General features: G+C 47.9%; 3 protein-coding genes and 3 pseudogenes across 3 annotated transcripts; 5 read left to right on the top strand and 1 right to left on the bottom strand.

Annotated features, from left to right (window-relative positions):
- Positions 1–25,683: 25,683 nt before the first annotated feature.
- On the bottom strand, positions 25,684–26,386 carry LOC115328854 (annotated as a pseudogene).
- A 6,727-nt stretch (positions 26,387–33,113) lies between these two features.
- LOC120844785 lies at positions 33,114–33,734 on the top strand. The gene has a single exon (XM_040216736.1). The coding sequence runs from the start codon at positions 33,114–33,116 to the stop codon at positions 33,732–33,734; it is 621 nt and encodes a 206-aa protein (XP_040072670.1).
- Positions 33,735–34,015: 281 nt separating this feature from the next.
- Positions 34,016–35,825, top strand: LOC120844786 (annotated as a pseudogene).
- A 1,531-nt stretch (positions 35,826–37,356) lies between these two features.
- On the top strand, positions 37,357–39,510 carry LOC120844795 (annotated as a pseudogene).
- Positions 39,511–55,583: 16,073 nt separating this feature from the next.
- LOC120844788 lies at positions 55,584–56,444 on the top strand. Its single transcript, XM_040216739.1, has one exon. It carries the CDS (start codon positions 55,584–55,586, stop codon positions 56,442–56,444), a length of 861 nt encoding a protein of 286 aa, XP_040072673.1.
- Positions 56,445–58,331: 1,887 nt separating this feature from the next.
- Positions 58,332–59,594, top strand: LOC120844789. The gene has a single exon (XM_040216740.1). The coding sequence runs from the start codon at positions 58,332–58,334 to the stop codon at positions 59,592–59,594; it is 1,263 nt and encodes a 420-aa protein (XP_040072674.1).
- Positions 59,595–72,089: the final 12,495 nt, after the last annotated feature.

Genomic DNA, 72,089 nt, shown 5'->3' with positions numbered 1-72,089 from the left:
ACCCTACGTTGTACCGCAGCGAAGGCTAGAAGCGCGAGCTCTTAGCGTTGGCAGCTGCTCTTAAGTCACGAGAGCTTGTGCCGCCGGGATGTGCCCCAGAGCAAGGAGCTCGCGCTTGTAGACTTTTCTGCGGTACATCATAAGGTGAAACAGAGTATACTCCTAGTTCCGAACACGATCTGGTCGCTCGCTCCCTCCCCGCGGGGAGAGCGGTCAGAGTCACCACCAAAATGTATTTCTTCCACCGTGCTTGCATCAAAGACTTAGCTAAGGTGGTGTAAGAACGTCACTTTTTCCCCTCAAGTTTTCTCTTCTTGCCATGGCTGTTTGAACGCATCTCATGCTAATGAAATCACCACTTCTTTAAAATCTACCATAGTTATCTATCAAATCTATCTTTTTTTTATTCAAGCCTTCGTTCTTTTCGTATTAAAGACGAACTAGGTGCTCTGTTTCAAGAATTCAAGAGAGTAAACTCAGCACTCGTCGAAAAAACAACATGGCTAAACGCCGATTTTTTTTTCCCTGGTCATGATCGTGTTGCTGATCGGCGCGAAATCAGGCCCTCCTGATCATCACCCAGATATTACCGTCAGGAGCTGCAGTTGAAGGATAGGGTGCCTACATGTCTGTCTCAGGGTGAAGACATCCATTGTTGCACTCAATGTGCTAGCGCGTGATGCTCTCGCGCACTCGGTGTTTGACATGGGTGGTAAAATGGCGTCCATACATTAGCCAAAGCTACGCGCTCGAGCTGAGTGACACCGGTTTGCGCGCACTTCAAAATGCATAAAAAAATGATTGGGCGGAAAAATGGCTGAGTTGTCACCACTCAAGCAAAAGCGCGCGTGTGTATGAAGGCACTCTATTGAAGGAGCGACGAGAGCGACATCTTTGACCGGACATCGCATCTAAATTTACGAGACGTGCTCAAGTAGGGGGAGGTGCCTTTCGGAATAGCTTGTGGTGTTTGTGCCACAGAGACGACGAAGAGGTCGGCACGCGCAAGCGCTGAGCTCGGGACACGCGCGGCAGATGTTTCTTGAGACACCAACGGAACGGCTCGGTGGCGGCATCGGGCGATGCGAACTGGATAGCTAGGTTCGACATTGTACATGTACCTTTTTTTAGTACACGGAAGTGACGTCATCACGTCTGATTGGTTGGAAACAAACGTGACGTAATTTCCCTAGAAAAATGTGGGCGGAGTCGGCAAAACTGGGCGGAGTCGGCTACCGGACGTGACAACAAAATGACGTTTCGTTTTGTACCGAGTACGTTTGAAAAAGTACTTGCTCGGAACTAGGTGTCATTGGCAGCATGTTTTCGGCGGCGAGGCGTCGCCGTCTCGTCAATTCGACCTTTTTCTTTAATATAGCTTTTTTTTTCGCCCGAAAGGCTGTATCGGGAACACCGCGATGCATTCGAGCTCCCGGAGGAGATCTTTCGGAAGCAATACCGCCTGCCCAAGATCGTGGTGCGGTGGTTGTGCGACGAACTTCGCGAGGAACCGGAGGTGAGGAGGGTGCGTACCTCGTGGACGGTCATGACTGTGGAGCTTCAAGTGTTGTGTGCACTGCGCTTCTACGGCACGGGGAGCTTCCAAGGCATGGTGGCGAGCGACGAACACGTAGCGCGGGACCAAAACACAGTCAGCGTTGCGGTCCGCGCCGTGTCCGTCGCTATCGTGCGTCGTCTCGGGGTCCAGCGTGGCTGGATCCACTTCCCCAAGACGCCGAGCGAGAGGTTCGACGCGGAGAAGGGCTTCAGGCTGCTTGGCAGGATACCCGGCGTCATCGGTTGCGTGGACGGGACCATGGTCTCCATCGTCGGCCCGTCCAAGAACGACCCTACCGTCACGAAGGCGGCGTACTGGTGCCGCAAGTACTTCTACGCCCTAGACGTGATGGTGGTAAGTACACTCATGTTACGTTGTCGAAACGCGCCCCAAATCTGTAGAAAAAAAAAAAACGTGTTGCCGATACGGTTGAAGTATGCCGTTTTATGACTGCAGGCTGTGGGGTCTCACGACTGCGCGAGCGTGTGTTCTACGTAGCATGTGAGCCATGAGACTCTTCTCCCAAAAATAATACTTGTTTGCTTAAATGTGCAAGCTTCCGTAAAAAAAAAAACACATTATTTTTGTTTCAAGGTAGTTAGTTGTACCTTGCATCCAGGAAGGTGTGTTGACATGCATGTGTCAGACAAAATAACTTAAAAGGTTCTGAAATTGCGACTGCTTTGTGAACCACAAGTACAATGTACTACTTGTGGATTCAGGTAATTACATGTCAATATCTCTCTCACTTTCAGGTGTGTGACGCCGACTGCCGGATAATGTGCATCGACCCACGGTATCCCGGGTCGGTGCACGACTCCTTCGTGTGGCAATTTTCCTGGCTCCGAAACTAACTCGAGCAAGGGCAGGTGCCACGCGACGGCCGGTTCCTGCTTGGTGAGCATACTAAATTCATTCCTTACGCACACGGTGGCTCCCACTGCTTGAAAGCCACAGTACCACACGTACTGTGCTTGTTGTGAGGCACACAGAAACAGTTGCTGGAACTCCTTGAAGTGAGACAACACCCAAAGTTTGGCCTTTAATCTCTGTTTATGTCCACATAACTCTCACATTCTGCAGGCTACGAAAGCCACACTACACCAATCTCACGACAGTGATAGACTATGCAAGGCATGCGACCGCAGTGCGAGTCGCTGTCCGGTTCGGCCCACTCACTGTTACTGTCTGCCTGTACCCTCTTGCTGGTTGGTTTTTGCATGAAGTTGGAGCTCTTTCACTGATACCTGGGGGCTCGCCTGGTCGCTTTGACGGTCGTCAGTTTGTACGGAATGGGATCAATTCCTCCTTGGCCACTTGGGGCTCGCCAAATCTGTCCTCGGTTCGTCTCTGTCCCGCACACTGGATTCTTTTCCCTGACCCTTCTTCTTCGGTCTGCCTATATAGCTCCTCCTATTAGACCCTTTGTGTCCTAACAGGACCTGACTCCTTTCCAATCTAGCCACCCCCTCTCTTTTCCCCATCTCCAACTCCCCCGAAGATTAGGAAAGAGGTTCGTCGAACTGGCGCCTTATCTCCTTGCTTGCCAAAGACAAGGCCAGCGTGTTCTGCTCTGCCCGTGCCTAAGGTCACGGCCACACTCCCAAAAGCAACAGAGCTTTTATCTGTCGGATGCAAGGGCCTAATAATGCACTTGCATACAACACAGCACCCCTAAGGAATCGTGCACACATCCCATACAACCCACCAGGAAAACACATAGTTACATGAGATAACAGGGAGTTTGCAGGCAAGCTGGTGCTAATTAATCATAATGTAAACTGATACTGTAGTGCTGAAATATTAACACCCTTTAAGTCACACTTAAGTTACATTATAATTGACATAGTTGCACACAGCTGTTTTCTTGCCTTTTATTTTAAAAAGTAAAGAATGTAATATGTTCATCCTCTACATGTGCAGGTGACAGCGGCTACACCTTGGAGCCTTGGCTCATCACCCCTGTCCCCGGGACCCACGCGACCTCCACCGCTTGCGGCCGGTTTAATAAGGCGCATTCCTCGATCAGGCCTGTTGTGGAGCGCTGCATAGGGCTGTTGAAAAACAGATTCCGGTGTCTGCAAAGGCACCGGGCTCTGTATTACCACCCTTCAACAGCCACCGCCATTATTTCGGCATGTGCAGTGCTCCACAACATCTGCCTTGCATCGAGCGAGCCAGAACCGGAGTCAGACTCCGACCCTGAAGAGTCAGAGTTGGAGTCTGAGCCGAGCTCGGACGGTTCTGAGCCGAGCTCGGAGAGGTCAGCGTCGGCTCCCGAGAGGCTGGCTCCTGCCGGCCCTCCGGTCGGCCTTCCGGTCGACCTCTTGGACAGGGGGAAGGCTCTGAGGCAGCGCCTTGTCGCTCGGTTCGGAACCCGCCGCAGACGTGCCCGTGCGGAGCGCCACACGCAAGGGGTCCGCCGCCACGACGGTAGTCCCGACCACCAGGGAGACCGTCGGGAAGCCCCTCAGCGCCCTCGCTGCGGTGGTGCCCAGCACGGACGCCGCCAGCGACAGGGAACCTCCCGCTACCACGACTGAGGTCCTGACCACCAAGGACCTCGTCACATCCTTGCCCTCAGTGAAGCCCTCACCGTGGAAGCCGTAAAGTGCACACTTCGCTTCCTGCTCCACAGTCATGGCCGTCCACAAGCTACATACTCTCTTCAGCTCCTACACCTTGTGACGTTCGTCGCACAGCCAGCGTGCTGCCTCCGGATACGTGTCGAGTGCATCGCGGTGAAATCGATACAGCCTTTTTTTTAATTTTTATGAGCAGAAGGCACGAGACGCAGTCGACAGTGACAGAAAAGGTTCGGAGGTTTAGTTTCCAGACCAACAGGTCATCTGGATTGCCCCTGCAAAGAACTCAGAAGTAATTTAGACTACCTCTAGAAAGAAATGCTTGCTTTTGCAGAGATTGCTTTCTTAGTTGCTGATTGAACCAGGGATATTGTTGTCATGAACATTGTTTCATTTTACAAATGCTTCAAAGAGTCTTGCCTTCTGCTCCATTTTATTATCTCTTTCATGGTACTATATCAAAGTTAGGTGATTGTGGTGTCTCAAGAGAGTGCAGATGTAGTTTGTTTTGAAAATTGCTTTATTTCTTAAAGAAAAACCTGTGACTTCATGAATAAAAGTGTGATAACATGGAATGTAACATTTCATTCTTGGAAGTAAAACTGAGCATCGACTGGAACCATGTAAGCAATTGGGCAATCTTAAGTATATATCACAGATATCTTGTTGAGCACTCTGGTCTTATTTGAGCACAATAGTTAAATTTCGAAAGGAAAAAAAATATATATATATTCTCTGACTAGCATACCACCATATAAACACTGGACCACTTTGAAAGAATTATCACAGATGTTGCGCCAAACATTCTTATCTGAGCACAGCAATAGCAAGTTCTCGAAAGATAAAAAAATTGTTTCTGACTAAAGCAGCCGTCACTCGCGCGCTCCCTGTTAGTTCCGCCGACCCCTCCGCTGCCCCCGTCACACCCGGCTCCTCGTGGTTCGACATTTTGGTTTGAAGAAGGCGCGTAGCGCACATCCCGCATAATATTGGAACAACTTTCTCTCCAATTAATTCCTAAATGCATTGCAAAAGGATACAAAAAAGCGGTTTGTTTTAACAGCGCCCAAAACGTTTTGATTGTTTTTCAATACTTTTACCTGTACTAGAACAGATGCGACGGCCAGCGACGCACAGGATTGGTTGCCGTTCCTTCGCTAAACGCAGGAACTGCTCCCCGCGTCGTAGTAAATCCTACCCCGTATCCCGCGCGTAGGGACGCTTCAGGGAATGCGTAGCTACTTCCGCTCGTCGGTGGTTGGCTCCGGACGTCGCTGCAACGGGTGACGGGTGTCAAGTTTGCGATGACGTAGCGGCGTCAAAATGGGCAGAGCCGCCACGTGAGTGTTGCTAGGATACGCTCCTCCTTTGCATTACGTCACTTCCATGTACCTTTTCTCAAATGTCCAACCTAGCGATCCTGCAGTCTCATTCCGCTTGTAAATACTTGTAAATATATTTATGTGTGAAACTTTACTTCTGGTTCCCACATAATTAGTGACCCGGACGTGATCACCCCAGCGGTGGAAACGGAGGCATCAGCAGGTGCTTCCCCTGTCATCGGAAAAACAGCGGTTCTGTCTCCGCCCAAGTTTTGGGCACAGGATCCGTCCCTTTGGTTCGTGCAAGTCGAAAACAAGTTTAGATTGCACAGAATTACCTCGCCGGTTCGACAGTACGAGCTGATCGTCGACGCTCTTCCTCCTGAAGCCGCTACCGAGGTGAGGGACATCCTACTCGCCCCCCTTGGCGAAAATTCATACGACATCCTCAAGGACGCACTGGTCAACCGGCTCGTCGCCTCGGAAGAGCGCCGCCTGTAACAACTTCTGAGCGCAGAAGAGCTTGGTGACAGGCGACCGACGCAGTTCTAAAGTCTCCTTCAACATCTGCTAGGTGACAAAGCTTCGTCCCTCGACGCCGCCATTTTGCGGGAATTATTTTTGCAACGTCTCCCGACAACCGTTCGAGTTGGACTAGCAGCAGCGCACCGCCTGACACTGGCGGAACTGGCTGAGTTAGCGGACCGGATGATGGAAGTTGCGGGAACAACAATTAACGCCGCACAAACAGCACCCGATGTGACATCGGAACTTACCCAACTTCGCAAGGACTTTCAGAAGCTGACTATCGAGGTAGCCAACCTTCGCCTGGAAGCCCGTCAACAACCCGGTTTGTCACGGCGTCATTCGCGAGAGCGCTTGCAACGACGGTTTTCTCCCTCCGGCCCTCGTAGGACGTCACCATCCCCACGGTGGGATGGGACACTCTGCCGCTACCATCAACAGCTTGGATCCGAGGCCCTCCACTGTCGTGCTCCCTGTTCCTGGGACCAGTAAAACCGGAGGGTCGGTCGCTAGCGGCGGCAAGTGGCCAGACCCGACTCATCAGCCGCCTTTGTCATGTCACCGACCGAACCACTGGTACACGATTTTTGGTCGATACAGGCGCTGAAGTAAGCATCATCCCGGCTACTACCTTCGACCGCAAAAATCGTGCCCAAAATTCTTCACTGCAAGCGGTGAACGCTTCCCTCATTGCCACCTACGGACAAAAACCACTGACCCTCGATCTCGGTCTAAGGCGTTGTTTCCAGTGGTTGTTCTGGGTGGCAGACGTGGGGTACGCGATCATCGGGGCCGATTTCCTACGCAACTTCAACCTCTTGGTTGACATGGCGAACACGCGGTTCATCGATGCTACCACCCACATGCACGTGTCGGGTATCCTATCATGAGCTCCGGCGCTCAGCCCCACCTTGGTGAAGCCTCCACCTTGTGAGTTCGCCCACCTTCTTGACAAATACCCTGACTTGACAAAACCAAGAAACATCGATCATATCCTCACGACCGGACCGCCAGTTCACTGCCAACCACGTCGCCTTGGACCAGAAAAGCAGCGCATGGCTCGTGAGGAATTCGAGCACATGATTCAACTTGGAATTGTGCGTTCGTCTTCAAGTCCTTGGTCTTCCGCCCTCCATATGGTGCCCAAGAAGACCGGCGACTGGCGCCCGTGTGGAAACTACCGCGCTCTTAACGCGGCAACGGTGCCAGATCGTTAACCCATCCCGAATGTTAAGAACTGCACAGCATTTCTGAACCGTCTACTCGAAAATCGATCTCGTAAGGGCATACCACCAGATCCCTGTGGAGCCTGCTGACGTGCCCAAGACAGCAATCACCACTCCGTTTGGCCTGTTTGAATTTTTCACGATGCCGTTTGGGCTTCGTAATACAGCCCAAACGTTTCAACGATTCATTTATGAGGTCGTTCACGGCTTACCATTCTGCTTCGCATACCTCGACGACCTCCTCGTCGCGAGCAAGAACTAAGAAGACCACAAGAACCACCTGATCGAGCTCTTCAAACGACTGCAAGAAAATGGCATCGTGATCAACATTGACAAGTGCCAGTTCGGAGTGCCAGAGCTAATCTTCTTTGGTCATCACGTCGACTCGCGCGGTATCCGACCGTTACAGGACAGAGACAAGGTCATCCTTGATTCGCCTTGTCCTACAACAAAGCGAGTTCTCCGACGATTCCTTGGGCTCATTAATTTCTACAGGCGTTTCCTGCCACATTGTGCCACCCTTCTACATCCGTTAGAAGCACTACTAAGTACAACCAATGGAGAAAAGTCGCCCCTCACATGGACTCCGCAAGCCACCCTCTGCTTCGAAAAAGTAAAGAAAGAACTAGCCAGTGCTACTCTTCTGGCGCACCCTTCCTCAGATGCATCAACGTGCCTCATGGTCGACGCCTTGAACGTCGCAGTTGATGGTGTCTTGCAAGAGAAGATCAACGATATTTAGACACCCATATCATTCTTCTCGCGAAAACTGCAAGACGCCGTGCAGAGGTACAGTACCTCTGGAAGGGAGCTGCTCGCGGCATACTTAGCTGCAGGGTTGCAAAAGTTACTTAAAGATGTACAGTGCTAATCACACTTGTCTATAACGCGCGAGCGTGTGGCTTTCTCCGGGGAGCGCTAGACTGGTGGCATTCGCGGAAACTAAGCTAGTCACATGGCACAACATGGAACGGCCCGCTCGAGGGGTGTCCTGCCCACTCTATCAGCTTGATAAGCAATAAAAGCAAAGTGCTTTATGATATATTTTTGTTTTTGGATGACGACATCGTTGATACGCCTTCATGCTTTAGTGTGTTTATTGTTCGAGCAATGATGTTGTTAAAAAGCGTGCGAGCAGCCTTCCGCGTTCACTGCCAGCTAATAGGGTGGGCAGGACACCCCTCGAGCGGGCCGTTCTATGTTGCGCCACGTGACTAGCTTAGTTTCCGCAAATTCCACCAGTCTATAGCTCCCCGGAGAAAGCCGCACGCTCGCGCGTTATAGACAAGTGTGATTACCACTGTACCTAAGATACAGTTACAGTTACTCATATGAAAATGTACTTAGGTAAGCACCTAGGTACTTGCTTAAAGATGTACCCAGGTACAAGTACTGTTACTTTAGAGATACTCTCTTTAATTATTTTCCCCAAATTCGTCAAAATATATTGGAAGGAAAGCTTTCTATACTATGGATACACACAAAAAAGAGCTTGATAAATGTGCTCTATTTGTGTCAATGCAATGTCCACATCGGTGTTGAGTCCTCACGTGGCTTGTCCCCATGCTCCAATTGGTTCACCGAGGCCACAGATTCCACTGTTTACCATGTCACACCGAAACTGCCGAAACTCGCTTATTGATCTTCTTGCCCTCAGAGCCGGTGCTGACGCAGACGGGCCCAAAAGACGTCGGCCGCATAAAGAAACGCATGAGTCGAGTGCATACGCACCTAGCCTTCGCGACGACGAGCGAAAGACTTCCTCGTTTTATTTTTTCTTTCGTTATTCAAAAGAAAAATTAGTTTTTTTTTTTTTTTTTCGGAACTTTCTTAGTTTGGAGAACTGCAAAATTTGAGTCCGATTTATTGAGTGGAAACTGTATTATATATGCAATGTCATATTGCTTTACGATTGTAATTATAATTTATTTGCAATTATCTTTTATATTGTATTTATGGCAGAACACTGCCATCGCCAGGACAAGATACGGGAAACAGAAACTGCGCACATCGTTCAAGTTATCTCCTCCCTTGTATAGCTCTCAGAGGAACTTCAAACACGCAATGAAGTCGATTTCGGTTTGAGATGAAGGAAGCAGGTCGCTATTTTCCCTAAACGTAGTTCCGAAGCGATTAAATGAATTGGTGTCGCTAGAACATCATTGCTAATACACCGTTCGCTCAAATGAACAACTACATTCCCTAGTGTGTCGGTCGATGAAACATTATAGGCGGGGCTTCGTTCGCTAAAACGTCGTTTGATTAAGTCAGAGCCTCCAATGCCGTGCCCAACTCAACGTCAATCAAGGCACATGGTAGTGTATTAATACTTCAAGATTTATAGTTACTACACTTTTGACGAAGTGAATAGAAAAGTACCTGTAAAAAGTAGCTTCACTTAGTTACAAATTACTCGAAAATGTACCTAAGATACAAACACAGATACCGAGAAATTAAAGTACCTAGGTTTGTACCTCAAGTACAGCAAAAGTAACTAGACACCGATTTCCAGTTACTTGTACCTAGGTACTTTACAACCCTGCTTAGCTCTTAAGCACTTCAGACACTTTCTGGAAGGCCGCGCGTTCTTTACTGCCACTGACCACAAGCCACTTGTCTACGCAATGAAGTCGTCGAGCCAGAAACATTCACCACGAGAGCTACGACATCTTTCCTTCCTCGCGGAATTTACTTCTGACGTCCGTCATGTGAAGGGAAAAGACAACAGAGTCGGAGACACCTTGTCTCGCTTGGACCTCAATGCGGTCAACGCGGAGAAGGAGCACTTCACCTACGCCGAACTCGCCGCGGCTCAAGCAGAAGACGACGAACTTCATTCCATGAAACTGACTGACACATTCCTCGTTCTCAAGGAAGTCAGTTTTCCTGACAATAACGTTACATTGATCTGCGACACTTCAAACGGCAAACCCTGCCCGTTCGTGCAACGTCATCTACGTCACGCGGTATATCCATCTCTTCAGTCCCTTTTTCACCTTGGCATACGAGCAACACAGGAATTAGTTACTTCCCGTTTCGCATGGCCTAGGATCAACGCCGACATCCGAGATTGGGTGCGCTGTTGTCTGGCCTGCCAGACATCAAAGATACAGCGCCACACACAGAAACCACTAGGAAAGTTCCCTTTACCTTCGGCTCGCTTCGAGAATGTCCACGTGGACATTGTAGGCCGCCTTCCATCTTCACGCGGCTTTACCTACCTACTAATCTGTGTGGACAGATTTACTCGATGGCCGGAAGTTATACGACTGGAAAACATCACCGCGGAAACGGTAGCTCGAGCACTCGTTTTCAACTGGGTCAGCCGTTTTGGTGTCCCTTCAACAGTCACCACAGACCGAGGACGCCAGTTCGAGTCGGCCTTGTTCCAGCAACTCACATCACTCCTTGGCTGCGTACGGACACGAACCACAGGATACCACCCTGCTGCGAATGGTCTAGTTGAGCGCCTCCATCGACAGCTCAAATCCACTCTGCGAGCACAACCTCTCCCTGACGCGTGGGTTGACAACCTTCCTGTCGTGCTCCTGGGTCTCCGCTCAACCATGAAGCCGGACCTAGGTTGCACCGTGTCTGAGCTTGTTTATGGTGCACCCCTTCGTCTCCCAGCTGACATGGTAGAGCCTTCGATGACAACAACCACCATAGATCCAACATTATACGTTCAAGGACTTGGGGAGGCAATGTCATCTTTACGCCCGACGCAAGCACGAAAACCCACTGCGCGCCAAGTCTTTACACACCCTGCCCTCGCCCAGTCTACGCATGTATTCATTCGACGGGATTCTCCCCACAACCCCTCAAGCCTCTCTACAACGGACCATACCTTGTTATGGATAGAACACCGAAGTTCTACACGGTGCTCCTAAAAGGTCGACGGGAAACAGTTTCACTAGATCGCCTAAAGCCCGCCTTCGTTTCTCCTTTGGACACAACTCCCACAATGTCCCAAAAATACGCTGTCGCCCACTCCACGCCTCCAGCGCAAGTGCCACAGGCCACTTGTACAAGGGAGGGGGGGGGGGCATCTGTGGAGGTTGTGCCACAGAGACGACGAAGAGGTCGGCACGCGCAAGCGCTGAGCTCGGGACACGCGCGGCAGATGTTTCTCGAGACACCAACGGAACGGCTCGGCGGCGGCAACGGGCGATGCGAACTGCAGTCTCGTTCCGCTTCTAAATACTTGTAAATATATTTATGTGTGAAACTTTACTTCTGGTTCCCACAAGCTAAATCGACAACGGCGCTGCAACCGCGGTTTATGAAGACCAAATCGGGCGTGACCTACGCCAGTGGGCTCGGCACTTTCCGACAAAACAACATGGCTAAACCGCCGATTTCTTTCGCCAGGTTACTTGGAAAACTGTCAACCCCTTAAAGCGGTTACTTCATAATTGTTTTGTGGAACCTACACTATTGTATGTTTCTGGTGAAGAACTGCGTATGTGTGATTAGCCTTTTAATGTTTGGTGACATTGAGTTGAACACATGCCAACTGATCATATTTTATTACAAATTAGTGCTAATGCCCAAATACTGCTACAGCGTCCAGATGATTTGGAGAAAACATTGAAAAACTTCACCACAAGTGTTACGTCAAGCGACAATCGTACGAAGGCCCAGGTGAAGGACCTTCAAACGAATATTAACACCCTGGAGAACAAGATAGATGATGTGGAAATAGAAAACGAAGGAACAACTTGGAGATATATGGACTGGAGGAGAGTGTGCAGGAAAATTTGTCCTCTTCCTTTGTCCCTCTTGTTCCCCTTCTCCAGGGTTCAATTTTGTCTTGCTTGGCTCGCTTGCACCTTTACATTTAATTACGTTATAATCGTTAAATACTACGGTAATCAAGGAAATATTTGCAAGTATCGAAGAAGTACTCAGCGCATCCATCGTGTCGCAAGGTGCAGAGAACGCTCCCAATGCCCCGTCATTCTGAGGCTTGTGGATTACCAAGAAAAACAGTTGATACTTCAATATGCTAGAAAGTTTACAGGCACCAATATAAGCATAGGCGAGGTTTTTTTTATACGTTGTTCGCTCAGTTAGGAAGCTTCTTCGGGACAACTCGCCAGTCAACACAGAACGAGGGGAAAAGGTTTGTCTCTCATACGATTAGCTGAAGATAAACGGTAAAGTGTGCATAGGGAATCGCCAGAAAACAAACAGAGACTATCAGCCTTCGCATTCCATAGCGAGGAAGCAAAAAAAAAATAAGACTGATATCCCTAAATACAAGCAGCCTGTAGTAAAGTACTACCTAATCGCCGGTGTGGCGATATGTTTTACTCAAGAACTGAAGAGCCAGGATAATCAACGTCTTCATGATGGCGGATCCCGAACAACGCCGCTCGCGCACTCGGCTCCAGAACAGCGTGCGTTGTCGCCGTCGTCTGGTGTCAGTTCCCATCATTCCTTCCCCCCTACAAAAAGATTGGAAGGGCTGAACCTGTTTCCTATCTCGAGTCGAGCGTCGTGGAAGTGGCACAAGACTTGAGAGGGGTTGGTTCTGGGTTGTTGAGCAACTTTTAGATGGACTTGGTTTTGCGGGACTTAGATTAGTGTGGTTCTGGTCAGGACCGAACCAGGCCTCGTTTAGCTAGAGCTCCGTCGCAGGAAACCTCGACCTCTCTTGTTGTAGGTGTGAGTGGCGGCTCTGGGTCTATTAGAGAAATCCAAGTGGGTCTCCTGTCCACCACTGGAAAACTTGGTCAAGATGGCGGCGCACCAGGTTCAAATGGGCTTGTATCGTCACTAAGCGAGAGCCTACCGCGCTCATGATGATTCCCAGCAGCCACTTTGGACCTTTACCGAAGTTTCGGAAGTTCTTTCTGCCTGGTTTAAAAAAAGGTGAAGTGGGCTGACTCGCGCCCTGTGCAGTCAGGCCTAACCTCTTGTCCGGAAATCACGTGTCCAAACGTGACCGCATCTGGTATCCCCAAACAAACTGGGATGGAGACTTGCCCAAAGTCACAGGCGTGTGCCGATTTTTGAGAAGCAGTCGGCGCAACTTGACGTCTAGTGTAAACCCGCTTGTCTTCTTCAAGGCATCCTCAACCGTACGGACGGCTCGTTGAGCAACGTCATTCGATTGTGGACAATAGTGCGCCGTGCGGCAATGCTCCACGTGGTTCCTCTTTAGGAACTGAGAGAAGGCTTCACTTGTGTGTACCGTGACGATGTCCCTGAAATTCCAAAGCGGATCAACGGCTCCCGAAGTTGTCGGATTGTGGAATCCGACGTTGCATGATTGGTAGCTGTATACCTTCACTCCCCTTCGAGTATGAGTCGATGACAATCAGGATCATTCGCGCGATTTGTTTCGCTGAAACCAAGCCGTTGTCCAGCTCCTCCACGAAAGCAATTATTTCAGGAAGCTCATCATGTAGTTCCTGCGGATCCGCTTGAAGGAGAAGTCTTCTCATGGCATCGGCATTCGCGTTACTTGTCCCTGGAGGGTACTCGACGCGACAGCCGTATCCACCCAGTATGATGGCCCACCTTTAAATTCTGGCCACAGACATCGTCGAAACGACCTTGTCGTAATGAAAGATACCAACCAAGGGCTTGTGATCTGTAACCAGAGTGAACTGCCTACCCAACAAAGCAGTCCCCAAACTTCGTGACAGCGAACACCAGCGCCAAGGTTTCTCGTTTCAGTTGGGAGTAGTTCTTTTCAGCAGTCATCAGTGTCCGAGAACGAAAACCGACCGGCTTCAATGCGCCCCCAGAACGATGGGAAAGGGCGGCGCCAATTCCATGTGGTGAAGCGTTACATTCAAGAAGCAGAGGGTTTGTAGGGCAATACTGAGCTAAGATGTTGGACTCACTCAGCATGTTTTTTTGCTCGTTGAAACGCCATTCCTTCATATTTTCCCCAGTGCCATTTTTCTCCATTCTGCAGCAGTGTGTACAAGGGTGACAACAATGTTGCCATGTTTTGCAAAACCGGTTATATTAAGTTAGGAGGCCCTGGAACGAGCGAAACTGGCTGACGTTCGTTGGTGGTCAGGCATGCTGGAGGGCCTCCAGGTTCTTGCCGGTTGGATGCAGCCCTTTTTTTCAATCCTGTGTCCGAGGTAGATAACTTCTGCTTTCCGGAAGCAACATTTCTCCTTGTTCAGCTTGACTCCGTTATTACGGTGCACTTGCAGTACCTGACGTAGCCTTTCACCGTTGTCCCCGCTCTTTTCCGCTACCTGGACATCATTCAAGTACACTTCAACTCCAGAAATTCCTTGTAACAAGGTCTCCATTCTCCTCTGGAAGATTGAAGGGGCAGATGCAACACCAAAAGGTAGCTGGTTGTATCAATATAAGCCCTTCTGCGTGTTGATCACCATTATCTTCTTGGACTCCTCGTCTAATGGAATTCGGATGGAGGCTTCCCGAAGGTCCAGCGTACTGAAAAGGTCACCGCCATTCAGTGATGCGAAAATGTACTCAATCCGTGGTAACGGGCACTGCTCCGTCGGACAAGCCTTGTTCAAGGTGAGTTTAAAATCCCCGCAGAGCCTGACACAGCCGTTTTCTTTACGACTGGTACGACTGGGGTTGACCATTCAGAATGGTTCACAGAAGAGAGGATACCGTTCTCCACCAGGCGGTTGACATCATTGGTAATCTTCTGTCGTAGCCCGAACGCCGCAGGTCTGGCCTTTCAGAACTTTGATGTTGCTCCTCGGCTTACGTGCAAATGTACTTCTGGTCCTTTGAGTAGACCCAGACCCGGTTGGAAAAGTTCTTAATATACTGCCAATAACTGATCCAAGTCTTCAAAGACAACAGCTGCTGTCTTCAGACAGCTGTTGTCTTCAAAGACAACAGCTGAGTTGGAAGAAGACTGAAGGCTCGGATAACGTCGCGGCCAACCAGGCTTTGTCCGCTGCATCGCAAAACCGTTAACTCGGCTTTTACTTGACATCCTTCTCAACTGACCGTCAAGCTCAACTTCCCTATGATTGGCACCCTACCGAGGTAGCACAACAAACTTAACGTAGTTTCTTGCAACCGAGGCCACCTTGCTTCCTTTTCTTCATATAATATGTTCGGATTGACGCAGACCGAAAAGCCGGTGTCCATTTCCATGAGTAGGTCAACACCCCCCCCCCCCCCCCCCCCCGTGAACGACCGTTGGACCGGCGCAGTCAGGTACAACGTGTCATATCGCTGCGGTCATAGAAAAAGGCTGTCAATACCACAGTCGTCATTAGATTCTGATCCAGAAAAGACGTTGGCCCTTGCACGCGACGTAGTCTCGCGTGGTGTGCAGCGCTGGGCAACATGTCCAATCTTCCCACAGCGAACACAAGTCTTCTTCCGAAACCCGCACTCCTTGGGGAGGTGTGAGGCTCTCCCTTAACGGTAGCAAGTCCCAGATGGTCTCACCTTCTCTTGGATCTTGCCTGGAGTTCGGGTTTGACAGCTTCTGTTCCATTTCGCGGTCATCGTCTGGAGTTCCCCCTCTGGCTTCACTATTGGTGTGGCATCTTTTGTGGCTGCCATGTTCACCGCCGACTCCAGCGTCAGGTCCCGGCGTGCCAAGAGAGTCTGCGGTAGCGTCTCGTTGCGCAGGCCACAAACTAGCCGGTCGGGTAGCATGCGGTCGAGCATCGACCCAAAGTTGCACTGATCCGCGATGCGCCGCAGCTCCGCCAGCAAATCGTGAACTGTCTCGTTTTTTTCTTGTCGGCGGCTGAAGAAACGGAAGCCCCCCGCTATTTCATTAGGCTTCGGCGTGAAGTAGTTATCCAGGTGCTTGACAGTTTCGTCGTAGCTGAGCTCGGATACTTGTGATGGCGCGCAACTTGCCGACAACATGCGGATAACTTTGGTTCCTAAGAAGCGCCAACCTGATCTTATTTCCCAGAAGTCGGCTTCGACTCCAATAAAATAAGAGTCCCACCTGTCTGTAGCCTCGTTGAAGGGTGGAACGTTGTACGCCATCCTTGCTGAGCTGACGGGTTATCAGCCGCCGAACAGGGAACCATTTCCAGCGTAGTTTTCTGTGTTCCTCGTCGCCACTGTAGTAAAGTACTGCCTAATCGCCGGTGTGGCGATATGTTTTACTCAAAAACTGAAGAGCTAGGATAATCAGCATCTCTACTCCATGATGCCAGATCCCGACCAACGCCGCTCTCGCACTGGGCTCCAGAAGAGCGTTCGTTGTCGTCGTCGTCTGGTCTCAGTTCCCATCAGAGCCTAATGAACAAAACTGACGAGCTCGAAGTTTTAATTAATTGCTAGGACCTGCGTGTTGTTATGATAAGCAAAACACGGCTGAATGACGATATTTATGACAGCGAAGTGGCACCGCCAAAATATACGTTAGTCCGCAAGGATGGGCAGCTTTTACAATAAATGGCAGCCTACTCTGTGAACCTGTGGAGCATGTCGGCAATACTGAAAGTGTTTGATGCAAGTCAGACTTTTTCGGAACTTGGATAACTTTTGGGACAGTATACAGGAAGGCGGTATCGGACACCAGATGAAATAGTTAAAATACTAGATTATTTGAGTGTTCACACCAATAATCGAAATAGGTTGATACTTGGAGGAGATTTTAACGCCACACACGTCACTTTGTCGGATAATGTTGTGGCTGTCCAGGGTACAAAGATGTCCGATTCACTTCTTAAACTGGCTTTCAGCCGTGGTCTCCGTCAACTTGGTAAAGAACCCGCGCATGTCACGGACAGATAATGTTCTCAACTCGACTTTTGTTTGTGAGAAATCAATTAGATGATTGTGACGTTTTTGTTCATGACGGAATATCTGATCATAAGTTAGTAATGTTGGCAGTTTGATACTTTAGACCCATGTTACGGATAAAAGAAACAGGACGCGGGATGTTTTAATATATTGCTAGGACCTGCGTGTTGTTATGATAAGCAAAACCTGGCTGAATGACGATATTTATGACAGCGAAGTGGCACCGCCAAAATATACGTTAGTCCGCAAGGATGGGTAGCTTTTACAATAAATCGCAGCCTAGTCTGTGAACCTATGGAGCATGTCGGCAATACTGAAAGTGTTTGGTGCAAGTCAGACTTTTTCGGAACTTGGATAACTTTTGGGACAGTATACAGGGAGGCGGTATCGGATACCAGATGACATAGTTGAAATACTAGATTATTTCAGTGTTCACACCAATATTCGAAATAGGTTAATACTTGGAGGAGATTTTAACGCCACATGCTTTTCGTGCAAGGCTCGTCAAATTATAAGGCGCTGGAGAAATGCAGCCTTTTGCATTAAGTCCTTATTTCGAACTCTTTTTGTTCGCCTTCCGCCCATTGAAAAGCATGCGGGAAGGACCTTAGAACGCACCTGGTATCGCTGCGGCGGAGCGTTCTTCCGCAACATAAAGTTCGTCTGCTTTCCTCGCCGTCACCATGGCAACGAACGCCGAATGAATAGAAGCACGCACGGCGCCGCCGCGTGAAGCTAGCAACAGCTGATGCCATTTTACGAACGTCGTCTGCTAGCCAAAGCCGAACGCGGTGTGTCAGATCAACCACCTCCGCCGGTGCGCCGCTAGCAAAGACAACGAAGCTGAGACACGCCGACGGCGATCGAGCAAGCAACAACACCGTGAGACGACTGCAACGGCGGCATTTATTCGGATCAAAGGCCGCCTTCGTTGGTGCGCCGCTAGCAAAGTCGACGAAGCTGAGGCACGCCGACAGCGAATGGGCGAGCAACAGCACCGCGGGATGACTGCAACTGCTGCATTTATTTGGATCGAAGGCGCGAAATAAGCAAGAACAATTTTTATTTGAATCATAACACCCGATATCCAAGTTGGGGACCACATACCTTTGCTGGGTCTTTCCTTTGAACGTTTTACAGAGACACGGGGTGCAGCATTCAAAACACAGCTCCGTTTGCAAAATATGGGGGCCCTGAAAGGGACCGTTTAGACCGCTACCAGACCCTATAACTGACAAAACGAGCACTTGACGAGCGGTTGGCGCATAAGTCGTCTTTATGCATGCAGGCGGGTGACGGGCTCAGTGCAGCGGATCACTCGAAGTCACCGGGGCCGTCAGAATCCTCGCCCTGTCTGCGTCGGGTCTCTAGATTTTGGCGGCCGCGGCGACGAACGACTGGAATCTATCAGTGTTTCCGCGCGCCTTGTCTCTCCTCCAAAACATGAACTTTGCAAGGTGACCAGTGAAATGGTGGCTCTCGCGTCGTCCAGATGGACGAGAGTTTTTGACGTTGGTCCAGGTTCAATCCACCGTATTGGTGTGCGCACCAGTGTTCGCGTCGACAAAGTGCAGCTTGCGGTCGACGGTGAGGTGCGTGAAGCGAGCGTCATCTGCAAGCTTGCGATAGCCCAACAATCAGTGATTATTCTTCTTTCAGGGCGGACTCACTCGGCTATTAGCCCTTGCAGGGTTTTACCGTCATGGGTCTCCACGGGAACAAGAAAGCAGCACCCGCTGCACAGCGCCACACCGCCGAAAACCCACTGGTCAGGCCTTAAATACCCGCGGTGGTACTTGTGCCGACCGAACATTCTCACGTCTAGTTCTACAGTCACGCCTTCGCCACCAATCATGTCTGAATGCTTAAAGACGGCATTTAACACAACCTCCTGACAAAGGCTCGTCCAATCAGTTATTGTCTTACTTGCGATGTCAGCCTTTCGCTGAATGACGGCGCACGGTAGGTTCTGGCATCAGGAGGATGATTTTCATGAGTTGAAGAATCGTCAGGTGCGATCCTTCGAAAAAGGAACCGCTCTATACCGAGACCTCGCCCTGGCACTGAACTTTGACCGGCTTCCTCTTGGGCACCTCAGGAGTCATCCACACACCACATCGCACCCTCCCCCCCCCCCCCCGTGTAGCCATGCGCAGATCTAGCGCGGACTTGCAACTTGTCATCGCAGCTTCGCACTCTGGACACGAACGAAAACCCAGGAGCCAGGAGCAGGCCAACGCGCTAAACCAAATTAATTGCTTCAAGAGGTTCTTTCATGGCGCCATGAAAACAGCACAAGTTGAACGCCATGGCACTCCGATACTCGCCTGTGAAAGAAAAAAGCGCCGCGGGGGAACTGCGCGCTTCTTTACATTTATTATTTTTATTTCATCCTCCATTTTATACCTCGTGACACGATTCTAACAAACTCATTGGTTGATCGATCGGACTACACCATCGCGTGACAAAACAAACGCCAAACCCTTGCCAAACGTATGTCCACAGACGGCATCGTCACAGAGAAGGGAGCAGTCGAAGCCAACAACAAAATGAAGTAACAAAGTGAATAAGAAGAAAAAAAAATAAGAAGGGAGCCGTTGGAGTTTCGGACGGCGTCTTCTTTGATGAGAGGAGTTGCTCTGGCCAGAGCAGTCAGAGCAGCCGTGCTGCTCTGGCTGCTCGGAATATTCCTTCTTTATCCTTTTTTTTCTACTCTACAGGGTGCCACAACCCTTATTTTAAGCTGATTTGTTAAATTAATAACAAACAACGCGTTGGAACGGAGGAGGTAGAGAGTTGTGGCGTCAGAATTTGACGTGGTAGAAAAGAAAAGAAAATAACAAATGCACAATACATACCCTATGCCAAGACCGTTATACTCCGCACTTGGCGAGGCCTTATGACGCAGCCGACGACTGTTAGGCTATTTATTTTGTTTCTTTAGATTTTTTATCGTGACGACTACTCCACTGTGCCACGGAGTCTCCAGCGGAGATCCGGCAGGTTTTAGTAATTATTATTGTCATTTGAAGGGCACTCTTCGAATGACAATTTGAAGGGTGCCCTTCAAATTGTCATTGTTGGGCTGGCTATCGCAAGCTTGCAGATGACGCTCGCTTCACGCACCTCACCGTCAAACACATGCTGCACTTTGTCGACGCGAACACTGGTGCGCACACAAATACGGTGGATTGCACCTGGGCCCACGTCAAAAACTCTCTTCCATCTGGACGCCGCGAGAGCCACCATTTCACTGGTCACCTTGCAAGGTTCATGTTTTGGAGGAGAGACAAGGCGCGCGGAAACACTGATAGATTCCAGTCGTTCGTCGCCGCGGCCGCCAAAATCTAGAGCCCCGACGCAGAGAGGGCGAGGATTCTGACGGCCCCGGTGACTTCGAGGGATCCGCTGCGCTGAGCCCGTCACCCGCCTGCATGCATAAAGACGACTTATGCGCCAACCGCTCGTCAAGTGCTCGTTACGTCAGTTATAGGTTCTGGTAGCGGTCTAAACGGTCCTATTCAGGGCCCCCATATTTTGCAAACGGAGCTGTGTTTTGAATGCGGCACCCCGTGTCTCTGTAAAAAGTTCACAGGGACCCAGCAAAGGTATGTGGTCCCCAACTTGGATATCGGGTGTTATGATTCAAATAAAAATTGTTCTTGCTTATTTCGCGCCTTTGATCCGAATAAATGCCGCAGTTGCAGTCGTCCCTCGGTGCTGTTGCTCGCCCATTCGCCGTCGGCGTGCCTCAGCTTCGTCGTCTTTGCTAGCGGCGCACCGGCGAAGGCGGCCTTTGTTCCGAATAAATGCCGCCGTTGCAGTCGTCCCGCGGTGTTGTTTCTGGCTCGATCGCCGTCGGCGTGTCTCAGATTCGTCGCCTTTGCTAGCGGCGCACCGGCGGAGGCGGTTGATCTGACACTACGCGTTCGGCTTTGGCTAGCAGACGGCGTTCGTAAAATGGCGTCAGCTGTTGCTGGCTTCACGCGACGGTACCGTGCCTGCTTCTATTCATTCGGCGTTCGTTGCCATGGTGACGGCACGGAAAGCAGAGGAACTTTATGTTGCGGAAGAACGCTGCGGCGCAGCGATACCAGGTGCGTTCTAAGGCCCTTCCCACATGCTTTTCAATGGGCGGGAGGCGAACAAAAGGAGTTCGAAATAAGGACTTAACGCAGAATGCTGCATTTCTCCAGCGCCTCATAATTTGACGAGCCTTGCACGAAAAGCATGTTTTTAGAACGGAGTTTGGAGATATTTTTTTTTTACAACAACATGGGTCTAAAGTATCAATGCCGTGATGTTCAAGTGTAATATTCCTGTTTCTAAGGCTAACCCTGTTGAAAAAAAGACTATGTTAATGGTAGGGCAAATGTCGAATCCGTTATTGACCATCTTGAGCAGTATCTTGATTGTTTCGATCAGTGCATTGATGTAAATAAAATTTCTTTAAGATTCAGCCCTATCCCCCCCCCCCAAAAAAAAAAGAAAAAAGAAAAAAAAAGATAAAACGCTACAATTCGTGGATCACACGGGAAGTTTTGCACACCAAACGGAAGCCGGAAAGACTTCGCATGCGGCGTTCGAACGATGCCAATCAGCGAGCTGGCCTAAAGAATAATAAAGTTGGCTATAGACACATACTACACAAGGACATTGCCTTAATGTTTGTTATCTCACCTCGAAAAGTTCTGGCGTCACCTACCACCAACAAAAGGTGGCACTAAACAGACATCCATCGACGTCGACGTAGTGAGTGACATGGCAAAGATAGAAGTTAAATTCAATCATTTTGTTTTCAGTCTGTGTTCACAAGAGAGCCAAGTTAGCATATTATTATCGCATCTGCTGATGTCACGCGCAGTCCTATATTTGAGGAGAGTATTGTTTCCTTGTTACTTTCACGCGACGAAAAAAAAATCGACGGGACCACATGGTTTGCCGAAGGCCTTCTAAAAAAGATATGCGGTATAGGTGGCCAAATAATTCATATATATCTTATATATCAATCAAAGATGCATCATTGCCGAATGAGTGTCTATTTGCTAAGGTTCTCCTCGTAAAGAAATCTGGCAGAAGTGGCTCGATAGATCATTTTCGTGATGTGCACGGCCTGCGAATTGCTGGAACACATCATAACTGTTCTATCGCAGCATCGCAGGCAGACAGGCTGTCCGGGTAGCTGGAATGTACTGTGTTTTTATTACGGCCAGACATTGTTTTATAGACGTAAGCAAGAGTGACGTAATAACGTTTGGCGAATCACATGCGACCTTTACAGATATAACATTCCTTCCGCCTTTAAAACCGCCATACATGTCATTACGGTCGAGTCTACTTGGCTTGACGACGAAACTCGTACGATTGGTAGCGGTCCGGTGCTTTCCGGGTCCGGCTTCCTCTTCAAAGCGTTGGTGCTGTGGAGGACGCAGAGGCAGATCCGTCGCCTTGATCTTGCTGAGCAACTGCAGGAGGCTCGGAGGCAGAAGCGTTGTGTTGAGTGTGCTGTCGATCATCGGGCTCAGGTACCTCGAGGGGCTGCTCTAAGTTTGGAACCGAGCCGGGGCCTTGACTCGGGAGCTCAGCGGCGTGGAACCTCGGAGCAGGAGATTCCGCCCTGGGTAGCTGACCACCGCGGCTGCCCTCCGGGGCTGCTTCCGTTGTGGCGCTCGGTGTTGGAGTTAGGATTTCAGGAAAAACAGACCCAGTCGAAGAAGCCCAACTTGCACGGAGATGGTCCATATGGATGAACCGTGTTCGATTATGCACATTCACCAAATATGTAGTGGGGCTCACAACTTGAGTTACCAGCCCTTCTTCCCAGGACACTTCCTCGCCTCTAGTCGTTTTTACAAGAACTTTGTCACCTTCTATGAACGACTTTCCCCGACCTCTCCGGCCGTTTCGCAGTGCAGTTTCGCGTTCTTGCTTAGTCCTCATGTCTCCTGCAAAGTTTGGTCGTATCAGTGAAAGCAGTGTACGAGGTTGACGCTTCAAAAAAAGTTCTGCTGGGGTCTTCCCAGTAACCTAGTTTGGTGTATTCCTGTAGGCCAACAAAAATTGTTTACTTGTTCCAGAATAGTCCTTCTCCCCCCGGTGATTTGATCATGTCTTACTTGTTTCAACAGGGTAGTCTTCGTAGTTCGTACCAGGCGCTCAGCGGCTCCATTCGAGGCTGCGTGATACGGTGGTATCCGGGTATGTTTTATGCCATGCCGCTGCAGGTACACCCCAAAGTCTTCGGCGGTGAACTGTGGGCCGTTGTCGCTCACCAACTCTTCTGGGTAACCGTAGGCTGCAAAAACAGAGCTGAGGCACCGCACAGTTTTTTCAGTGGTCGTGCTTGACACTACAAACACTTCAATCCACTTTGAAAAAGCATCCACCAACACAAGAAAGTTCAAGCCCTCCTTCGTTGCGTAGTCGACGTGTATCCGTTGCCATACGCGACTTGGATACGCCCAGGGCCGCAGGGGTCCTGGAGGTTTTGCTGGCCGAACACTTTGGCATACCTTACAATGACGAACTCTCGTTTCAATGTCGCCGTCCAAAGTTGGCCACCAAACGAACTGCCTAGCAAGCATCTTCATCTGCGTCATTCCGGGATGTTCATCATGCAAGAGTGTCAATACTTGCTCTTGGAGGGTTAAAGGGACGATAACCCGCTGGCTCCATGACAGACAGCCCTGTTCCAGGGAAAGTTCGTTGCCGCGGACGTAGAAAGGCCTCAGTTCTTCGGAGACGGACGAGGGCCAGCCGTTTAAAGTAAAGTCAGCAACCGCTGACAAAACGCGGTCGCGCTGTGTAGCAAGTGCCACCTCTTTCGCAGTTAACGGCGTAGCCGCAAATAAAGCAAAGCATTCTTCCTGTTCTTCCGCAGCTGTAACAGGGAGCGGGAGGCGCGATAAAGCGTCGGCCACTTCCATGTTTTTGCCTTTGCGATATTTTAAGCTATACTGATAAGCAGATAGCGTGACTGCCCAACGCTGCATCCTAGCAGCCGCTAGTGACGGGATAGGCTTGTCTGGAGCCAAGATTCCAAGAAGCGGTTGATGGTCCGTGAATAAGCAGAACTTCCTGCCATACAGGTATCTGTGAAACCATTGCAATGCAAAAATTATGGCAAGAGTTTCTTTCTCTCCTTGCGCGTAGTTTCGCTCGGCCGTGCTCAACGTGCGCGAGGCAAAAGCTATGGGTTGCTCGCTTCCATCTGGCAAAATGTGAAAGATAACGGCCCCCAGACCGTACGCTGACGCATCAGAACTCACTCCTATCGGTCTATTGACGTCGTAGTACGTCAATACCCGACCGTTCAAAAGAAGCTGCTTCGTTGTTTCAAAGGCTTCTGCACATGCCTTTGTCCATTTCCAATAACGTTTTTTTTTTTTTTTTTTTTTTTTTGAGGAGCTTGTACAAGGGTGCAGCTGCCGTTGCAAAGTTCTCAAGAAATTTCCCGTAAAAGGTCAACAACCCCAAGTATGCTCTTAGCTCTGTAACATTTGTCGGCTCTGGGGCAGAAATGATAGCCTTTACCTTGGTCTCGGTTGGGTAGATCCCTTCTGCCGAAACCTTGTGTCCGAGGTAAACCACGGAGTCCTGGAAGAACCTGCATTTGTCTTCCTTCAGGGTAATGTTATACTTCTGTAAGCGTTGCAGCACTCTCTCCACGGTAGCTTGGCAAGTTTTCATGTCGGTTCCTGTAACGATAACATCGGCAATATAGCATCCCACTCCCGGGATGCCCTGGAAGACCTGGTCCATCAAAGACTGAAAAATCGCCGGTGCGCTGGCGATTCCGAAAAGCAAACGCTGATACTCAAAGAGCCCTAGGTGAGTGTTGACCGTCAGCAGGCGTTTGGATTCCTCGCTCAGGCGCACCTGCTGATACGCAGACGAAAGGCCCAGCACACAAAAGACTTTTCCCCCAGTCAGTGTCGCAAACAAGTCTTCGGGCAGCGGCAGTGGGTAAACATGCATCTTGAGCACGGGGTTAACTGTTACTTTATAATCACCACAAAGTCTAATGCCCCCTCCTGCTTTCTTCGGCACAACCACCAAGTGTGTAGCCCAGTCGCTTTTAGTGACGTGCTTCAATATTCCACGCTCTTCGAGCCTGTTCAGCTCTTTTGCAACCTCGTCCTTGAGAGCAAACGGAATATTTCTCGCTTTGCAGAAAACCGGCTGACTGTTTTCCTTAACCGCTATGTGGGCTTCATAATTTTTGACAATGCCCGGCGAATCCCTGAAGGGCTCAGGGAACTTTTTCCGCAACGCAGCTACCTTGTCGGGCGTCGTGACAAAGCACACTGCATTCCCGTTAATTTTAAGGTGCTCGAGCCAACTACTACCCATCAACACTTGCATTTTCTTATCATCGCTCTGCACAACAAAAAGCGGTAGAGTCAGGCTTTGTCCCTCGTAGTCAACTTTTACATTCGCCTTGCCAACTACTGGCACCTTCTCTCCAGTATAAGTTTTCAGCGACACATTAGTTTGGTCGGAATGGACGTGGGGAAACTTTTCTTTAAACAAACTCTGAGGCATCAGGGTTACTGCTGCCCCGGTATCCAAAATCATTTCCACCGGTGTTCCTTCAACAGAAACGCTGACGCTGTAACCGGGTATCTTTTCTTTCGCGAAGAACACCACGTGGCTTTCTATGTCATCAGATTCGCTGTTAGTGGTTTCTACTGCTTTAACCCGGTGACTCCGATGTTTAGTTGGACACATTACTTGTAAGTGTCCAGTCTTAGAACAAGCCTTACATTTATACGTGCGGTACCAGCACTTATCAGGCTCATGACCCTTTCCGCAGCGATAGCATGTACTCGCTTTTCCCGAAGCGTTTTCTTGTTCAACTTGGGGCTCCTTGGCTTGCCTGATTTTCTCTTGTTAACGGCATTTATGGTACCCGCGGGCCCGTCAGGCGCCTGCATTTGCTTTCTCTGCTTTACGGCTAGTTCTTTCTCTAGGGCGATTTTGCAAGCCTCTTCGAACGACAGTGGCGCAGTTGCGAAGAAAATCCTTTGGGTCTCTTCATCACGTAGTCCGGCCACCAGCCTATCGCGTAAAGCGTCGTTTAAGAAAGTTCCGAAAGAACAGTTCCTCGACAAGTGCTTGAGTTCTGTAATGAATTCTTGCAAGCTTTCTCCGTCACGCTGATGTCGGCGATTAAACTGACACCTCTCGGCAATTACGGATTACTGCGGGCTGTAGTGGTCCTCCAGGAGTCTTTTTACTCCAGCATACGATTTCGCGGTAGGGATGTCTGGTACGACAATCTTTCTTAGCTCTTCATACACCTGTGGGCCAAGCACGTACAGAAACAGTTTCAGTTTTTTTTCCTTCTGGTACGTCATTAATGTCGACGTAATTGTCGAACCGCTCGAAGTAAGACTTAATGTTGTCAGTCTTCGGATCAAATTCCCGCATGCTACCGAGTCTTTGAAAATGCCCGCGTGAGTTCGAATCCCATCCTCGTCGCCAACTTGTTCTATCGTAGGATCGCAGGCAGACAGGCTCTCCGGGTAGCTGGAATGTACTGTGTTTTTATTACGGCCAGACATTCTGTTTTATAGACGTAAGCAAGAGTGACGTAATAACGTTTGGGCGAATCACATGCGACCTTTACAGATATAACAATAACTGAACAACTCGTTTCTTTCCTAGAACAGCATCATGGTCTAAACCCCAACCAACATGGTTTCCGCAGCGGCTTGTCAATGGTAACCAAGTTAATTAAATTTTATCATGAATTAGCCACGTACTTTGACAACCGTATGCAGTTTGATGCAGTGTTAATTGACATGTAAAAAGCGTTCGACCGAGTACCTCACCGTAGAATAATTCAGACATTAATAGACCTCGGAGTTCGCTTACATCTGACTGGATAACTTAATGCATACCTGTCAAACCGCCAGCAGCTTGTGGATGCAAATGGATCTTTTTCAGGATTATTTGATGTTTATTCCGAGCTACCCTAAGGGTTCGTCCTGGGGCCTCTGCTCTTTTTGGTCTAAGTTAGCTGCGTGTTGGCCGATGACTGCGCTTTTTCCACTCCAGTTTCTACAATACAGGACTAAATAAAGGTGACGGATGGGTTTGCTCGCATCGTGTCTTGGTGTTATGAGAATAACATGAATATTTATGTTACTAAAACTCAGTACATGCAAATTTCAACGAAAGTAAATGTCTTAAACATTCCTTTTGAGATTGACGGCGTACAGCTGACGAAAGTGGAGAGTTATAAATATTCGGGAGTAATTTTATCGAGTGACCTAGGATGGAAAAAAGCATGCGGTATATGTTAAGAAGCGTGCAACACACAAATTTTGATACATGATAATAACGCTTGGCAAATCTACTGTGAAAATTCTTCCATATAAATCAATCATTAGGCCTGTCCTAGAATGCGCGTCTGCAGTGTGGAGCCCGTGGCAGACTTCTCTGGTCAAAGAACTCGAAGATGTCGAAGCACTAGCAGTGCATGTAATTTTTTCAGATTTCAGATGGCCGACATCTACCACGAGACCTAAAAGGAAAGCCGATGGAAATCTTCTGGCAAACAGAAGAGCGTGCTAACGGGTCTCTTCATTCAAATTTTCAAAAACAGCAGGAAATAAATAGTTCGAAATATTTAAAGCCAAGAGGCTTCTTCTCCGAACGTTTGTATCGCTCAAAGACCGCAGCTCCTATTAATGCCACAATAAAAAGTTATCAATAATATTTTTATGTGCACACAATCGATTTACGGAACAGTCTTCACTGTGATGTTGTTGCCATTGATTCATTCTTTCCTTTTGAAAAAACTGTAGAGATCATTTTTCAGAACTAATAATGCTTTTATTACTGTTTAATCTCAAGTTCAATGAAAACAAATTTGTGATTATATTATATGTATATTAATATGTCAAATTAAAAAAAGAAGATGACTTAAGATTTTGTGCCTTGATTGTACAGGAAATAATTTTGTTGTTTTGTATATTTTGTTTGTATGCTATTCAGATATCAGTGTGCTAATTGGCAATATATCACCCCCTCCTGCCTTGGCCCTAAACTAGGCTAACAGTATTGATAAATACATTTCTAAAAAAATTATTGTTTTGTTGTTCTTATGTTCACCGAGACATGGTATCAGAAGAACCTGAAGGTACTATAGTACCTTCAGGTTCTTCTGATACCATGTTGAACTATTGAACTAGTTGTATACAACTAGTTCAATATAAAAGATTTTCAAACAGTTCTTTAAAAAGGGTGGGAAAATATTGATTTGTGTACGCGCTATATTTTATTGTGAACTTGTCACTGATTGTTTGGTTCATTTGTAGTGATTTTGAAATATTGACATTGAAGTGCAGGAGAAGTTATTTTTATATGGTCTATAGGTCACTAAAGTGAAATTAAACAATGTTTAATGTCATTATTATAAGTTTTAGGATATTTCAATGTAAACCGGTCTAAACGTTTTGTAGGTGGTGATTTAAGTAATAACATGCTAACAGCCTCAAATGCGCCATATTCACTTGTACGTGTTCCAGAAACAAACAATTTTATCAACGTCATTACCTCACTGAAACATGTTGGAGGTCTCTCATTTACGCTAGTGATCGATTTGTCCGCAGTACTGATGCACGCAATACGTCTTGTGGGGTCATTGCCTTCCAGATAAGCGGTCGCTTGCCATTATTCATGTTCACAAACAACATCATTGACAATCGCATTAACGCCACCGTAGAAACAGGTATGTTTAGAAACATGAAATCTCACAAAGTTGAAGTGTTTAGGTTCCAAACTAGTGACGTAAACTGGAACCCAGTTTATAATTCCTTTTCTATTGATGTGGGATATGTTTGCTTTTAACACTGTTTTAGTGTGGTTGAACCAACAATGTTACAAACTGATAAGAACAAAACAAGCTATACCGTAAATTTTGAACTACGAAGAACACTTATGATTTATATATATTCAAGAGGCATAGAAAGCAACTGACTAAAATTCTCAGTCAAGCAAAAAAAAAAAAAGAAGTTGCACTCAATATTAAAAAAAAATTGCAAGAACAGATCTGACTTGGAAACTAGATAACCGACTTTTGAACCGATCATCTGGAAACGATTCCATCACAAAATTGCAAACTGGTGACGCAACATTTGGTGGAGAACTTGCTATCTCATTTAACAACAAATTCGCGAACATTACCCACAGCAGTCACAACCAAATGTCGACGAGGTACCTAGGAACCCGTCAAAGAATAAAGTGCGTTTTATCCCCCAACTGACCAATAGAAGGTGGTTTGTTTACATATATAATTTGATACAAAATAGAATATGTAGTGACATCGACGAGGTACGAATCAAGCCAGTAAAATTCGTTTTGGATATATTAGTACCTGTATTCTCCTTTATGTATGATATTTCTATCGCCACAGGAACCTTTTTTCGTCGTACGCAAATGGCCAAACTGGTTGTTACTTTCAAAGGAGGAAACTAAAAGAGCAATCAAATTACAGCACCGTTTCCATTTTACCGATGTCTTTCGAAAGTCTTGAAAAAAAAAACACATGGCCGAATCAACTCGTTTCAAAATCAGTTTTTTTATTCTTACACCATCAGTATACCGTTTTCGGCAGAGACAATTGACCGATCTTGACCCAGTAACACAAAAATAAATTATCTTGAAATCATTTGAAGAAAAGCCTATTAGTGTTGGGGCTTTTATGGGCATTTTCAAAGCCTTCGATCGTATTATTCATACTACTCTACTTAAAAACAAACAAAAAACCTGAATTCTGTGGCTTTATATTTAGAATTCCGTCACCACTCTCTCATCATCACTGACCACTGTTCCCACTCACTACCTTTAACTGCCGATGTTCCTCAGGGAAGTATATTGGGCCCATTTCCTTTTAATATTTCTATCAATGACACCGTTAAAACTCGCAACGACGCGACCTTCGTAATTTATGCCGATGATACAAGTCCTTTTTTTTGCCGTGGACAACGAAACGTTTGCTCAAGTCAGAAACCGCACTTTGGAATCACTTTAAAGATGGAGTAACGTGAATTCCCTGCAGATGAACACATTTAAAACTAAAGCAGTGCTGTTTAAACCCAAGAATAAATCTATAATTTTCCACCTGCAAGAAATTTAGGCGTAATTTAAGGAAAAATAAACTTGTCATGGGTTTTCCGTGTTAAATCTATCAGCTGGAAGATTTTTTTAATGCTGTAGATAATCTTAACAAATGTATTTTCCACCTCCAAGTAACCATTAAATTGCACATAAACAACTCTCCTCGGTTCGCATCTGAAATAATGTCAGAACGTATGGGGAACTACAACAGTAACAAGCATAACAGACACAGTGTTCTTTCAAAAAAGGGAGTTCGGTCCACCGATAATGTATCACTTGACACATATACAGAACCTTTTATAAAAGCACTGCATCCCATTTCACTTATTCATTTCTATAATTACACCCTACTTAGATACAAAAAAAAAGAAAAATGAACATTTACCTAATTGTCCAAACAGCTGATTTAACTCGCATTCCTAACTTTTATACATTTCATAATACAGACGCTTGAAAGAAACGACAGTCTAGTATAAATTACGGAACCCAGATACAAAAACATAACCTCTTATGATTACTACAACTTTTATTAAGAAACAATATTACAGTTGAAACACGGACACGACCGTTCATCAAGATTATGTGTAGACTGTAAAATTCATTATTTGTTTTTGTACTTGTAAGTTTTATGCTTGCTTTATAATGTGCTTTCGTAGTTGGATTGTTTTCTTTTTAGTTTTTTTAACCTCTGTTTGTTTTCGTCGAGGAAACAGGGATGGGTCTCGTCAAACCAACATATGTTGACTTATTTGCCCACGGCTTCGTCGCCAGTACAATAGCATAGACAAAAATTAATTAAATTTGAATTTGAATTCCGGCCTAAGCCCAAGACAGCTGAAGGTTTAATCTGTTTTTTGTCTTTGAGTATTCTCCATTAACAGCATCATATGAGCCAATGGCACTGCACGAGAAACTAAACTCAGCAGGGCATTTAGGAAAACTAGATGTGGTTAGCCTGTAGCCGTTGCAGGTGATGTGCAACACTTTTTGGTTGGCATCTTGAGATGCCTATCAAACAAAGGTGCCGCACATGGGGCATAAGGGTCGTTGTGCAGGAGTATTCAGAACAGCTGTATTCTCGCGGCTGCATGAGAATAGTCCTGGCACCAGCGGAATGAAAATATTAGCAATATGCTACTTTGGGCGGACGGGAATGGATAGAGCAGTAGAACAGTGCGTCAGGAAATGCAGGATTTACAGAGTTTTGCCGGCAGCACAAGCTGTTTCCCTGAATTCGTCGCATTATCCTTTAAATTGCTGGCAGAAAGCACACATTGTTTTTGTCGCAAAGGGGCCCGTATATTGTTTAGTCTAAATAGACGCATATGGGAGGACAACGACGAAGTGCGAGTAAGTGGACGGGCTTCTCATCGAATCCTGCTCTTATGCCAATTAGCGCCGTGTTAATTCACAGTTACCGAGGTATAATTGGTACCAAAGTGTGCGCGAAGGTGCGGGGCATCAACCGCTACCAGTTTTGACCAAACGGTACGTGATTTTCTCGATTTACGAGGACGTTTCTCTGGTGCGGTGCGGACTTTTCGGTAAGCCTTGTAAGGTATCGGGTTGGCCGACGAAACTCGTCGACCGTTGCCACGCACAGCCGAGCCACCGGGTTTAGGAGAAAGAAGTGCATGGTAGCTCGGGGGGCAGTTGGTTCTGGTGATTGGAATGAGCGGCCATGATTTGCGGGTGTCTTAGAGCAAGTGTTTAAAAGACGTTGAAACCTGACAAGTGGGGGCTCGTCCGGGATAATAAGATGCCTCATCGACCGCTTTTCGTGCCGCCAGACTTTCTCCGTACGATGATGCAGCAAACGGATGGTTCAGCGCTCCATCCGGAACAGATCGCCGCCCACATACGCGAGCTCTTGATTGCCGCGCCCATTGAGCTTGCAGAAGGTGAGCTCGACCCTGAGCTGCCTCAGCCCTTGCAACCTTTGTCGCCTCAGCCCTTGTCGCCTCAGCCCTTATCGCTTCAGCCCTTGCAGCCCTTGTGACCCTCTTCGTTGGTAACGCCAGCCGTCACTGCGACCAACGGAGCGCCCGATCAAGATCCCATGCATGCCCTGTGGATCTCCACCCAGCCTCCCAGGTTTTCTGGTTTTGGAGATCTACAGTCACCAGAAGGGTTCATAGAGAAGCTCGAGAGTTACTGCCTAATCCAGGGTGTCAAGCCAGAGGATCGCATCAGCCGTGTCGTACCCGCAGTTCTCGACGGAAGTGCCAAGCTGTGGTTTCGCTTCGCGGGGGAGTTTACGAGCTGGGGCAGCTTCGTCACCGCGTTCCATAGTCAGTTTGCGCCGGTGGAGCCAGAGCACCGACTTCGGTTCGAGGAAAATGCCACAGTGGAGGAAACGGACATATCACTGCTCCTCAATGCATCCCAGCTGGCTGATGAACAACAGAAAGCTCCTGAAATCTCCGAGGTAATTCGCTACCTCCAAGACCGAACTCTGCCGACCGACGAAACAGAAGCACGTCGAATACAACATGTTTCTGATGATAGTGAAATCGATCATGACGGACAGCTACTAAAGGTTTCAGGGGAAAGAAAGCTCATCTGGGTTCCAAAACAATTACGCCAAACGGTACTGCAGTTGTCACACGATAACCCTTTAAGCGGACACTTGGGGTACTTCAAGACTCTGAAGCGGGTCGCGGAGAGGTATTTTTGGATTGGTATGAGGTCTGACGTTTCCCGCTATGTGCGATCTTGCCCGTCCTGTCAGACTTTGAAGCCTCGTCGTCAAAAGCGTGGGGGACTAATGGACAGTACCTGGGCAGAGGAACCTATGGCACGCCTGAGCGTAGATATAATTGGGCCATTACCTATATCAAAACGCCACCACAGATATCTTCTAGTGGTCATCGACAAGTTCACGAAGTTTATTGAACTATTTCCCCTTCGAACTCCGACGAATAAGGCCATCCTGGAAAAAATGATTGACTTTTTTTGTCGACATGGCTTCCCAAAAAGCATATCCAGTGACAATGGAAGAGTCTTCGTTTCTCGGCTGTGGAAGAACGTCATGAAGCACCTCGGCATCAAAGATCGCCACACGGTACAGTACCGCCCTGCAGGGCAGATGGTAGAGCGGCATAACGCAACAGTGAAGCAGTGGCTCCTGGCATACTGCCATGACCATCGTGACTGGGACCAACGTATCCCTGAAGTTTCATTCGCAATGAGAACTTGCGAAAGCGTGACCACGGGGTACACGCCAGCTTTTCTGTGCTATGGGCGCCAGCTCCGCAAACCATGGGAACAAAACCCCGGTCAACTTCAAACACCAGACAGCCGAGCTCCAGGCTTTGTGGCAGAGGTGACATCTAGGCTGCAAGACGCACACGAGTTTGCGCTAGAGAACCAGAGAAGAGCCCAAGAGCAGCAGCGCCGCTACTACGACAGAAATCGACGACAGTGTAACTTTAGGATCGGTGATCTAGTTCTCCGTGATCTGCACACTCTAAGCGATGCCAGCAAGGGCGTGGCGGCAAAATTGGCACCGAGACGCTCGGGGCCATTCGTGGTGGTGGGGAAAGTGGGGCTGAACGACTATCGCTTGAAGGACCGCAATACTGGACGACCAGCAGGACTGGCACATGCTGACCAGCTGCTGAAGTTTTGTGAAGACCGGCTGAACATTTAATCTAAGGGGGGAGGATTGTAAGGTATCGGGTTGGCCGACGAGACTCGTCGACCGTTGCCACGCACAGCCGAGCCACCGGGTTGAGGAGAAAGAAGTGCATGGTAGCTCGGGGGCAGTTGGTTCTGGTGATTGGAATGAGCGGCCATGATTTGCGGGTGTCTTAGAGCAAGTGTTTAAAATACGTTGAAACCTGACAGCCTAACGTAGGCCTACCACCAGTACGGCCACCGGTAGCGACGGGCCCGGCCGTTAGGCCCAACCCGGCGACGAGTACGACCAAGATGGCGTCCGAAATGGAAGTGGCCACGTCGATGGGTGATAACATGGCGCCAACGCTGAGCATCGGCAGTTTCGGTGGGCGCACGTGCATCGAAGTTCACGGAGAGGACATTATACCGTAAGAAGCCGAAGGCTGGTCCACCAGCGGCAAGCGCATCAAGCAGATTATGGCCGGCAAGGAAAACAGTGAGTCCGCTGCCATTACTCGCCAGTCTAGACCCAAGACCAGGGCCAGCTTTGCCAAGAGAGTTGCAGCTTCGGTAACGAAAGCGGCGAGGATGCCGATAGACATGCCAAAGGCAGACACCAAGATAGTCATGAGACCACGTGGCGGTCTCAACGTAGGGAGAACGGAGGTTTCAGTTATCATGTCGGTCGTCATGACGGCGGCTCGAGTAACGAAGGAAGAAGCCAAAGCAGACACCATCTACACGTAACGCGCAGCAAAACATCATCGTGGTCAGCACCCCGGACGAGAGGCGCGCCACGCTGTACTCTAAGGTCAAAGCCCTTAACATAGGAGGCAGGACATACGAAGTCAGCGCCTACTGAACGGCACCGGACGGCACGGTCAAGGGAGTCATCCGAGGCATAGCCGTAGATGACACCCCGGAGGAGATAGCCGAAAACATCGTGAGCCCGTACAACCCCCTAGCGGTGGAGGCGCACAGAATCGGCAATACAACCACGGTGATAGTACTGTTCGCAGGACAGAAAGTGCCGAACAACGTCAAGTATGGCTCGATATTAGTCAGGTGCGGGCTTTACCGCAAGCACATTGACGTGTGCAAGCAATGCGGCAAGGTCGGCCATAGAAGAGACGTATGCCCAAATCCCAACACCAGAGTGTGCTTCGGCTGCGGAATCGCGAACCCTAGCGAGGCTCACGAACGCGAATGCATGCCTAAGTGCAGGCTCTGCGGGGGACAGCATCCAACGGGCGAGAGGGAATGCAGAAACAAGTAGAAGATACCGTACGTGGTCAAGAAACGGCAATGGGAACGCAAGATGGAAGCCATGCAGCAACAACCGGATCCGGAAAGCTTTCCTGCGCTGCGAGCGCCGTCTGTCGAGAGACCCCGCGGGGAATCGAGGCAGCGCGACAGCGGCCGCAAAAGGGACCACAGCAAGAGAGGCAGGAGCGCCAGCCGCCGCAGACCGTCGCAGTCGAGGGAGAGAGCCGCCTGGGCCGACGCAGTCAGGGTAAACATTGCAGAGAAAAGACAAACACCAGCGCAAAACGCCGAGAAGAAGGTCCAAGAAAAGAACGGGGTGGTGAAAGCCCTGAGAGAAGAGAACGAGAAGCTAAAGCGGAAAATCGCCGAACATGACCCAACCATCAAGGAAATCAACGAGACGCTGACGACATTAATCGCAAAACAGCAGCAACAGCAGCAGCAGCTGCCGAAGCCCGCACAAGAGAGGAAACAAGAAGAGATGACCGCGGACAAACCAGAGGTCGAGGTGGACCCGAGGACCACGAAAGCGGCGGCACCGGCTCCCAAGAGGAGAGCCATAGAGGGCTCCAAGGAGCGAAAGATAACGGAGAGAATCAAAAAACAGGACGACAGGCTCGACCATCTTGAGGCGACCAGCAAGGTAACCAACGAACGCCTCACCGCGCTCGAGCAAACGGTTCAGCAGATGACAACGAACGTACAGAGCACGATCCAGAACATGATAGCGCAGATGCAAGCACAGCTGCAGGCGCACATACAGGCACAAATGCAAAGTATGGAAGCACAGATCATCGCCAAGCTGCAGCAATCATGGACGGGGCAGCACGTACAGCAGCAACCACACAGCCAGTGAGAAACCTTTTGGTCTGGCACTGGAACTGTAATGGCTTTACCGGCAAGAGAGTGGTGCTACAGCAACACTTGAAGCAACTAATGAGGAAACCAGACGTCATAACGATTCAAGAAACACTCAGCGAAGAGACGCCGAGACTCCCGGGCTACCGGTCGTACGACAGCCCGCCGAGCGCAAGGGACGCGTCCAAGGCAGAGGGGTCTGCACCTTCGTTAGGAAAGGGATCACCTTCATAGAACACGAACTGATCGGTAAAAGCGCATCGAACACTGCACGGTGGAAGTAATCACGGGCCGGAAGAGGAAGGAGAGCACTTTCCTGGTGAACGCCTACAGCAATCCATCTCACGGACAACAGAAGTTCACGGCACTATTCCACAAGGCGAGCAGAGTCGCAGGGAGCGATACGCTCGTAGTGTGCGGAGACTTTAACGCTCCGAACCAAGACTGGGGCTACCAAAGAACGACGGTCAAGGGGAGGGAGCTGATGCAAGATGCCACCGACGTGGGACTGAACCTAATCACGGATCGGCACATCGGTTACGAGAGACACCACTCCGGATCTTACCTTCGTCAAAACCGACGGAGGATCGAGAGAAGCGGAATGTAGAAACACGGGCCAAGAGCTGGGCAGTGATCACTACATCGTGGAGGTCGTCGTACCGCTCAAAGGACAAGGCAATACCGGCATAAGGAAGCATCGCATTATGGACTGGGATGCCTTTCGAATGGCACTACCCGCGGTGCAACTGCACATTACGGACATCGAGCAATGGGCGGCTAACGTCGTTGAGACGACGGAAGGAGCCACCAAAGAGCTGGAGACGGACAAACAGATAGACAAGATGGACAGTCGGCTGGCCCACTTGATAGAAGCCAAGCAGTCCACAAAGGCGAGGTGGCAGAAGCAACGAACCAACCGACGTCTAAGGAAGAAGATCGCCGAGCTCAACAGGCAGATCGAGGCCCACTGCAAGTTGCTATGCACACAACAATGGAACGAGGCCTGCAACGAAGCCGACGGACAGATACACAAGGGCAAGACGTGGAACATGCGGCGGCACCTCCTCGACGACACTAAGACCAAGGGCCACCAACACAACAACCTGTCCAGGATCCTACAGAGGGCAATCTGCGAACACGGGGAGGACGGGGTCAAGCAGCGCTTGGACGCCAAGTACCTACCGACCACGCCCACGGAGAGACACTCGGATTACCAAGGCAACGAGAACGACACGCTAGATCGAGCCATCGAGACGTGGGAAGTCAGAGTTGCCCTGCAGGGTCTCAATGGCAGGTCTGCCGCGGGTCCCGACCGAGTGACCAACAGAGCGCTCAAAAACCTCAACGAAGCGGCCATCGAAACGCTCACGAACTTCTACAACAGGTGCTGGCAAGAAGGAAGGCTGCCCAAGCAATGGAAAGCAGCCAAGACGATTCTCATCCCCAAGCCTGGCAGACCGCCAAACATAGAGAACCTCAGGCCGATCTCGCTGACTTCGTGCGTGGGAAAGGTCCTCGAGCGCGTTCTCATGAACAGGTGGCAGCGTTACCTGGAAGAATCGGAGCTCTACCCAAATTCCATCATCGGGTTTCGGAACAAGCTCGGGACGCAAGACGCCATGATCTTACTAAAGAACGAGATCATCGACGATATGACGGGCACCAAGGACAACAGAGCCATACTCGGGCTGGACTTGCAGAGCGCCTTCGATAAGGTGAGGCACTCGGCTATCCTGGCCCAAGTATCCAGGCTAAACATGGGCAGGAGGACATACGAGTATATCAAAGACTTCCTGACGGAACGGACCACCAATATCTGCGTGGGAGACCTGCAGCTCGAAGAGAAGAAGCTGGGCAGCGTCGGAACCCCGCAGGGCTCGGTGATCTCCCCGTTACTCTTCAACTTCGTGATGATCGGGGTGGCCAACCGGCTAGAAAGAGTAGCGGGAGTCCGGCACACCATCAACGCCGACGACGTTACGCTATGGCTACCGGGAGGATGCGACGGACACATCGAGACAACGCTGCAAGAAGCGGTCAACGCCATCGAGGAGCAGCTGGACGGGTCTGGACTCGTCTGCTCTCCGGCCAAGTCAGAGCTGCTGGTGACTCCACCGAAAGGAGCGGGCAGGAAAAGAAAGAATATGGAAGTCAAGTACGATCGTCCCAAGATTATGGTGAAGACGGCAGGACGACAAGAAATACCGGAGGTCGAGAAGATTCGAGTGCTCGGGCTGCTCATCGAGCGAAACCGAGTCAACGGTGAAACGGTGAACAAGCTCGCGGGCAAAGCGGCCGCGGCAATGAGAATCTTTAAGAGGGTGTCCAACAGAAGAGTAGAGATGAAGGAGGAGAGCCTGACCAGACTCGTTCAATCCTTCGCAGTCAGCCACATAACGTACGTGGCCGCCTTCCACAACTGGAGGCCAAGTGAACGTAACCATATAGACGCAACCATACGCAAGACGTATAAGGCGGCACTCGGTCTTCTCGGGAGCACGAGCACCGAAAACTTCATGGCGTTGGGTGTCCACAACATGCTGGACGAAATAGCCGAGGCACAGAGAACGGCGCAACTCGAGCGTCTCACTGAAACAAGAACCGGAAGACCGATTTTGCGGGACCTTGGCCTCGAACCGAGGGAAGGCGAGCAGCATACCAGCGTACCTATACCGGATAGTATCAACAGAAAGCTCAGGGTTTGGCCGATCCCGAGGAACGTGAACCCCGAGCACAACAAGGAGCGTAGGTTGGCGAGGGCCAGGGCTTACGTGGACCTCCACGCCAGAGAAGAAGGGGCCGTCTACGTGGACGCGGCGGAGTATCGAGGGAGCAGCTACGCATACGCGGCGGTGGTCGTCGGGGCATCGACGGGTGCAACGAAGACCGCGGCGAGCGTCCGGACTCGAGAAGCGCACCGGGCGGAAGAGGTGGCCATCGCCTTGGCCGTCTCTGGCCCCGGATGCACTACAGTGTTGCGCAACTCTAGAAAGGCAGTGAAGAACTACGCCAAGGGTAGGGTATGTAGTGAGGCCGCGCGCATACTACGCAAGGCCGCAGACATCGGACGCAAAAGTGCTGTGGCGATCAAGTGGTTTCCGGCCCACATGGGCAGTGACGTGTCGGAACGCGGGAACGCGAACCACAACCAGACGGCCAACGGGGCCGCGCGAGGACTAACCAACCGCGCAGCTGCAAACACGGCCGACTCGGAGTGTTGGTCGCGGTACAGTGGCAAGGACAAGATGACCTCCTTCAACGAAATAGTGAAGTGGTACAGACTAAACAGACAGACTATGCCGCCACCTCATCCAGGGCTTACAAGGAAGGAGGCAGTGTTATACAGACAATTACAGACTGGGTCCCTGCTCAGCCCGGTGCTAGCAAAGCACGTGTGTCCGAGTGTGTACGCGAGTGACGTGTGTAGACTGTGCGCGAACGAGAGAGCTACCGCTGCACACATCCTTTGGGATTGTAGCGTAAATCCACGAGAAGCAAGCGAGAAGACGACGATCCCGCCGCAGCTAGAGGCTGCAACGAGGAGCTACGATTAAGAAACACAACTCAAGGCCGTCCAGCAGGTCTCGGCAGCTCTAGAGAGGCAGCGACCGAGCGAAACCGGGGAGAAGGGGAGCAGCACCCCCAGGAAGGGGGCGGCGGCCCTCTTGGACCCGCGGAAGTAGCGAGGAAGCAAGACCTCGAGGAGCAGAACGCACGAGACTGACGCAATGGCCGCGTCGCGGTGAAAGTTCGTCCTCCCTGTGCGGAGGGAGCCTAACCGATTCTGCAGGCATTTTCAGTAAAGTTGTTCTCTCTCTCTCTCTAGACGCATATTCTAAAGTGTTAGAAGTGTGGCTCAAGACATCTACTACAACTTCCAAGACAATCGGTAAACTTCAAAAAGCATTTGCGGCATCCAGGTTTCCGGAGGAAACGTTCACTTAAAATGGGCGCCACCTAGTTTCAAAATAATTCGAGCGATTTCTTTCGCCTAACAACATCAAGCACACAAAATTGCCGCCCTATCACCCGATTTTAAACGAAACCGTGGAACGCCTAGTGGAGGCTACAAAGCGTGCCTTGCTGAAACAACTTTGGTCGCAAGCGGAGTTCTGAACGAAATCAACGCTGCAGAAGGCGTGAGACAGCTATTTGATAACCTATCGCAACGTTTTGCATTCTGTAACAGGAAAGACACCCGCCGAGTTTCTTTGTTTTTCCAAATCGGTATCTGAGGGTCAAGCTTTATTTCCTTCAGCCCGATTTTGTTCCGGATATGCACGACAAACACCTGCACTGCGAGGAGCAAAAATATACGCACCGGACGCCGAGTGCGCATTTGATGTGAGAGTGTTTGCCAAGCGTTTGCGTGGCGAGAAATTTTTTTGGGACGACGGCACGGAGGTTATCAGCCCAGTGACTTATCTTGTGCGTGTGGTGAGTCAAATTCGAATTATGCAAGCAGACCATCTGCGCCCTTTCTTTGCACGGCATGTTACAATAAAACCAGTGAGAGCATGTTACAACGAAACCACTGATCTCTAGGATGATTTGCTGGATTGTTGATCTCCGCTTCGAGCTCCTGCACGATTGGGCCACCAGTCGGTTATCTTGCGTCATTCGTTAAAGCGTTCTGAAGGCTGTGCTTCAAAGAGCTTTGCGTCTGTTTTTATGTTACCTACAGTTGGTAACCATGCAAAATGTTAAGGTTTGAGAGCACTAGAGTGGATAGGCTAAGATGGCCAACCGAAGACAGGATTTGCAGAGGGACAATTAGCGATCTAGCATATCGTCGTAGAGATCAGTGGCCGGTACCCAGGGACGTTATATAAGACTTAATATAACATCCTTGGTGGGAAACCGAAGCAGCCATCGGACGGTGCGTTCATACCAACGAGGTAGAGGGGCTTATAGTCATAAACCGGAAGTTCGGAAGTGGCTCCCCCCCCCAGTTGCCGCCATGCTGTACGCAAATGTGACCACTCATCACGTGACCTCCCAAAAGCCGTGAACTCACCGGTAAGTTGGCAGCGCCCAGAGATAAGATAAGATAAGATAAGAAGTTTATTTGATTTCAGAAAAAACTCTCATACAATCCAGCCCGCTTAAGCGTAGGTACGCTTGTTTGCGGGACATGGCAGTGCAGACATTTTCATCATGTAGACACAAATGATGGTTAAATGTAAGTAAAACACGAAAGAACCATTCAAAATAGCACAGTAAACAAGGAATTTTACAAGTAGATAATTCTCCTGTGAACTGAAACCCAGTTCGACAATAACAATCAATCAATGGTTACAAAAGAAACATTGTGAATTTAAACACATAATGACAATAATCAACACGTATGCAACGAGATACACTCGATAGAAAACACTAAGCTTTTACATAATACCTCATTGTTCCGAATTTCAATTTGACAAAAAACACCACTCTTTTATTTTTTTATACATCTGCCTCTTAGATGACAGGCCTAGGATGTCCTTAGGCAAGCTATTAGATATCGCAAGAACATAATAGTTTCTCTCTTTTTTTTCCGTAGTTTGTATATATCTTTGGGATTGCATAGGTTTCTGTGTGCCGGAGTGTTTTTATCCTGTTGGGTATTTCTTTGAACTCCTTCGAAAAATAATGGCTGGTTAAAACGACAAATTTAAAAACATTTTCAAACGATAATAGTCCGACTGCATTCTTTCTGTCTTTGGTTTCCTTCAGTTCATGTTTTGACCCATATACTATATTACTAACACATCTATTAATGATACTATCAATTTTTTGTTGCTTGTATTTAGGACATGTTCCATATATAGCAATTCCGTAACGTATCACAGATTCCCCCAGTGATAGGTACACCTCACGCCTCAGATTTTCGTCGCACCCACTTTTAAGTCTATATAAATATGCAGAAACAACGCGAAGTTTTTGTATGACATGATCAATGTGATAGCTCCATAAAACGTTTTCGTCGAAATGCAAACCAAGGTAGGGTGTTGTTTTAACAGTATCCATTTTTTTGCAGTCGCACTGATCACAATGTTTATCATGAAGGAATATGGGAACATCAAACGGAACTTGTTTATAAGGGCTTCGGAAACACATGAGTTTAGTTTTGTTGCTATTGACAAAAATACAATTGTTTGTGGACCAGCTCATTAACTGTACTATATCGTTTTGAAAGAAAGGAGCAGCGAGATTGTATTGTTCGTGTGGTAATATTAATGCAGTATCATCTGCGTATTGAAATAAATTTGATTTGAGCTTCAGGTGACCTATGTCATTGATATATATGTTGAAGAGTAAAGGACCCAGTGTAGATCCTTGTGGAACACCAAAATTCATTCTAATTTGATCACTTGTTTGACCGTTAATCTTCACCATTTGAAATCTGTTTGTAAAGTAACTTTTGAGAACGGTATAAAAAGGCCCTCGAAAACTCATTCTGTGCAGCTTTGCTAACATGATTGAATGATCTATGGTATCAAAGGCTCGGGATAGGTCAAGGAACAGTGCGATAGCGATTTGAAATATTGTCTAAAGCCTTAAAAATTATATCCGAAAAATTTTTCATCAGCAAAGTCGTGTTTTTTTTTTGTTTTCGAAACCCGTATTGTGTTGAGAGTATTAAAAAAAAATTTGTCACAAAATGAAGTCATCACTTTCGCTAGATACTTTTCCATGATGTGTGTCATGGCTGGAAGTATGGATATTGGTCTATAATTTGTTAGCTCTTTTTTAGACCCTTTTTTGTGAACTGGCCTTATGATAGACAATTTCATCCCGTCTGGAATATTTCCGCTTTCAAATATGCAATTGAGGATTGCAAGCAAAACACCTTTTAGTTTATAAAAGTTACAGTAAAGATCCCGCACTCTTATCAGGTCATGTCCAGCTGGCTTGAATAAAGACATACTAGAAAGTATTTTTTCCAGATCGTACTCCGTCATCAAAGGTAAAAATGCTGAGTTTACACTGGTTCCGATATCGACAGGAATCTCACTGTTTTTATTTATCATGGCTCTTAAATTCTGTACAGAATCAATAAACGCATGGTTAAAAGAGTTCGCAAGGACTCGAAAATTCCTTGTTTCTCCAAAGCTTTTTGCAATTACATCGTCAACGTTTTGTTTAGCCTTTATACCTGATAACTGCCGTGTTAGTTGCCATATTCTTCGAGGATTTCCTTTGCAGTCTTTGAATTCCTTCAGGTAATATTTCTTTTTTGCTAGTCGTATCGTAGCCGTTACTTTATTTCTCATTGTTCTGAATTCCTCGTTAAGAAGTACATTATCCGAATTTTTTCTACATCTTGCCCAAAGCTTGTCTTTTAAATAGCAGAGTTCCATTATGTCCTTATCGATCCACACGTTTTAATCTTGTCTTGTTTTTAGTTTTTTTCTTCTTTTTGAGTTAGAATAAATTTCTTGGAATTTTTCGACTAGTGGCGTATATGTAGCGATGTGGTCACTTTCAATAAGCAGGTTCCAATCGTAATCTTGTATTAACCTGTCAATATTTTTGTTATCAAAAATAATTACATTATCATCTTCGGCCCGGGAGTTTTCAAAGATCTTCTCTTGCAGTAGTGTTGCAATTACAAAGTAATGATCTGCAACTTTTTGCTTGATCACCCCAGATAGTGTTCTCAATTCACTGACTCGAACTATGTTGTGATCAATACAACTCCGCGTAGTATTATCCAATAGGCATTCTTCTCTTGTGTAGTCGTTAATAGCATTTTCCAGCCCAAACTCAGCTAAAATATCTAGGTACTGAGATGATCCACATCTAAACAGATTTTTTACGTCAATGTTGAAATCACCCGCTAAAATTAAGTGAGGGTTATTGTTAAATTTTTTTTCAAAAAAGTACTTAATTCGTCACAAAAAGGAACTATGCTATTAGTGGGCGGTCTGTACACAGCAAACACTGTAAACGACTCGTTTTGCCGGTATATTGACACTGTTACCACTTCTGTAGTAATAAATGTGGTCTCCACGCGCTCTGACACCCAGTCGTCTCGGACAAACGTCAACACACCCCCACCTCTCCGTTTTTCGCGGCACAAGTAATGTGGACTGAAATTATTTAATTGAAACCCTTGACAGGCAGCTTCATCGACATTTATTTCAGTTCATATTATAACATCCAGCTTACTCAACCTGTCCAATAAATAAACGTTCAATTGATCCCAGTGTTTTTGCAGACTTCTAATATTAATGTGTAACAGTGTTAATCCATTACTTACTTTCATTCTCTTCTGTTGTACGTTGTGCGAACACATCCCAATCTGGGAATGACTGAAATGACCTTTCCATTTCAACGAATCTTGTTCAAATCTCTTGCATTGCCAATTCGAATAGAAGCAGCTCCTTCTCTTTGCCCCACAAATATCTTATCATTGCGCATCCAAACAAATTTGTACGACTTTTCTTTCGCCACATTCTTTGTATCCCAGAACAGCCCCCGAAGAGCTCTAGTTAAGTTTTCGTTAATGAATACTCCTTCAGTTCTGAGCGTTGTCCCTTTATCTGTCCACAAGTCCCTGCTCACTCTCTCCGTGAACCTAACCAGGATCGGAGGGATTTTTCCTTCTCTGGCCTTTAGCCTGTGCACGGCCTCGATTTTTTCGGGAGCGGGAACCGGAAGTTCAAGCTTTGATGCAAGGTAATTAACAATCTTCATTACATATTCCTGTCGTTGCTGCTTTATGCCGTGAATTTCAATATTTTTTCAGACGAGAGTACATTTCCGACTCGCTTAGTGCACCTCTAAGCTCGATCATCTCATGGGTATTTTGCTCTAGCCTCGCTTCCAGGTCTTCTGATTTCTTTCTCAACTCCCTCATTGTGTTTTCGTGCGTTTTTAGCGTCGAGAGAACCTCATCATATTTGGTGCTAAGCTCATCCAAGCTCTTTTCCATTCCTTCCACTGTCTTAGTCTGGTTCTCGATTTTCTCCATCATGACATCGCCTTTGCTCGACTGTGCACTAAGCGATTTTTCCACCCTTTCAATCTTTCCTGGCACGCGAGCCAACTTTCTGTCTATCTCTGACATCCTAGCCATGATAGATGCCAAGGTACAATCTTGGGAATCCTGAGTCATCAGGTCACCCTCAATCGCTTTGACTGAATCCGCTGCTGTCAGACTGTTTGATCGCCTAGCGCCTGTGTTGCATGTGGCACAATGCCAGGATTTCAGAACTTCACTAGTCATATTTTTAAACACCGTTTTGGTCGTACCGGAACATTTCCCTACGTGGTAGGAATTTTCGCATCCGACGCACTTAATACACGGCGTATCTTTTGTCAAGGTTTTAAGGCATGCCAAACATTCAGTGGACCCAGACATTATGCAAATGACAAGAAAAGAAACGTACAGTAAACAGGCAAACTGGCAGTCCGGCAGAATACAAAGCCCGATGTATTTACATAGATAACCCTGTCTTACCTACAAGATGAAAAGCAGGCGGTTATGTTCTGCACCAGCACAACGCCGGACTGCCATCAGGTGCCTTGGGACGGTTGCTTTTGTAGGCGCCAGCGCTGTCGTCGGCTGACGTCACACTTCCAAGCACGCCTCCTAGTTGTCACCGTCAGCTGATTGCAGATAGTCGGGGCGCCGTCTCTTGCCGATGACAGTGTAGATGTGGGACGAGTTGCGTTTCTTGTTTCGGCTGTCTACAAGATGAAAAGCAGGCGATTATGTTCTGCACCAGCGCAACGCCGGACTGCCCTCGCGGATGCGAGTTCGTTCGGTGCGCGGTAGCCCTGACGTATGAAGGAATGAGGCTTTATACCCTTTTTGCCCAAGGTCGCACTGAATCATCTGGATATTAACCCCAGTAAAACAGCGTCAGCCGTATCGCCGTACTGGTGCTCGGATTACCAGATGTGTTTGAGGATCGATAGAACTTTGAATGCTTTTAAAATAAAATCTTCGCATTTTCGCATTCTTTTAGTTTTGTTTGAACGTCGGAATGTCTGAGAATCGACGTGAAATGTATAGGTCGGATGTAGGGCCTATGCAAATTTGTTTCAGCACTAGGTAACTGCATAATCACAGCAACTTTTACTGATGAAGCTCCTGCGATGTTTACGTTTTGTACTAATCAACAATTAGAATAGAATATTCGCATTTTCTAGCTTTGTTTGAACTTTGTAATGTCTGAGAATCGAAGCGAAAGGAATACGTCGTGTTAGGGCTTAGGGAAAGATGTTTCAACCCTGCGTCAACGAATATCCATAGCAACATTTAGCACGGAAGCTCCGGCGATCTTTAATAATTCTGTGCTAATCGACGATTCCACATTGAATTGCAATAAATCGTAAAGTGAAAATCTGGCGTTCGCTTAATTGACATGCACGGAAACTCTGACAAAACATTTGAACCAATCATTCGGAAAAAAAAGTTCATTACTTATGTTCATAAAACACTTTATTCGTCCCCTTAAAAGTCAAAACACAGCACGTCTTCAGATTTTTGATTGATCAGTGCAAAAAAATGTTATGCATCCGATGTCCCTTAGAAATTAGCATTAGTAGGCTCTTTACCTTGCCGATCGGTATCAATACTCGACAGTAACATTCATGTGTATGATCATACTATTCTTAGATGGTTGTCGAATCTATCATTCTAACACCTAGAATGTTCTAAAAAAATGCAGCCCCCCTTTTTAGAGGTCCAGAGATAGAACCACACATATCAGCAATTCGCTAGATGTGATGCAACTTGGAAATAAATGACTAACCGCAAATGTTTCTCTTTCGTAGGGTTTATTGCCGCAATCATTTCTTTGATCAGGAGTGCATTGTATTAGTCGGTCAATTTTTTACTTGTTTTAATTACCTGGACAAGATGACGCATACTTGTGTTCATCCTTTACCCGAAGAGGAGTCTTGTTGAAAAATGTTAACTACCATCCCTTTCACTCTCTTCAATTGACTTTCTTTTTTAAGTGTGGGCCGACTATACCTTGTTTCACCGTAGCTTGGAAAACGGCAACCGGCACAGCCCCCTCAAGCCAATTAGAGAAATGGAGTGAAGGTGCGTGACAAATCTGTGCAGATGAGCACTCTGATGATATGTTGCCATGTGCGTCTCTCCAACATGCATACTTACTGACCGAGAGTATAGCCTTCGCTGTTTGCCTAATTGTGATGAAATTAATTACAGTAGTTACTACTTTAATTACCCATGGCCTTCATACTTTGGGCATTTGTTCGACAAGAATGTTATGCCAGCCATCACTGTGAACTTGGCTCAGCGCCTATTGGACTTGAATGCTACATTAGCGCTCGACGTGAACTGGGACCCATTCGTGTGCTTTCCGCCGAAAACAGTTGGTGACAGTTGTGTTGCTTGATGGGATTTTGCAAATGGTCTATTCTGTCATACGTATAGGAAGTGTCCTGCTCTATAACAATGAATCAACACATACTATTGAACTAGATGCTCAGAGGTGTTTTTGTTTTTGCAATCAACAAGTTGCAGCAGTAATTGTTTCCTATGTGTGTAACATCTTTCCGGTTGCTTTGATGTTTTTTGTCATGTGTGAAGTTTTAAGTATCCTCTCTGCAATGTCTAGAGAGGCCCTTGGAGGGAATACATTCACAAATAACATTGTCACATCACTGGAGTTAGTTTTCGGACGCACCACATGTTCAAAAGAGGGGTGGAACGGGTGCAGCCCCATACAACAAGTCTGGTAAGTCCCATTAATTAATTTTGAGGGGTCAGAGATGCGAGTGTCCTCAAAAGTTCCAGCACGTGCGGTGAGCACAATTCTTAGCGTATAGACTCTGAAGGCGTGAAGGCGAGCGGAGATATGTTTATTTGGTTAGTGTATCAAATATATTTATTTACACTTGATTACATAATTATTGGTTCTTTGCAAATGGTTCCAAGACGAGTTCTTTCTGCGACAGTATCGTGTCAGGCGTTCAGTCGTACTACCAGTGCTTTTTGTTGTCGGATGACACTGCTGGCACGTCGGTGTTCAGTTTGGTCGAGTGGCCACTTTGACCGATTGATGCCGTCTTGTAATCATACGTCTTGTGCGGACACTGATATCTAATGCACTGAAGCTGCAGGGCTGGCTTCTAATCCGCAAATTTTCCTGGTAGTTTTCTGCGTCAATGCAGCAAGCTCGACATGTATTGCTTACGTGGATGGGCCTGATTTGATTTGACGGCTGGAAACGTTTATTTGACGGCTGGAAACAGTGCTTGATTGCTATCCAAGCCATTTCACTTCCATTTCGTAATGGCGATTTTTCTGCATCCCGCGACCACTGGAACTTGCGTGAGTCTCGTGTGGCAAAGTGAATTCGGGTGATGCTTGGTATCCACTTTAGAGAATAACCAACTATTCTATCTTTCAAGTCACACAGTGGGATTCTCCCTCAAAGTTGGAAATTTTTTTGCTTCGTTGGGCGGACACATATAATTGGTGTCAACAAATTATTAGGTATTGTCCTCGGACGACAGCCGACACCAAATGAACTGTCCTTGCATTGCCGCTCACCTGCTTTGTCGTGCTTACCTCCCGTCGAGGTGATGGGGATCAAGAGCTTCGGGGTAATATCGGCACCAGGGGCAAAGGCCGCCAAAAATAATCCTCAATGTCCCGCGGACGCTCCTGGAGACGTGGTCGAGGGTCGTTCGGCACGAACCCTTGCAAGCCCATTCATTGGTACGGGTACCTCCAGTAGACATGGTAGCAGAGTGGTTTTCGGTCGACCATTCGCAGCACCTCCGTTTTCCTTGGTGTACTTTGTTCAGAGCGAACGTACATTGGTTCTTCCCAATGTCGGGAATGCTTCGACGTTGGGGTGTCTAGTTGATTTGGTATTGAATACTAACGGGTAGCTGTTGGCGGTCGTCATGACTTTGTGGCATAAGTCGCCCTCGGTTCGTCAGATGCCGCTTCGCTCGAAGAAGTATCTGATTGAAGTTTCTGTCGAACTTGTTCCGAAACAATCTTGGCAATAAAGAAGGCGGGCAACTGATGGCTGGAAGTAGCTTCCTAATCTCCTCTCAGACAACGTCGTGGATGTCGCAGATGCCTGGCAGGCTGGTGTCGAAGTTGTAGCTGGGCGACTCGAGTGTCGAGACACTGGGGAGTTATTGATAGCGAAAGGCTCAGGCGTGCAGTGTACCTTTAATGTTGGAAGCCTCGGTGATATGAATCCTTCGATTGTTGTCGTGGGGTTGCGACAAGGCTGCCGAAGTTGTTGTGCCTCGCGTGAGGGACATGGGATTCTTAGATTCTTGTCTTCTGTAGCATCAGGGTTGGCGTGGGTGTTATAACAAGAGCAAGACATCCCCCACGAAGGCAGTGACGCTCTTGGTGGGGCCCTGTCCCGGACAGAATCAGGAATTCGGCTCTTTCTCGGTTGGAAGAAGACGTCATCTCTTCCTACCGGTCTCGATTCAGCTCCTTCAATTTTTGGCATTTTTCGCCCTCCTTACGCCTGAGCTTCGGCTCACACTTCCGTAAGGACATCATGACGACCCTCGGCACCGTCGGAACCCCTCAGGACCTCACTCTACCTGATGATATGGATTCTCAGCCCATTGAGGCGCCTACGCCGGCTGCAACCGCCTCGCTAACCCTAAACCCGAATGCGTCACCACCGCCGTTGCTGCCGCTAACGCAAGCATCTCACTGCCTCACGCATCACTCAGTGCCGCGTCGAGGCAAACTGCGATCACTACTCGGAATCCGTTCTCTATCCTTAGTGACGATGATCCCACGGCTGAGTTCCCCCCTCTCGGCAGCCCATACCACATCCGCTACGCCGCCGATGGAACTAAACGTGCTCGCAGCACGCACCTCGGCTCCTCCACCGTCAAGTTCACCGCCACACCCGCGTGCCGTCCATTTCACTCCAATGATGCCTCGTCCGCTCTAGAGGATGGTTGGCATACCGTGTCTCGCCGCCGCAAGACGGCCCAGTCCGGGATGCCTCACGCCGTTTCGCCCCAAAGCGAGTTTCTCCACACCGTCATATTACGACCAACCCAACCATGTCGGATCATGGACGCACCTTTCCTCACCATTGACTCCGCCATCGCTACACAAACGGGCCTCCAATCTCACCCATCATTACAACGCCGTTACCAAGTACGGTACCTCGACCGCAGTAACCAACTCGCGGTCGAAGCCACCTATTCTCAAGTGCGTGACGCTTTACTCAAGATAACATACATACCGATCGACAAGAAACAAGTCCCCGTCCAAGCCTACGAGGCTATTCGACGCAGCCAGACTCGCGGCTTTATCAAAAACGCTGGTGATATGGATTCCGCGCAGCTCCTGCAGCATCTTCATTGTCGGAAATGTACCATCCTCCAGGCACGACCTCTCGGCACCTCTGGGTCGGCATTAATGACTTTCGAGGGCACCAGCCTCCCGTTCCGCGTGGGCCTGGGCTCATTCACGATGCGTGTATATCCTTTCCATCGACAAACTCATGTATGTGACACCTGCCATTGCATCGGGCACCGCAGTACGCAATGCCCTAACAGTGACAAAGCCCGCTGTGCTACGTGCGGCGCACCAAAGCACGGCACAGACCAGTGCTCGTCTGCCCAACCGAAGTGCCGGAACTGCGGCGGAACCCATCTCGCCACGGCCCGCTCCTGCCCAAAAAGAAAAGAAATTCAACGCATGATGGCTCAAGGAGACCGCGGGGCTCCACAGCGTCGTCCGCCACCCGGAGGATTCCCGGAGGAGCAGCCTCCTCCACCACCACCACCATCGGTGCCCCCGACTCCAGCCCTCACACTTCCAGCTATGCCGCCAGTAGCGCTAACGATCCCAATAGCCTCATCGACAACTACTACGCCCAAGACGGACTCCCGCCCGATTCTCGCCGCTAAATCCCATGTGCCGGCCCTCAGCGCCTTTGTCACCCACACGCAGCTCCCTACATCGGAACAGCCTCGCACATCCTTTGCAGAAGCCGTGAAGGCTGTCAACACCGCTCGCAAGACGCCCGCCCCAATTCCGGCAGTAGACGACTTAACGGCCATGACCCAACAAATGGCCCTTCTCACAAAACAAACGCAAGCTGCCTTGCAACAGCTTGCTGCCATGCAGCAGTCAATCTCTACTTTGGTGGATACCTGCACCCGTGCAGTCATTGAGCGTCTCATTATGCAGGGCATCATTCCATTCGGCCCTCCCGCGCAATTCACGCCTAAACATGACTAGAGCACCCACAATTGTTCAATAAAACTGTCGCTCGCTCCGACGCAAAAAAGCAGACCTTATCGAAAAATTTCATCTTCATTCTCCATCTGACACACCCGCTGCCTTCGCTATACAAGAACTCAACGGCCCACTTCCGGCTTTGTCACAGTACGAGGGACTTGCTCCGGACGCCGAGACTAGTGCCTCCTTGCCTCGTATCCGCGCCGCACTGTATGTCCATCGCTCAGTCCCATTCACTCCCCTCAACACATCACAGTGGTGCTCCATCATCACCAGCGTCACGGGTTGCCGACTGCTCCTCCTTCCTCGCCGACCTGTTCTTCTTTTCTCTGTGTACGTGACCCCCGACACGTCGCTAAATCGTCGCAGCAGGCAGCCGCTAAATGTCGCCTTCATCAAACACTTTTCTCTTCTTTACCCCAAGGACGACATTATAGTATGCGGTGATTTCAACGCAAAACATACGGCCTGGGGTTACGATGTTGACCTTCCTCGCGGTACACGGCTCCTTGCGGACCTTACCGAACTCAAACTTTCCCTCCTGAATACCCCAGACACACCTACACGTATCGGCCAAACCTCCCGGCAACAAGACACTTGCCCCGACCTGACCTGGGCTCGCTTCCCTCAACGCTGGAAGTGGCAGGTCACCAGCGATCACCTCGGCAGCGATCACCTTCCCATCACTTTACATTATCACTTCCCATCTCCAACTTCATCTCCTCACAACACCCGTCGGGACACCTTTATCACCAAGTGGGACAAGTTTCGGGCAGCCCTGGTTTCTGTCATGGACGTCAGCGGTTTCTCAGACATTATACAAGCCATCCAGTGTGCCCACAAGGCCGCCACCAAACGCCTCACCGTTCCTGGGGACGCTCCGGTACCTGATGCACATCTACTCACCCTTTGGAACCGCCGCATACGCCTGTTGGCTCGCTACCGCCGATCTGGTAGACCACGTCAGCTCCTCAGGGTTTTGCGCCAGGTGCAAGACACCATCTCGAGCTACACATCGGAACTGGCTTCTGACCACTGGACCTCCATGTGCAGCTCCGTTTCCGGCAATACCAATCTCTCCAAAGTATGGAGGCTTCTGCGCTTTCTCCTTGGAGACCGCAAACCTAGACAACCTGCCGCTGCCGTTGCCCTCCGCAAAGGCGTTTCTTTCGAGGAGCTAGCGGAAAGAGCGTCTGATGTCTTCTTTCCACAACCACCTCGGCATGACCCTGGGTGCTACACTCGTATTCACCCCGTTCCCGAGCCCATCGGCTTGGATTCCCCGTTCACCCTCCACGAACTCGAGCCCGCCCCGGATAGGGCAAACACACGCAGCGCACCAGGCCCTGACAACATCACCGTCGGGCAACTTCGCAACCTTCCCACCGCCCTGAAAGAGACCGTACTGACGGAGATCAACCTGGTGTGGGATTCTGGGTGCGTCCCTTCCGAGTGGCGTCACTCGACGGTATGTCCTATTCCGAAGCCCGGCAAACCACCTACGTCTCTCACAAATCTACGCCCAGTATCCCTCACATCATGTCTCTGCAAAACGGTTGACAGCATGCTGAACGCCCGTCTGCAGTGGTGGCTTGAGTCCAACCAGCTGCTCAGCCCATCGCAATACGGGTTCCGCCCTGGACTCTCCACTCAGGACGTCATGAGCCGCCTCCAGCACGATACGCTATCTACATCATCACCGCATTTTCGTATTGTGGCAGGGGTCGACGTGCGCAAGGCGTTTGACAGCGTCCCGCACTCCTCCGTCCTCTCAATGGCACAACAGCTAGGCATCACCGGTCGGGCATACAACTTCATCACGGCGTTCCTCGAAGATCGCACTTTCACTGTTCACGTCGGCTCATCCCACGGAATCACCCATTCAAACCGAGTGGGCGTTCCACAAGGGTCCGTTCTTTCTCCAGTACTTTTCAAATATTGTCCTTGCTGGCCTTCCTCCCCGCCTTAGTGAGGTGCCTAACCTCGAACATGCGATCTGCGCCGACGATATTACGTTGTGGACCCACTCTGGCTCACCCGGTTACCAACAGGATGCCATTCAAGCTGGGCTCGACATCATTCACGACTACATCCCTGCCGAAAAATCCGGTATAACTTTCCCTATCCGGAATATGAAACCGGAAATTTGTTACTGGAAACCCGAAATCCAGATTGAGAACAAAGGAATAATTTCTGAAAACCTAAATTCCAGATAGAGTCCAGATAGAATCCAGATAGATTTCCGGTTCCATAATCCGGATAGCGAAAAGTTATACCGGAATTTTCGGTAGGGATCCAGTCTGTTGGCCTCGCTCCCGCTCCCTACAAGACGGAGTTCGTCGTTATTCATGGCGGTCGTCGCACACCAGCAAAAGAAGCAGAAAAACAGTGCATTCAGCTCACGCTCGCAGGTACTCCCATCTCACGCCGCACGAGCATCCGGATTCTTGGTTTTCACCTCGACCAAGACAGCCGGGCGGCGACTTGGTTGCAGCGTACCATCAGTGCCTCGAAACAGCTGAACCACCTGTTATACAGGGTAGCCCACCGCTCGCGCGGTGTGCACGAACATGATCTCCGTATCTTTGCTAGAGCCTTCGCGGTGTCCCGCATTATGTACGGCTACCCGTACTACCACCTTACCCGCACCCAAAAACTCAGGCTCGAAATAATTAATCGGGAACTGCAACGAATTGTCACCGGCCTTCCGAGATACACGCGAATCGATGCGCTCACCAGCTGCAGCCAGATGAACAGCCTTGACGACCTGGCCTCCACCCAGATCGTAACTCAAGAAACTCGACTCCGAGCCACTCTAGCGGGGCGCTTCACACTGCGTAAGCTAGGTTACAACATCGACCACCTCCTACCTTTACCCATCCCACCCCCGCCATGGGAGCTCTGCCCTCTCACAGCACCCCGTCCCCTCCCTCGGAACATGGGTGAAAAAGCGGAAGCCAGCCGCACCGAGTTTGCTCGCCGACATCTCCACACTCTCCTCGTTCGCTCTTCATCGGCTCTAGTTTTCTACGCGGACGCGGCTGTGGACAATACCTCCACGCCAATCTTCAGCACGGCATGGTGCAATGTCGACGGTCATCGACGCGGTACACAAGTTTTCATGACCCCCTGCTCCTCTAGTCACGCTGAACTTTGTGCTATACTGCACTGCTTAACCTCCGTTAACACTTTCACCCTGGTACCCTCCTCCAGAATCGTAATATATACAGATTCTCAAGAAGCCATCCGTGCTCTCCGCTACTCATCTCCATCATCTGCCATCGCGCCGGCCACCATCCCCTCATCGACTGGGTGCCCGCCCACAGCGGCATTCCCGGCAATGAAAGGGCTCACCGACTTGCGCGCGCTAGACTTCCCTCCGCGGGAGCCGGGGCCCCTACTTTTCCTACGCCACCGGAGCTCACACCTGGCTCCTTTCAAAATTCACACGAAGCCCGGCAGGAGCACGCCAGCCGATGGCGTCATTACCTGACTACTCAGGCTAACCCCCTTGACTTCCCCTCTCTTTCCCACCTTCCTCTCACTCGCCACGAGGCCTCCCTTCTACAGCAAGCCAGGTCAGGAGCGCTCCTCGCTCCCTCCCTGCTTGCAAAGATGTATCCCCAGGTCCACATCAACCCTCAGTGTACCCACTGCCACATTCCTGCTAGTCTCCCCCATCTTTTGTGAGACTGCCCGCTCCACTCAACAGCCCGCGTTCGCGCGCTCTCAACCCTCTCACCTCCCCCCTCCACTCTTACTGAGTGGCTCAACCCCCCATCCGCTCCTGACCCTGGTCGTGTCCTGGCGGCATTCCTGGCAATCCTCCGATATTTAGAAGACCCGCAGGCGCCCCCACTCGGCTCCAGGCTGCTCAAGCAATACGAGCCAATCATTGCCGCCGCCGGACGTCTCTCTGCCACTGGTAACACCAGGGACACATAAGACGACGAGATAAAAGACCATACAGCAGAGCGCATAGGGCGCTTATTCATTTGGTCTGTAAATAAAGACGTTTGAAAGAACAAGAAGCTCTCTCTCGTCAATGTCGGCTGATGAACGTGTACTTCAGATCGATCTTCCAAAGCTCCCACGACGTTAAGGAGGATTCGTGGTTCACAAACCAGTGCCTGGCAGTTTCTTCCACGAGAAGTGTTGAGGAAGTCGAAGAGAAGAAAGAAGAAGGCACGAGGAATTGAAGTACTGATCGAGACTTTAGAAAGAGGAAGATGAGGGTGTTGTTCTTTTTACCATTAAACCCAACGGTCACATAGACCTTCTGATGCCAAAGTCAACCGTCTCACTGATAGATCTTTAAGAATTCCACATGGTGCCGAAACACGGGAAAGAGCTTCAAGTCATCGTATCGTGCTCAACAAGACGTTGCGAAGGCAAGTGAAACGGAAATCTTATTGATCACAAAGAGCCAAACGACGGAAGCATTACGACCGGGAGAAGCAACGCGAAGACAAACTCTCCGGCTTAGAGATCTACAAGGTTGGAAACGGCATCAACTGACCACTGAACTCACAAATAGCCATGGATCGGTTGAAAGCCAAGCGTTCAGCCCGAAGAGCCCAGAACACGCGGCTGATTAACGACGCCAACACGATCTTGAAAGATCCACAGACAGACTTAGGCAGGCTCCACGCGGTCAAGGATCGGCTGTCTGCCAGCAACATCGAGCTAGACCGCATCAACGAGGAGCTGGAGCCACTATTTCCAACGACGGAGCTGGAAAATGAGTACGCTTCTGCAGCCGAATGCCAAGACCACGCCATCAGTGTTCTCGCAGAGCTGCGATACAAGATCGAACACCTGGAGATCGCCAGACGTAACCCTGTTCCTCCTACAACGGCCCCATTACAAGGCGCTTCTGAAAGTATCACCCCAGTGAGTGGTCCAAGACTGCCGAAACTAGACATAACCATTTTTAAGGGCGACATCAGCCACTGGCGCACTTTCTGGGAGCAATTTGATGGAACAATCCACTCAAGTCGGGCATTGTCTACAACTGACAAGTTCCATTACTTACGACGCTACCTCGCAGGCGATGCAGCATCGGCAATTGCCGGGTTACCGACGACCGAGCGGTGCTACGCAGATGCTATTGAACTCCTGAAACAGCGCTTCGGAGATCCCAAAAGAATAGAGCAGGAACACCTATCAGCACTGCGAAACCTTCCTCAGATTCGATCTTCGGTTGACACCCGGGGTCTTCGCAAGCTTTATGATACAACGCAGCTGAACATACGTTGCCTCAACGCCCTAGATGTTCCAACTGCAAGTTTTGCGGCAATGCTCAGCGACATTCTGATGAAAGCAATGCCATATGACATCGTCGTGCAATATCATCGGCAAGTCAGCTACAAGCTCTCAAGCAACGCAAATTTGATGTAGGGCGACGGTTCCGCATCAGAGACATCCACTGCCGCTTCGAATCTCAATGAGATTCTCAGTTTCCTCCGCATCGAAGTAGAAAGCAGAGAGCGAAGCGGGCACCCCGCAGCTCGAGGCAAGGAGCAAACAGACGAAACGAAGGACCAGTCCCAGCCGGCGGCATCAGCGCTCCATAGTGCGGCACCTTCAGCGCCAGGGGAATGCCTTTTTTGTCACTCCAAGAAGCACGAGACACAAATTTGCGATGCTCAGGAGACGCTATACAACAAAAAGAAGATGTTAGGAAGAGATGGGAGATGCTTCCGGTGTACTACAAAAGGGCATCGTGCTAGGGATTGCCGAAAAAGATTGATCTGCTCATCATGCGGTGGTCAACATGCCGTCACTATGTGTGACCCGTCATACACACGAACAAAAGAAGGAGCAGTCGCCTGTGTGTCTTCGTCTAAGCCGTATGAAAAGAGAGATGGCTCGTGTCAACGGACAATCGGAGATAGAGTCCACCTACAGACATTTAAAGCATGGGTCATCAACAAGGACACCAGCCGATATATAAGGGGAATTCTGGACGGAGGCAGTCAGCGATCATTTATTCAAGAAGACTTGGCGCAGCGATTGAATCTCAAGATTCTGCGGAAGACGAAGCTTAAACTGAACGCGTTTGGCAGCACTACCAGCCAGGAGCTTGAACATAGCAATGTGGTGGAGGTCCGCCTCAAGAGTCAATTTGACGATAGCGAGTGCTTAATCGAAGCGGTAACCATTCCGGTTATTTGCCAGGACATTGCAGCGCAAATTTCTGAGGACAGTTTTGTAGAGTTCTTACGCCTGCAAAATAGAAATCTAGCAGATGACACAGTGGTTCCAGAAGTGCAAGTTACGCCGGGAATTAGCTTACTTATTGGATCCGACCAAGTTTGGAAAATCCTCACAGGAGAGGTCGTGAGATGTAAGGAAAGCGAGGGGCTGGTGGCAGTCAACACGAAAATAGGTTGGACTTTGCAGGGACCGTCTATACCAAAAGGAATCTTGACGTCCGCATCGACATTGATGGAATGTGTACTGAACACCCAAACTTTGACAGAGGATGAAATTACATCCGAATTACTAAAAGCCTTCTGGGAGCTGGATGCCATGGGAATTTCGGCTAAGGAAGCTGCGGACGACAATCTAAGCCTCTGCGCATATTTTGAAGAAAACATAGTCAAAGATGGCCAACGGTACGAAGTAGCGTTTCCTTGGAAGGAGGATTGCACAGAGCCCTTGCAGAACAATCGAGACATAGCAGTCTCACGCTTGAGTTCGCTTCTCAGACGACTTTCATCCAAAGAGGGTTTACTTCATCGGTACGACACCACCATCCGTCAGTACATAAAGTTAGGTCATGCGGAAGTGGTACCATCCGACTTGGAAGGTGATAACAAGAAACGCATCTATTACATGCCACACCGAGAAGTTGTCCGGGAGGAGTCTACAACCACAAAGCTACGAGTAGTCTTCGACGCTTCGTCACATGCAAAAGGATGCAAGTCTCTCAATGACTGCCTGGAAAAGGGACCAAACCTGAATCCAGACATCCTCCAGATCCTTCTTCGGTTCAGATGGTATGCGATCGCCTTGACAGCTGACATTGAAAAGGCTTTCCTTCAGATGAAAATCAGGCAAAAAGACCGTGATGCGGTCAGATTCCTGTGGTTTGCCAATGAGCACACCGGGCCATTTGATTTAGAAAGCTTACAGGAATGGCAAATGACCAGAGTCCCTTTCGGGGTATCCTCCAGTCCTTTTCTATTGTCTGCGACAATTCAACACCACCTAAAAAATGTGGCTGTTACAAAGAACATTGCTGAAAAGATGAGGAGCTCTTTTTATGTCGATGACATTTTGATGGGTGCCGACACGGTCGAAGAAGCGATTACGCTATACGAGACGTCTAACTCTATCATGAAGGATGCGGGCATGAACTTGAGAAAATGGGCCTCCAACGACAAGCACGTGCAGCACATAATGAACGAAGCGGAAGCAGATGCGGTACCGGCAGACAGGAACCTTAAGCTGTCTAGAATCTCCAAGGTGCTGGGAATGATTTGGGACAAGGACAGTGACAGTTTCAAGTTTTCGGTGGACTCTCTTACATCGCTCCTTCAGACAAAAGTGGACACCAAGCGTTTCATTCTGCAAGCTGCATCAAGAATATTTGATCCCATGGGATTCATTGCCCCTTTCACTATACGAGCTAAGCTCCTCTTCCAGAAACTATGGAAACTGGGAGTGAACTGGGATGAAGAAATACCTGAGGAACTATATGTCGAATGGTCCAACTGGTGCAGAGACATTCCTAACATCTACGCAGTACATGTGCCAAGGCACATTAAGAATGGACAAAAAAGACCGTTTAAAGAAGTCCAGTTGCACATATTCGTGGACGCCAGCACACAGGCATGTGGAGCATGCGCCTATCTAAGAATCGAAGATAACAGCGGGCACGTTGGGACTACCTTAGTTACCGCAAAGTCAAGAGTGGCGCCTCTTAAGGTATTGTCTTTGCCACGATTGGAGCTCATGGGAGCCACAATAGGCACGAGGCTGCTGGAATACCTAGGTTGTACGTACACAGAGCTTAAAGGAACATACATCATGTGGACTGACTCGACAGTTGTGCTAAGTTGGATAAGAGGTCCGGCGAGCAGGTGGAAGCCATTTGTCAAACACCGCGTTCTAGAAATTCAAACTAAGTGCGTGCCAGAGAAATGGAGACATTGCCCGGGAGAGACTAACCCAGCAGACCTGCTGACAAGAGGAGAATCTCCATCGATTCTTCGCGATAGCCGTCTGTGGTGGGAAGGGCCGAAATGGCTCACTTCTGGAGCAGATGACTGGCCGGAACCCCCACCTCAATTAGGGGAACTCAATGAGCTCGAAACAAATGAGTTGAAACCGACCCAGGTGTACCTGCAAACAGAAGGTCAAGAAACGGCCGCACTTTTTGATCTAAAGAAGTACAACGGGTATCAGAAGGTGCTTAGAATAACCGCCTGGGTGATGAGGTTTGCGCGTAACAGCCGTTCTAAAGAAAATCGACAAGTCGGCCAATTGGAGGCCGTAGAATATGCTGCAGCAGAACGATATGGGATAAAGCAAGCTGAATGACAAGCCTTCTCAAGGGAGATTCAGTTGCTTTCTAGCAATCAGGATATTGAGCCGGCCTCTCCTCTTTCGGATCTGCACCCATTTCTGAACCATGATAATACGCTCAAGGTAACGGGACGGCTGCAACAATTCAACGCCCCTTGCTCCGTGACACAGCCGATCTTATTACCGAACGATCATCGTCTGACTGAGCTGATTATTATGGATGCTCATTATCAAGTCGGCCATGAAGGAGTATCTAGCACCATGGCCACCCTCCGACAGCGATTTTGGATACCTCGAGCACGACAGGTAATTAAGAAGACTATCCGAAACTGTCTTCTATGTTCGAGGTTTCGCACGAAGCCTACACTTGTGCCGTTCGCTCCCCTTCCAGCGGAACGAGTGAATGTTACAAAGCCGTTTGAGATCTCAGGCATTGACTTCGCAGGACCTTTATATGCGAAGGCAGCGAGTGCAGGAACTAGCAGCTCTAAGGCGTATATTGTCTTGTTTACGTGCGCGACAACAAGAGCTGTCCATCTGGAGCTCTCGAGCGACCTCTCCACGGAAGCGTTTCTTCTCGCATTTCGAAGGTTCATTTCCCGAAGAGGAATACCAAGTACATTATACTCGGACAATGCTACTTCCTTCAAGAGGGCGTCGGCTGACCTAAGGGTAATTTGGAACTCCCTGAGTCATCCGGACTTATCGTCATACCTCGCTGAATGAAGAATTAGATGGAAATTTATTGTTGAAAGCGCTCCCTGGTGGGGAGGATGGTGGGAGAGGTTAGTTCGCTCAGTAAAGGTAGTTTTAAGGAAAGTTTTGGGAAGAAGCAGTCTCAAGTTTGAAGAGCTAGCAACGGTGCTTGTAGAAGCAGAAGCCATTATTAATTCCCGACCATTAACATACGTTTACTCCGACCTCAAGGAGCCGACACCTGTCAGTCCAGCTCATTTTCTGATTGGACAAAGCCTCATTGTTCTTCCGGAAGTCGGCTCATACTCTCAGCTTCCCAAGACCATGACTCACAGGGAATCCACTCGGAGGCTGAGGTATAGACAACTGATTATAGACCACTTTTGGAATCGGTGGAGTAAAGAGTATATCGTGCAACTGCGATCGGCTCATCAGTACCCAAATGTCAAGACTGCTTCGTTGAAAGTTGATGACGTAGTCCTGTTAGAGGACAAAAAATGTCCAAGATATTTTTGGAAGCTCGCCCGAGTTACAGAAGTCTACGCTGGAACGGATGGGTGCGTCAGAGCATGTCTCGTCAGAGACAAAGATGGAAACGTTTATCGAAGACCAGTTCAAAAGCTGCATCTACTTGAAATCCATTCAGCTTTGCTTGCTCGGGAGGATGTTGAGGAAGTCGAAGAGAAGAAAGAAGAAGGCACGAGGAATTGAAGTACTGATCGAGACTTTAGAAAGAGGAAGATGAGGGTGTTGTTCTTTTTACCATTAAACCCAACGGTCACATAGACCTTTTGATGCCAAAGTCCACCGTCTCACTGATAGATCTTTAAGAATTCCACAAGAAGTATAGGTTCGGCAGGAGATGGTTGTCTGTCCAGCCACTGTGGCGGGCGACACAGTATAATCGGTCAATCCAGCCCTCGACGTCTTCATACACCTTGCGTGAAAGGGCGTCGTAGTGTGAGGTGCGACGGGCATGCAAACAATGGTAGGAGCGGACGCCGTTTGCTGCTACAGGTTTGTCATTGTTGGCTTGGTTAGCTTCGGTTTTTCTGGCAAAAGGTGGAATTCCGGTGGTTCTTGCTGGTAGCAGCGACTAACTCGGATTTCAGCTTTTCCGTGGTGTATTTCCGAAGTTTGTCCTAGTGATACTCGCTCATCTTGCGGTTTTTCTGCCGGGCTCGGGATAGAATTTGGTTCACGGCTCGTCGGGTGTTTAAGACGCGGGATAGTCCGCCACCCGTGCCCCTTTATCGGGCAACTTGGCTGAGGAGCCGCCAGGGTGCACACAGGGTGAAGGGCTAGCGGTAAAGTGCCCAGCACGTCCACCAGAACATACGATGACAGCTAAGCATGGCCTGGAACACTTCAGAATAGTGAATATTGATAGAAGACAGGAATTGAGCAAGTAGGAGCAAGCATCGGTGACAATATACCAAAACGGACAGAAGAAAACATCGTGACCACTAAAGAAGCTGGATGGCTTTAGTGGCATCCTGTCCGAATAAATCCTCTCCTTCTGGGGTTGGCGACTGCCGTGGACGAACTGAACAGAAATGGATGTGGGACCACTTGTCTGGTAATGAGCCGCTGCAGACTCTGGTCGCCAAGCGGCGTGAACAGGTAAATTGGGTAGGTAACACGCACAATGAAATGTCCATACAGCTTGCGATTCAGGTAACAAGTGTTGATGGAACTTTTCCGTCGACGAAACGTGCGTCAGACGAGCGGAGTCAATACCAACTGCAACACCCGTGCTCCGTGAAAGTGCACGTCTACGCCAGAATAATTTAGGAAGCAGCACAGCGTCACCTAAAGCAATGAACAGGAACTACCAGCTTGAAAGCAGCTCTTCGGTGCGCCGCACAACCAAACTGGGCCTTCTGTCATTTGCACGAAGCGGCACCACGATTGCACACTGCCAAGCACGACTCACGCAATGTCCGTCGCTAAACTGTGTACCCGAATATATTGCACACGCTTCACTGCAGACATCGAAAATTCCGATTGTCAAAGAGAGCACAAAAACATCGCTTTAAATTTTATCCTAGTGGTAACTGAACCAATCCGAGGTCCGGGGAACGTAGGGCAGATTGTCTCTTCTGTGGCAATATCTCCGTCGGTCACCAGCTAAATGCACACCGTTCCTCCGTATTTTCACGTTATACCGACGTTGAACTATGAACTCGCTTTCGACCGGCCCCATATGACGGCTTCTGTGCCTGAAATCAACTCGCCGAGACGAACGACAACAAACAAAGCATCCGACAAGTTCCAACCAATGCTCCGGCTTAGCTGGGGCCAGCCGTTGCCTCGGCGCTGCCATCTTTCCTGTGACGTCACGTATTTGGTTCGGTAGCGTGACGAGTGCTCAAATTTGCGTACAATGGCAGCGGACTTATGGGTGTCACTTTCGAGTGCGGACCAGAGCCCAGTTTATCGCTCTAAGCCCCCCTACCTCGTTGATTCATTCCCGCACAGTGCTCAAAAAGCCCAGACGCGACCCCTACTTCCGATGACGGATCGAGTGTAATCGCCGATCCATCCGACATCCGATGCGTCCTCTACACCACACGACGAACACAGCAACCGTATTCAAGACGAGCTTCACATTGTTCCGGTGCTTGTGCACGTGAACGCCGTTCCCCGGACCGCTTTTAACACAAGAACTTTTTAAAGTGGAAAAAAAAAAAAAAAGGTAGGCGCGGAAGAGTGTCTTGGCGCGAGCGTTCTTAGGAAGACGATAGCCTACACAATGGGCTGTATGACGTCACTCCGAAGGAATGTAAGAACAATCTTGTTCTTGTCAATAAGGAAATTTGAGGCAAACCGGAATGATATCGCTCGTCTGCTTGCAGCAGGCCTGAGATGCGTTTGTGGTGAGTACTGAAGCCGGAGCGTTTTCTTTTTCTATTCAGGAGGCTTCTTTTATCAGGAGAAGAATAAGAGAAGGTGCGAAAGATTTCGCCTCCTTTGGTTATGATTTAGAAAAATGAAAATCTCTAGTGTATGGTATTTTTAGTCCCCCTTCCAAAGAAAGAAACTGTAGTATACTGTATGTGAGAGGATAAAATTCGGTACCTAATGACTGAGAAGGTTGTCTAATGATGGCAGAGTTTGAAGCAAAGAAATTCACACGTAATATTTGCCGCCACATTTTTTATTGTTGTTTGAGACACATTTTTTCAGGATGTGCTGTTTTAATGTAAGTTGTCGCCTCTGATATTAGTCTTCACGTACACAGACAGATCATTTGCGCGCCAAAATACAACAGTGTCGTTCAAACGCGGTGATTTGGAACATATGTTCTCGCTGTCTTCAAACTCCAGCCCAAATAAGGCCACGCCAAATCGAAGATTAGGATACTTGTTCGTCATGATACCCATCTGAAAGTAAGCATTGAACCTATATTTGAAACAGTTCACACCTGTACATCCACTGAGTTGTCACAAGAAATGCATTCTTTGAATGTTAACATTTGTTTTTAAATTTGACGTCTCCTGTGTTTTCGCTGCCATTTTGAAAATGGCTACAAAATAATTTTAAATTTATAAAAACAAACGTGAAAATAAATGCTAAATTTTTAAATGGTCCTTATGGGTTTTGTAAACCTGAAACAAGAATTCGAGCTCGCCCAAACTTGTCCCGAGGGAAGGAAGGGGGGTGGGGGCTGGGGGGGCGGGGGGGGCTTTTACGGATTTGTTTGAATAAATATGTGATATCTGAAGGCAAGGAATGAACAAAGTGTAGTAAAAAAAGGAAATACTAAAAAGCTATCTAGGCGTAATGCTGAATTGTCACCTGGTAGAGTGAGTTCAATACTCGATCGTATCTTTTTGGCAAAATTGACCGCTACTTAAGATCTGCCGACTTTCTTTACATGCTACTTCTAAACTCGTTACATGCAAGTACTTTGACTCAATTTTTGAATTTCATAAAATTCTAACCGGGAAAAACTATTACATTGAACAGTTACCCGTGTGTAGCTATCAGCTATGTGAAGATATAATGCTCGTCAAGTTAAGGTTTATGTAATTATATTTATCGTGTTACAAACATGAAAGCAACCTAAAAATTTGGCATTTTTGATGCCAATTTATAACTAAATGCCTCGTTTTATATTTTTAAAAATAATGGTTCCGGTTACCCATTGCTTTACGGTTCACCGAATATAAAGTTTGAAGTTCTTTTGTTTTATTTAAACCCATAAACTGTTAAAATGGCTATATTTTGTTCTATAATTGAACCTGAACTTTTCAAATGTACAATATTAAGTTTCTATAAAAATGTGTGTATCGTCTTCTAATTTACGATAAGGAAAGAGGTACATTTAAGGCAAACAGACAAGACAGGTATTTTCCATATGATACAAAACCAACATACAGGACGTTTTTTTTTAGCTGCACCAAATTTTCAGAAAAAGGGAACGTGAGATAGGGTAATTTGAGCACTGGGGAAGTGTTAGTGGCCATGGCGGCCTCTAGAAAAAAAAAAGTGAAATTAGGTAACTAGTTAGCTGATTAACTAAAATGTTTTAATTAACTTTTTTAATTTTTCACTTCAGGGCACATAATGTATTTAGAGGATTGAAGGTCGGCCACAGTATGGTGTAGTCGTGCCGTCAAATATAGATAAAAAAATTCCTAGTACGCGCTACGAGGTCGAGAAACGTCACTGTGCTAAATGGCGTCAAACCGAAATTAAACAGGAAAGAGCGCCGATAAAGTTATCGCTCGCCCTTCCGGGCACGCGATTCGCCATTATCGCGGCCGGCTCGCCTAAGCAAGTGGAACCGGCCGTGATAATGACGAATATATATATATATATATATATATATATATATATATATGTGTGTGTGTGTGCGTGTGTGTGTGTGTGAAGTGAGGTAAATATAAAAAGAATGAACCTGGGAAAGTTAAGTCAAAGATGCGGGCTGTCGGAGTTACTAATTCGAAGTTTATTACGACGTTTCGAGCGGGTACCGCTCTTCATCAGGTAGCGAGTGTACCTTCGCTAACTGTGGGTACACTCGCTACCTGGTGAAGAGCGTTCCCCGCTCGAAACGTCGCAATAAGCTTCGAATTACGAACTCCGGCAGCACGCATCTTTGACTTATATATATCTTATATACATCTTTGACCTATATATATATATATATATATATATATATATATATATATATATATATATATAACGTAAGCGGGAAGAATGTATTGGTGAGAGCGTTCTTAGCAAGACGACAGTCTGCACACGGGGCAGTGTGACGTCACTCCAAAGGAATATAAAAAAAATCCGTTCTTTTCAATAAGGAAATTTGCGGCAAGCCGGAATGATATTCCTCGTCCGCTTACAACAGGTCTGATATGTATATGCTATATATACATATATTATTTTAATTTTTTTTTTCAAAAGTGGATTTAGTTATTTATTCTGTGTTTTTATTTGACTATCTTCGGCTCTGGAATGCTGGCTTCACCTCAACGTTCTTGATAGGCATAATCACAACACATTTTGCATAAAACCTCTTCGCCTTCCCCCTTCCTCTCCTTCTCCAGGGACTACGGTGCAATCTACTTATAACCCCACCACAGATAACGATATCCTGCTTCTAAAAATCAGTTTCTAGTCTAGATACAACTATGATCGAGTAAAACGATTGAATTTTCGAGTTTTCTCATTATCGCTATAAGTAGGAGTGCACTGTATCGTAACATTGTTATACTTTACCAGCTCGTATTCTCCATTACATTTTTCTCACAATATCAGGTGCACCAACGAAACATCAATCCTTGCTAAAAGAAAGCAATCCGCTCACTTAAGTCCCTTGTAATCACGGTTACGGTGAGTCAGTGCTGACACATATAACTCCAGTGGAAGAGTATTGCACTCGTTAATATAATCTCAGAAATATGACGTGTCGACGAGAAACGTACAAACTAGAAAAGGACCAAAAAACGACGATGAATCACGCATGCAGCGGGTTATCATTCGCGTTATTTTGCTGCGGTATTTACGTGGGGCACTTACATGAACAAGTATGATAAGCCAATTTGTGGTATGAAATATATATACAAAAGGATAATGTACCTCTTATGTAATTCAAACCTCGTAGTCGAGGTAAATGATTCAATAAATTAAATGGCGAGACTAAGCCTCATGTCATAACATGCCCACATCGCTGTGTATAAAACTATAAATGAAAGCTAACTTGCAATAATATTTTCATGGAGGTAAGCATAATACAATATGCTAAATGTTGCTTCTAAGTTACAAAATTTATTTTTAAATAAGCTCTTTGATGCATTTTTTATCACAGGACAATTTCTGATGGCACTTTATCTACACTGCCGCTGCCGTTGTTAGCATGGTATCAATGCTACGTTAGCTTTTTTGTTGAATTCGTTCTAACGGCCCACTCAAGCTCTACTGTGCAGTCTGTTAACGTAGGGCTCCGGTATACAAGCGTCAATGCAGCATTGGAAACATATTAATAATAAAAAAAGACAATGAAAACCTTAGTTGCCTAAATTAGCTTGACTTTTTACAACGGTTCGCAAGAATACTGCAAAACATTTTTGTTTATGCGGTTCACGCAAAACGTGATTGACTTCGGAACGTCATACACCAGTTTTCCTATTTACCGACCCTACACTTTCCAATTATAGAATGTTTATAAAAAATATTTTTCAGCTAAAGACCACTTATGTGTTTATGAAATGCAGCTGGAGACTAATTGATTCAAAAACGCAGGTAGGAAAATTTTATACAGTTCGATCCTTCGAGGCCTTGCTTGTCAGTCGCAATCACACGTTGGTGGATACTGAATTTACAATGTGCAATAAGTATTGTGATATAATCGTTCAAACATATATCCCTTTATACAGAAACCTCACAATAACTTTAAACCTGGGGTACTTCAGCACCATAAATCACACAGGGAATCCTTATCCGAGCAGTAATGGCCCCTTAGAAAAGATTCCCTTTGATAAAAGCTCTTGTGTGAACCTTACACAGAAAATGACAGGGGGATACTCCTTCAAACTGAGGTTACAAATAATACTAACTTAAAACTCAATCGTGATATACAGTTACGAGCATTCTTTTTAGGTTTTTCTTGTGATTGTTCGCGACCCTGCTTTTAAACTATTAGGTTGGGGCTAGAGTATCACGGAGAACAATGTAAAAGCCGTCTCTACGTAAATATCAATTCGAAAACATATTGAACAAAAAAATAAAGCTATCTTTGTAGCCTGTCGTTCGTAGCTAAATCGGCCGCAGAAGGACACTTTCCAGGAGAAAAAAGAATATTTATTTTTTTGAGAGGGGAATAATCGCTTCAGATTCTTACATTTTTTTTTTTCATTTTCATATGAACTTCAAACTAATATAGTTTATATTTTATTTACATCTACCAGCTGATTACTGCCAAAAATATCCCGAAGAAAAAATCCATCAATGTAACCCTGTTTGGCACTCAATGTTTTCTAGTGGACGGCTGACTGTGCCTGACTGTACGTCAAGCATGTCTGATTGGCCAACAAGTTTCCCTGACCGAGAGTCATACTCCAGTCAGACTCCACTTGTCGGCTTCCTGGTGATTTCCTGGTGGCAGTCGGCCGCCGCGAAATGCAATCAAGATGTCTTGGTGGCGATTCTGATTGTACATCGATTGTCTCTGACTGTACTATCACGATCAATAGGAGTGCGAACACCGTCCCGCGTGGCTCGCGGTACTATCAGTGCAACCTGGCGATTGCACTTTTAAGTATGCGGTCGAGGCATATTGCCGCGCCCAGGGCTGAGAAAGCAACGCTCGGTCACGGACCTCCAGAAAGTTCTCGTTTATTCATGTACCGCTCGTAACTTCTGTCATTTATTCCTGCTTTTGTTTTCTAGAAAGTGCGTGTTCATTCTCGCCCGATCACGCGACGCTCGAGCCGCTTTCGCCGAATCTTCGAGATAGCGACGCACTCTAGATAAGAGGCCGCCCGCGACCTTGTCGAGTCAGTTTCGCCCCAGCGTTCGACTCTGCTGACACGCCGACTTCGACGCCCGCGACGCTCTGCTTTCTTCTGTTTCCTTCTTTATTTTTGGCACAAGTTCGCCACATTAAACGTTTATTTATTTCTGTTTATTTCTTGTTTATTCGTCACCACCCGTGACAATATCATCTCTAGCGATTACCGCACCCCTCTGCACTTCCGGGTCGTCTGCTAGCGAAAAACGGTTGGCAAAACCGCGAAACTGTTCACCAATGAAGGAGCACATTTTTCGCTAGCAATGAGCGCCAGGAGAAATAGCTTGTATAAATATTTTTAGCGTCATCTTTTTGTTAGGAAGTTTTAGTAGATTATTCCCATGACTCCGATAACAATATCCGATACTTCGCCGACGCCTTTAAGCATGCATCATATTGTTATCGGAGGTATCAAAACGATCAACTAATGCCCGTGCCACACGGACAACTCGAATGCCATTTACAAAAAATGACATTTGAGCTGAAGACCAACCAGCGCGCGACGCTCCGGGCGTGGCGCATTACACTCGCGACAGATTGCGAGCTGATTCGCCGATCAGACAAACGTCATTCGTTGTAAATGGCATTCCAGTTGCCCGTGTGGCATAGGTACAAGACTGCATAATATTTACCTCGCGTCAGTTTTGCGAGTGCAAAGGACCACCGACGCGCACAAGCAAGAAGTTTGCGTTCTGCGAGCGTGGGTGATACCCTTCATGATAGAGAACAGCGCGCTAAAAACTACGAGGACAAAGACCCACACGGGTCGTCCTCGTCGTTTTTCTCGCTAGCAGACGACCCGGAAGCGCAGAGTGGTGCGGCGATCGCTAGAGACGATATGTCTCGACCGCTAGGTGCACTGATGCTTCAAAGACCAATCACCAGGGGGCACTGAGAGTACCGCGCGCCACGCGGAGTGGTTTTCGCACTCATATTGATCGTGATAGTACGTCAAAAAGCTTTGACGTGCAGACAGATGTACGGTCAAAGGTCAATCTGGGAATACGAAAAATAATCTATGCTCTAGAAAACGATTTTCGAACGTGAGCCCATATAACCGCTGATGTTAGAGATATGACACGCAGCCGACCGAAAACCTTGATCAGAAGCCCGCCGAAACGCCGAACACGCCACTTCGCTGTGCCCATAGAGGCTTCGCCGAGCTTTCATGAACGATCGCTCTCGACTCGTTTTGTTTGCCCGCTTGCTCCAACCTGTGGATCCTGCAGGGGCTCTGCAATGTCTTATGTTTTAGTGGAATTTCTACTCGACAAGACCCAGCCTGTTGTGAGTCCCGACGATGCAAGGGACTTTAGCGGTGTAGTTGAAGACTACAAGGTGTACCAGGTCTACAAAGCCGGAGAGGCGCGAACAAAAGGATCGTTCCAAGACGCGAAAGTACTCTAGATGGCAGGTGCGTAGAGCCGAAGTACGGCGAGTGATGTACGAGTGCTTTGCATAACATGCTGAAGGCTTAACTGCATTTGCAGCCGAAGCATCTCGGATAAAACGAATAGTCAAATCGAGTTTCCAAAGCGATGGCATGGCATAGGGGTTAAGGTGTTCGATTTGTACGCAAGTGGTCGCGGGTTTAATCCGCAGTGGTCCTGCTTTTTTTTTCTTTTTTTTTCTCGAACATTTTGTTTTATCGAGGCATTTGGCGATATTTATGAGTGCGTATAGCTTTACTCTTTTATACATGCTGCCCTTGATGATGAAATTCCCTTGGCAGTGGCAGTCAGACGTCATCTGATAGACCATCAGATGACGTCTGATGGTCCATCACGTTCCACTAAGGCTGCTGACTGGCAGTCAGTGTCCCAAATTACGTATCTTGATGGAATTTTCAATAGGGATTGTATTACCTCTATTGCCGGCGTGCGCGAACTGCAGGCTGCGCTTCTCTAGCTATCAGCATCATTGTTTGTCACGTCATGGGTAGGAGAGACTGGGACAGACCGCGTAGATCTTGAATACCTGGGTACCTTAGCTCGGTTCATGCTCTGTTTGGGCAGCACGCGTCAAAACCTGTTTCACGCGTTCTGTTTTTTTGGAGGAGTGATATGTCTAGGAGGACATTTTACCAAAGCTTGAAACCGCCGCACGCGTAGTCATGCTAAAAAACACTGAAGTTGAGCTGCCGAAGCACTTTGATTGTAATGTGCTCTTCTCTACCACAGTACGAAAAGGTGGATGATAAAAATATAATAATAATAATAATAATAATAATAATAATAATAATAATAATAATAATAATAATAATAATAATAATAATAATAATAATAATAATAATAATAATAATAATAATAATAATAATAATAATAATAATAATAATAATAATAATAATAATAATAGCTTTATTTACCATGTATAAGCAAGGTGGGGGCTGAGGAAAAAAGCTGTCCAAGCAGCTTGGCTGGTCCTCAGCCCCCCTCAGGTACATAGAGCGGCGAAAAAAACATTTAAAAAGAGCACAATAAATTATATAATAATACAAGGTACTTTCATCATAACAATGAACCACAGACAACTATCAGCAATACATCGAACAAAAATAATACTTGCCTATAAAAGAAGTCGGGAAGTTGTACACAAGAAAGGGAAAACTGTCCAAGATATTCTAAGATGCTTCAACACAATATGCATATATATATATATATATATATATATATATATATACATACATACATAGACATACATTCACACACACACACACACACGCGCGCGCGCGCACACACACACACATATATATATATATAAACGAATATCTGCAGATGAATGAACCGTACTTAATTGAATTAATCAAAGAATCAAAGTTTTCAGGAACCCGCCGAAAGCGGTCCACGCGTTCCACGCGTGCCACGTTCCACGCGTTCCACGTTCCACGCCACGTTCCACGCGTTCCACGTTCCACGCGCGGAACGCGTGGAACGTATGTGTATATATACATATACATATATATATATATATATATATATACATGTGTGTATGTGTATATATATGTGTATATATATATATATATACACATAACCATACATACAAACACATAGACGCACATATATAAACACATACACACACGTACACAAAGACATACACATGTGTGTTTTTATGCTTCGTACATTGCGCGAAGTTCACTATACCTGGAAGTGTACAGATCAAAGTGAACGTGGTGATAGTTGTTTAAAACGGGTGGTAAAAATATCCGAGACATTCTTTTCCGGAGTTCAGTCGAGTTGTAGGGACAACCCAGCTCTTTTTGTGTCTTGTAGAGTAACTAGAGGTTTTTATTTGCAGTTGGGAAAGATTGCGTATATTACTTATATTTCTCTGTGTTTCTAATTTATAGCGAGCACTCAAAAGATATTTGTATAGGTTGTCTGCCCTGATAACGCGCGAACGACAAAAGAAAATTGAACTTGGTGTTCCATAAGGGGCGTTATAGATGTGGCGAACATATTTCTTCTGTAATAAATGAATACGCTGTAGGTTTGAAGATGTAGTTGTCCCCCACACTAGTTGATTAGTTTAAGTGTGAGTAAAACAGTGAATTATAAAGAAGCAACTTACATTGTGCGGGAAGGAGGTATCGAATGCGTCCAGTTATGCCAGTAATTTGCGCTATTTTTGTTGGCAAGTAGTTTATATGAGCGTCCCATAGCATGTCGGCGGAAAATATGACACCGAGACACCTCAAATTATCTACCTATTCTATACGACGTGAATTAAGGAATATTTCTGGATGTGTAGGAACGGGCTTGTTTTTGGGTCTGAATATAACCGCCTTTCATTTACTTGCG

The sequence above is a fragment of the Ixodes scapularis genome, unplaced genomic scaffold, assembly GCF_016920785.2.
Source record: "Ixodes scapularis isolate PalLabHiFi unplaced genomic scaffold, ASM1692078v2 PGA_scaffold7__128_contigs__length_106722199, whole genome shotgun sequence".
Classification (NCBI taxonomy): domain Eukaryota; kingdom Metazoa; phylum Arthropoda; class Arachnida; order Ixodida; family Ixodidae; genus Ixodes; species Ixodes scapularis.
This window is presented reverse-complemented; position numbering and strand designations above follow the sequence as displayed.

Coding starts and splice junctions, on each gene's coding strand:
- LOC120844789 (XM_040216740.1), top strand. CDS start 58,332: ATGGGTGCCGACACGGTCGAAGAAGCGATTACGCTATACGAGACGTCT.
- LOC120844785 (XM_040216736.1), top strand. CDS start 33,114: ATGAAGCACCTCGGCATCAAAGATCGCCACACGGTACAGTACCGCCCT.
- LOC120844788 (XM_040216739.1), top strand. CDS start 55,584: ATGGATCGGTTGAAAGCCAAGCGTTCAGCCCGAAGAGCCCAGAACACG.